This window comes from Myzus persicae, unplaced genomic scaffold (assembly GCF_001856785.1).
Source record: "Myzus persicae strain clone G006 unplaced genomic scaffold, MPER_G0061.0, whole genome shotgun sequence".
NCBI classification, from domain to species: domain Eukaryota; kingdom Metazoa; phylum Arthropoda; class Insecta; order Hemiptera; family Aphididae; genus Myzus; species Myzus persicae.
This window is the reverse complement of record NW_019102393.1, coordinates 83,082-155,170: the sequence shown is the minus strand read 5'-3', so window position 1 is coordinate 155,170 and position 72,089 is coordinate 83,082. Positions and strand designations below refer to the sequence as shown.

At 32.5% G+C, this 72,089-nt stretch overlaps 4 protein-coding genes, 1 long non-coding RNA gene and 1 pseudogene across 7 annotated transcripts in view; 1 reads left to right on the top strand and 5 right to left on the bottom strand.

Moving 5' to 3' along the window:
* LOC111032014 (phosphatidylinositol 4-phosphate 5-kinase type-1 beta-like) overlaps window positions 1–121 on the bottom strand; it is a 7,641-nt gene extending 7,520 nt beyond the window's left edge. For both annotated transcript variants that reach the window (XR_002604273.1, XM_022312171.1), the window contains exon 1: window positions 1–121. This exon is cut by the window's left edge and continues 216 nt beyond it. The gene's annotated coding sequence lies outside the window, so the exon portion shown is untranslated.
* Window positions 122–6,913: 6,792 nt separating this feature from the next.
* On the bottom strand, window positions 6,914–8,579 carry LOC111032005 (phosphatidylinositol 4-phosphate 5-kinase type-1 beta-like). Its single transcript, XM_022312160.1, has 2 exons — window positions 7,203–8,579; window positions 6,914–7,140 (listed from the first exon to the last, which is right to left on the bottom strand). Exons 1-2 carry the CDS (start codon window positions 8,309–8,311, stop codon window positions 6,963–6,965), a joined length of 1,287 nt encoding a protein of 428 aa, XP_022167852.1. The 5' UTR covers window positions 8,312–8,579; the 3' UTR covers window positions 6,914–6,962.
* A 4,888-nt stretch (window positions 8,580–13,467) lies between these two features.
* LOC111032001 lies at window positions 13,468–14,337 on the bottom strand (annotated as a pseudogene).
* Window positions 14,338–18,223: 3,886 nt separating this feature from the next.
* On the bottom strand, window positions 18,224–20,368 carry LOC111032002 (phosphatidylinositol 4-phosphate 5-kinase type-1 beta-like). Its single transcript, XM_022312157.1, has 3 exons — window positions 20,362–20,368; window positions 18,697–19,885; window positions 18,224–18,634 (listed from the first exon to the last, which is right to left on the bottom strand). The coding sequence occupies exons 1-3, from the start codon at window positions 20,366–20,368 to the stop codon at window positions 18,457–18,459; spliced, it is 1,374 nt and encodes a 457-aa protein (XP_022167849.1). The 3' UTR covers window positions 18,224–18,456.
* A 1,660-nt stretch (window positions 20,369–22,028) lies between these two features.
* LOC111032003 lies at window positions 22,029–52,985 on the bottom strand. 2 transcript variants are annotated; one of them, XR_002604272.1, is made up of 5 exons: window positions 52,670–52,985; window positions 32,984–33,054; window positions 32,822–32,897; window positions 23,593–23,836; window positions 22,029–22,256 (listed from the first exon to the last, which is right to left on the bottom strand). It is a non-coding gene; the product is annotated as an uncharacterized LOC111032003 (long non-coding RNA). The 2 variants fall into 2 exon arrangements; XR_002604271.1 differs by lacking the exons at window positions 22,029–22,256; window positions 23,593–23,836 and adding an exon at window positions 30,136–30,299.
* A 14,945-nt stretch (window positions 52,986–67,930) lies between these two features.
* Window positions 67,931–69,551, top strand: LOC111032004. Its single transcript, XM_022312158.1, has 2 exons — window positions 67,931–68,677; window positions 69,087–69,551. The coding sequence occupies exons 1-2, from the start codon at window positions 68,377–68,379 to the stop codon at window positions 69,383–69,385; spliced, it is 600 nt and encodes a 199-aa protein (XP_022167850.1). The 5' UTR covers window positions 67,931–68,376; the 3' UTR covers window positions 69,386–69,551.
* The last annotated feature ends 2,538 nt before the right edge of the window (window positions 69,552–72,089 follow it).

Genomic DNA, 72,089 nt, shown 5'->3' with positions numbered 1-72,089 from the left:
GAAATATATTGAAGCTTTATGTCTATGATATACAATCATTTAACACGTAAGAACCAATCGGTGTTACACTACTGAATAAACTGTTTTGTTTTTTCGTGCGTCATAACACCGTATTTGTTAGCAATAAGCAGGTGGTCTTTCAATTCTTTGGAAAACAGTTGGTTGAAAGGACTTAATCAAATGAAACAAATTAACTATCATCGCACATACTATACCTAAACGGTTTTACTAGAGAGCCTCTAGTTGTCTCAAAACGAGTATCCTCTGTCGTACATAATATAGGTACCACACCCATTTAGTGGAAATCGCTAATTCATGCAGTGGACATCCCATCATGAAATGTATCAATTTAGTGAAAATGACGTTTTATTACAATATGCACATTGTACATGGAGAACTTTTTGACATTTTCGTGAAGTGGATGAAATTCAGTTTTTTCCAAATTGTGTAATATTACTGTTACGTATGCTTCCAATACGCAATATGATTGTTATATATGACAATCGGCCCGGCTAATCGGAAAATTCCGTGATAACATATTCAGTTGTCGCCAAGGAGGGGGTTGACTTTCCGCACTATAGAGCGGTCAGATCATGAGTCCGTCGCTTGAGTCACCTTCCGCGATATAGTGACCTGGTGTACTGTCACCGTATGTATAATATATAATATAGAACTCACCAGCCGTTTCTCAATTTTAAGGTTTACTCATATAAAGCAATCAGTCGGATCACACCGTCATTCATCCCACCCATCGTCAACCCATCCATCCAGTATCTCCGCCGGGTCATTCTGCGTATCTATAGTTACCTGACCCAATGCCTCAATTATTCCTTTTTCTATGAATATTCGCTTTGCGTATTGTTTTGAAAACTATTATTATTATAACTATAACTAACATTAATTGTAAGGGTTGTGCCGACATATGGTGATGAAATGCAAATTTTAAGTACTTTTCCCTTTACACAAGCGTTAAAATCTATTTTATATACCTAGTAAAGTTGTACCTTTTCTATGTCATAAGGCTCACCACACCGGTATATATTTATTCAAGTGACCACAGACCTCGTTAGTTTACTATCGAGATTTGGTACGTATCAATTACTATTATATGCGAGTATCTTTTGTATTGGATAATTGTAAGATTTGCACTAAGTCTTTATGAAATTATCTAAGTGCTTTCGTATACGCCGATTACTTCGACCTACACAATAAACAAACTAATAATATAATAGAACCTTTAATAAACACAAGATCACCACCACTGACCCTACATTTGTCTATTACTAAGATTTATATATTATCGCTTAACGTACGTAGTTTCTGTTTTGCCACATCTGCTAAAACTTACTGACTACCTAGGACTTAATACTAAATATTGTGACATACGTCATGTTTACTTAACCGAATTAATATTTTTAGTATTAATAATTTTTATATTCATGCATGATACCACAAACCCCAATGTAACATAAAATGTTTACCTTGATCGTGAGGCAGACTTTTACTTTTGCAATGTGTGGTAATGATGAGGATGTGACGATCTCAAATGTAACTAGAAATGTAAAAATACGGTTTTTTTCTGTTATCATGTATTATACGTGTATTAAACTTTGTATAATACAGTTGTATTGAATTATGGTATAATAATTGTTTGTTTCATACTGTATTATACACAATTTATACGGTATAAAATCCTGCATTAAAAGATATACAAATATACAAATTTGAAATTAAATATAAAATTGTCATTTCCAGGAAATTCTGAAAACTGAATTTTATTAATAAAAATTAATAACATTATATAAATAAAAATGTGTTTATAAACAAAATACATAAAATTCCAATGTTGATTTGTTATAAAAGTTTTTGTAAAATTAATTAATTAGTTATTAATTTGTGTACTAAATAAATAAACTAATACGGCAAAATATTATTATTATTATGTGAATGAAACTATACATGTTGCATCATGCTTTAGAATCACAATACAAGTATAAAATAGTTTTGTTTAAGAAGTTAAATACTAGAAAACTCGAACCTTAAAATTACTATCCAGGACAATTTTATTAAATCAAATTAGAAACTTTTCATTCTAGACCTACGAATAATCAATTTCAATTCTGCTGTGGAAATAATATGAATTTCATATTTTTTACTTGTCCATGAGCCATGATGTTGCAAATAGCAAATTCCATAGATCCTAAAAATTATAATATTTATTTTGGGGCAAATTACAAACTTTTTTTAAAAATGTTATGGTGCATATTGCACAGGTTGTTTAAATCGTGTGCCAATTTTTGTACCATTTCGTGAAAAAAAAATGTTATACAGATTTAACACCATTGCATAAAATAATTCTATACAGTGTGTATAATACCATATTATTGTACACATTTATATCATTAGAAATAACACAAGACGTTGAACAATTTACTCTAAGGAGTCACTTTATTGTGTACAGTGACAAAAACCAATATAGATTTGAAAGACAGGGACTCGGCTACTGCATGTCAAAATTAATGAAAACAAAACAAAGTAATGATTTTATGTGAAGGTTATGATTATGACATTATGTAACTTAGAGACGTTTAAGTTCTGGCAAGATCGAGCCAAAATAAAACCCCCCGGGCAGATTTATAGCGGCGAATAATCGAGCAAAATAAAATACTTGAATAAAACTTTGGGTTTGGTTGGGAATCTGTTATCAACAAGTAACAACTCGAAAGTCAAATAATAGTGTATACAAATTGTAATATTCTATAGTTTATTACATTAAAAAATTCAGTTATCACTATTATCAGTTGTAGTGTTGAGCCCAGATAAATAAAATTGTATCTAGATAAAGACAAAGATAAATTATAATAATTTTATCTAGATAAAGATAAAGATAACTAAATTATTTATTTATCTAAAGATGAAAAAAAAATTATTTTATCTAGATATATTTTCGGATAATTTTTTTTTTTTTTGGTTTATAGCACTCATTTCTTATAATATACGATACAATAATTTATGTATATTTTATTGTAATCGTAGTATTAAGATTGTATTAGATAAATAGAGCAAATAGAATATACCACATATTTTAGTTCACTATTTAAAATATTTTTAAGATTTTTAAATAGGTACATACATTTTTTAAATTAAATTAATTAATAACTAATTAATATGTACATTTCTTTTTAGAAAATCATCAATATACACAAGTAAATATAACTGCGTTTATAAAATTTAAAAAAAAAAATAATGATTTGGAAAAAAAAGGAAAAAAATTTAAAAAAAAAATTTTTCCCAAAAAATTTTTTTTTTTTTTTTCTAATTTTTCTTAATGGCTTCTTATACGTTCTCTAGTCCTTACATACTTTCTAACATCGGTTTTTGTGTCTCCTCAGAAATCACAACCATTCCCATACCTATCATATTTCAATCATTTCATTTTTTAATAAAAAAAACACAACCAGTAGTTATAAAAGCAACTTTACTTCATAATAATTTATAACGAAAATACATATATGTTAGATGACGCTGTAAAATTATTGAAGCGAGGAACTGCTTAAAGCGGAATTTTTTGTTGGTCCCATATGTGATTCTGCTTTAGACAGTTTTCACTGTATAATAATATTAACGTGTTCTAGTTAAGCACTTTTAACAAAGTATAAATTGTGGGGTTAGGAGTGTCGACTTTCTTTCAGTTTCAAGTCAGTTCATCTAACGTAATTTTTGCAATAACATTGTATAAATTGCTAAAAAACATTGTTAATAAACAATGTCCTACAAATATCAATATTATCGAAACATGTTTCCGAGACTATGAGATATTATTATATTCCATGTTTATAGGATGTTGATGTGTAAACATATAATACCTTTATTATATGATAACAGGAACACGATGTTTAGCTAACGTTTATGAGCACCGTTAGCATTGGAACATAAATCGTATAGAGCAACGACGTTTTGAAACATTAAATGCACAGCAGTATGTAAATATTGTTAATCAAATTCATCAAAATCTCGAAAAGTTGCACATTTTTTCGTTGTTAATAATTTATGGAATTTTCAATTTGTATAGCTACGTATGGACAATTTTGAACAGGATTTCTCACAAGGAGTTCATTATTGCTATTTATATATTTTTATCACCTGAGTAAATATTTGGTACTCAAATAAAATATGCTGCAGTGGCTCTAGACATTTTAAACAGACGTATAGAATACGTACAGAATATGTGGCCGAATACAGTAGGTTGAATAAGTTAGGTTAGAAAAAATACCTATTTAAAATACTAAATTCGGCTTTTCGAACGTTAAAATATCACCAAGCACTTCGTAGGCTTGTATACGCTTTTTAAGGCAATGACGTGTGTGGTGTACCTACCTATTACTTGTGTATTATAGCCGATAGTTCGAATCGAATGCACCCAATTTTTAAGCGATTTGTTTTACATAATCGGGTAAATTTAAATACATTTGAAAAAAGTAATGACGTTTCAGATATATTTAAATAATATTTCAAAGTGATGGAATAATAATGGTCTAACGCCAGTGGCGTTGTTAGTTATTGTGGGCGGACATAATTATTTAGAAATACCTGAGATAGTAGTGCTATACAGTTGTCAATTAAAAATAATAAAACACCAAATGTTTTTCGTCGGTTGCCTCGAAATTGGGAGACAGAACAATCTTGCGATTGCCTGCAGGTTCTATTGTGGTTATCATTTATCGCTGTATTACATATTAATTCGGCTGTACGTATCGCAAAATATTGTCAATATGTCTGTGCGTACACTCGCAGTACACTTCCACATGGAAAATATAACATGCTGAGTTTATGTATGAAAATTCCTTTTCGTATCCTAACACCTAAAAAATGTTTGTGCTTTATTTAAAAAAAAAAAACAAACGAATTGTATTGTATTAAATACTTGATGCGATGATTTACCTACAACACGTACCGTCGCATTCTCGCATAAATTCGGACTTGAAAAGAAAATCAGTCCTACACAGTTCAACAATAGCGCCCCACAATTCATTCACACTAATGAATTTCAAAAGGAAAATTTATAAATTCTAATTTTTTCCAAGGGGGAGGTATTGGAAATGTCAAAATTAAGTAAACGATTTTTTTGTCTATAACGGGTATCGAAAAAATTCTGAAATTAGTTGCACAAATTCAAGCTAATGACACACTTACATTTCTAATTTTTCCATGAGGGGGATCCCCTCATATATTTTTGAATTTACGATTAAACCAGTATCGAACAACTTCTGAAAATATTTGCACAAATCAATTCTTATGGTGCACTAACGTTTAGAAGCAAAAATTTCAAAATTTAAATTTGTAGGGCAGGCGAAAATATGTACCTTCGAAGTCCGCTGTGGCCATGATATCCAACAACATTGCATGAGAGTATATTTTTAACCATTATAACCTTCGGTAGGCATTTGCTGCACGCCATACATGTTGACCGCACCACCGATCTAAAATAAAACAATCGATGTTATGCTTAAAACATGTTTTACAGGAACAACACTTACGCTTTGAATATTCGTCATAATTGATTATCGTTCTTTGTTAGATTGAGCCTTTGAGGGAAATTTTTTACTGGCCACATTTTAGCTTTGAACCTCGACCAATTTGCACGGGTTTCCGGCATATTCAGAGAACGCAATTTATCAGCGATTCGACGAAAAGCTATCCGAAAGTTTCTTACAACAGATTACGGGTTGGTTATGCCTTATGCGACCAGCGGATAACATTTTACTCGTTACTTGCGTGGTTTTAAAGTTTGTTTTGATTCAAACCATGGTTTATAGAACTTGAGTTGGTCAATTACCAATGGTTAACTAATAGTTATTGTCATTTTATTTACCAGTTAAAATTTTAAATTAAAATCAATAAAATATATTAAGATACAAAGAATTTTAAAGCATGACAATTTACAAGGTTTTAAATGTTTTAATTAATTTCTAGAAAAAACGGAATAAATAAATACAGTGGTCGCCGCTTAATGTAATCACTTTGGTACGGGACATAACTGATAACATAATCCGATTGATAACACTAAACGAAAAAAATAACAATTTAGTGTTGCATCAAATATTATGATCATTATTCTTAACACATAGTTATTAAAAGTATAATTATTTTATTTATTATTATTTATTTCTAATTAAAGTACATATGTAAGTATAAATTGGTAATTTAAAATTTAAAAAAAAAGAAAAAGGAACACAATAACGGTTGGGAAATTTGTAGCTTAATAGCTGCTTCACGCTGTCCCATTTTTGGTAAATTGTCGTAACTTTGTAATATTGACAAGTTATCATAAATTGTTAGGTCATTTCTTTTTCTTTTTTCACTTATTTTTACGCACACGCGACACGGATGCACACAAACGATACTGGTCGACGGGCAGCGACGGTACTGTCTGAATGGTGTGTAAACAAAAATGATATCAATGTGTATAGACATTTTTATCTTTATTATGAGCTATTTCACGAAAACTTGGACATTATTTTCTTTATCTAATAACTACATAATGATGATTTTATGACCTCAAACTGATAATATTATGCGGCGTATTGATTACTTTAGTCTACATAATTTACACATATAAGTATACATCCGGCCCGTACTTATACTTTTCGATAACAATAAACGTTTGATAACATTAACCGTGATTATAATAAGCAGCGACCACTGTATACGTATATTAATTAAGATACACGAAAATCGATAAAAATAATAGTTAAATGATTCAAGAACAAATGACATGAGATATAGTTTCAAAGTATAGCAATTTTATTGGTTAACTTTGTAAGTTGTAAAATTTATTTTTTTAGTACAAAAGACGTTGTTTGTGGAATTTAAAACAGAAAATATAATATAAATTAATATTGCATTTAAACGACTATTCTTTGATGACAGATTTACGATTGTTAGTACAAAACCTTAATATCTTAATTTAAATCATTTTTGTTGATGGTATTTCTTGATGATTTCTTTCGTTTGAAGCAGCTTATACACGAAGTATCATCGAAGTCGTCATCATTCAATCGTTTGCTTGACCCTGCTTTGAAACTTTGCTTAGATCGTGCTCCAAGTTCTTCATTTGTCAAAATTGGCTTGAAGACAAAACTAAAAATTAAAAAAAATGTTATCAACGAATGAATAAATAAACAAAAATTAATTTTACATACTTGGTCATAAATTCTATAAATCTAGTAGCATAGGCATCAGGTGGTTGTACAGAAATAGAGCTGACATCTGGTGGAAAACCAGGTGTCAATTCTATTGTAAGGGTTTTATACGTATTCTCTATTTTTTTCAATGCTCCATACTCTTCCAGTATGTCAATAATTCCAACAAATAGTAGCATTCTTCTACCACTTCCACTTTTAGCAGGTATACTACCTCTTAACGAAGGACAATTTTCCTTTGGAAAACTTTCAGCATCTTCTTGAATGCTTTCCATTCCTATTGAATCAACCATCAAACGATTAAACCTGGCAGAAGCTGCCTGACTACAATTAGAAGTACCTTCATCGATAAAATGAATGCCTAATAAAAGACTGTAATTTGTTTTATTTAATTTTTTTAGAAAATCAATATCATTATTGATAGTTTTGAGAAGATCTGAGAGAGTATTTGGCATTAAAAATATATTATTAAGATACTCATCGTCAAAGTCTAAATCTTTAAATGTAGGCGATGGCTTAAGTTTTTCTTTTCTGGAAGCTGTTCTTTTGTAAGTCGAACCTTTCAGATCATACTTTAGGTGCATTTTAATGTTAGAAGGCAGTAAATTAATCATAGATACTAATTTCATGTCTATAGTATTGCATTTATAACCATAAAGACCCGAGAACTTTGGCAACAGAGATCTCGGATTTTCTTCCATATGTAAGCGGTATTTAGGAAGCAGTTTTCGAATAGATTGAAATTTGGCTGACTGTAAGGATTTTATGATAAATTTACCATCCTGTGTGAGATAAAATATAGATTTACTGTCACCAGGGTCGGACAGTGCACGAAGTGGCGTGTTATAAGACAAATTTTGCAAATAATCTTTTTGAATTTCAAATAAGTCTCTGAAATAATGGAATACACATGAAGCGTACGTTGTAAAAAAAAACCCTGGATAATAGACAGCTGGAGTGTAATTATTATCAATCATATATTTAAACTCAGTATCATTGAACATCTTAAAATCTTTCATACGCAAATTATGTTTGTGCTTTGAAGAAAAGCTTTTTATATCATATTGTATCCCTAGTTGTATGATATCTTTAGTTTGAGCTATTTGCATTCCATCATTGGTGGTTTTACCATCATCAACACCCACTTGCTCAGACCCAGAATCTTTCTCTTTTACTTTGATTTGGAGATCATTTCGTCCAGAAAGTGGTATGTCTTCTTTGATAACAACATCTAAAATGGTTTTAAAATAAATAATTATCAAAAACTATATTGGAAAATATATGTACAGGTTGAGGGTATATGATATTCTGACACATTAAGATTTGTCCAAATTGTGGCCTTGATAACGGTCTCCTTAAGGGGGGGGGGAGGCTGGCTGACGTTATCAATTATTTGAAACATGTCAAATAACAATATTTTAATTTTAATTCATAGTAAGAGTATATAATACTGAAACTGATAATACCCAAAATAAAAAACTTATATTAAATTTAAACAGCCGTCGTCGTCCGTAGTAAAAGGATTGTTTCCGTTTTATAATTTTGTAACTAAAAGGATACATGTTTCCAAAGTTTTATCAGATTACGGATATAGTTTAAACTTTTTAAGTTCAATACTTCATACCTTAAAGATACAGTAGGCAAATTAGTTGATCGAGTGTCGTATCCATTATCCCCTGTGATGATATGGGTCTTACAGATTACAATAATTTAATAATCTATTCTAAATATATTTTTATTTCTTATTTGTACAGGGCACTAATATTATACTATTCGATATGCCTAGGTACATACATTTAAAGTAATTTGAATTTGCTAAACATAAACATCTAATACATATCGCTTTAAAACGGGGACAGCCCAGGCACCTAAAATTGTTTCACACGACCATGTCTCCTTATCAATATAATATATGAATACAAATTAAAAACTTCAATAGTAGAATACAAGTAAACTTGTAACTAATAATTAAGACAGGGCAATTAATTACATTTTTTAAACTCATTTAAATTAGTTAAGTATATTTTTTTTAATTACATTAAAAGTTAAGTCAATAGAAATTTTAAATAAACCAATTGATAACAAAAAATACTATTAATTCAACTTAACTTCAATTAAAGAGTTATATTAGTTTAGGTTTTAGGCTTCGTGGGCTCGTATCTATTGATTGACGGGTGACTGTTAATATTATTATTATTTGGAACCTAATCAATTCTACGTTTTTTCGTCTATAAAAAATAAAAATAAATGCGAAATTATTCATAAATATAACTTTTTTTCCCCCCATCCCCCCAAAATCCTCTACTGAATATTTTTATAAGTAAGTATATGAAATGGTAACTATACATTTTATAAAAATACAACTCATATCATATTTTGAAATATTGGAATATCAGATGATTATTCGAATACAATATATTGAATGTATTGTGTTATATTACAAACGACTTACCCTTTAGAGGCACACAAATTGTGAAATTACATGTTACTGTTAAAACTATTATGATATTATACATTAAGATATTTTTAGGTCCTTTGGGCGTATTAACCATCACTTTAAGGTTTTTAAACACTATTTTTAGCGCAGTTGCTTCTTACACCTTACACGAACGTTTAAAGTTTCTTTAGAATCAGGTAAACAATATAGGTATATGAACATAATATTAAAGTTAAATTAACCCTATGGTGACTCATACTTATGTAAGAAACAATGATTTGTGTTACACAACTGAATAAACTATATTATTACATTTTCACGCTATTTTTGTAGTTAAAACCACCGCCCACTGTTCGCTTACAGGCGTAGATCGCGGATTGCGTCGGCTCAAGCAGTCACACCTGTAGAATACATCACGTTTAAAATGTAAAGCAAAAATAATAAATACAGCTCGTAAAGTCACAATAATTCGAAAAACATGACTACTCGATTTTTTTGTTGTCTTTGAGTTTTGATTCGCATAAGTTTGAAGTCGGGTGGTTTTATAGCTAAGTATTGATAAAGTAAAACAAGGTATAATGATAATTTATGGTAGGCATGTCAGTTTTCTTGTATACCAGTTTCGTATGCAGTATGTGAAAGAACTTTTTCTTTTATGAAAATAACTAAGAAATATCTAAGAAATGCCATATTAAATATTTATTATTTTTTTGAAAATTCAGAATCTAAGATACCTATTAGATATAGATAATACAGATAATGCTTAGGTGAATTTGCTGATTCGCATTTTAATCGTAGACTACTTAATTAAAATAAATATATCATTGTTATAATAATGTGTTGTATAATCATTTATGTATGCAATTATATATTGCTTATTGTTTGAAAATATTTTTTAATCGGTACTCTATATGGCCAGTGGAACCGTATAGTGTACTCTATATCAGGTTTGAAATTAATATTCATTATTTTTTTATATCATTGGTATGATATTGTAAATGTCATGATGCATATTGTAATTAAGAAATTGTTTGTTATTTTTAAAACAAAGTATAGGTCATTGCCGCAACTAGTAGTTATAGGTCCAGTCTCTCAGTAACAAACCAAAGATAGAGGCAGTTATTAAGGTTTTAATATTCTCTGGTATTACCAGAATTTGATCTTCTATTTTTTTGTTCAACTGTAATTGTAGGTAACCAGGCGAATTGTTTTTGTTTATTTCTTGTAAGTCAGTCCATCTAACGTAATTTTTGCAATAACATTGTATAAATTGCTAAAAAACATTGTTAATAAACAATGTCCTACAAATATCAATATTATCGAAACATGTTTCCGAGACTATGAGATATTATTATATTCCATGTTTATAGGATGTTGATGTGTAAACATATAATACCTTTATTATATGATAACAGGAACACGATGTTTAGCTAACGTTTATGAGCACCGTTAGCATTGGAACATAAATCGTATAGAGCAACGACGTTTTGAAACATTAAATGCACAGCAGTATGTAAATATTGTTAATCAAATTCATCAAAATCTCGAAAAGTTGCACATTTTTTCGTTGTTAATAATTTATGGAATTTTCAATTTGTATAGCTACGTATGGACAATTTTGAACAGGATTTCTCACAAGGAGTTCATTATTGCTATTTATATATTTTTATCACCTGAGTAAATATTTGGTACTCAAATAAAATATGCTGCAGTGGCTCTAGACATTTTAAACAGACGTATAGAATACGTACAGAATATGTGGCCGAATACAGTAGGTTGAATAAGTTAGGTTAGAAAAAATACCTATTTAAAATACTAAATTCGGCTTTTCGAACGTTAAAATATCACCAAGCACTTCGTAGGCTTGTATACGCTTTTTAAGGCAATGACGTGTGTGGTGTACCTACCTATTACTTGTGTATTATAGCCGATAGTTCGAATCGAATGCACCCAATTTTTAAGCGATTTGTTTTATATAATCGGGTAAATTTAAATACATTTGAAAAAAGTAATGGCGTTTCAGATATATTTAAATAATATTTGAAAGTGATGGAGTAATAATGGTTCAACGCCAGTGGCGTTGTTAGTTATTGTGGGCGGACAAAATTATTTAGAAATACCTGAGATAGTAGTGCTATACTGTTGTCAATTAAAAATAATAAAAAACCAAATGTTTTTTTGTTGGGTGTCTCGAAATTGGGAGACAGAACAATCTTGCAATTGCCTGCAGGTTCTATTGTGGTTATCATTTATCGCTGTATTACATATTAATTCGGCTGTACGTATCGCAAAATATTGTCAATATGTCTGTGCGTACACTCGCAGTACACTTCCACATAGAAAATATAACATGCTGAGTTTATGTATGAAAATTCCTTTTCGTATCCTAACACCTAAAAAATGTTTGTGCTTTATTTAAAAAAAAAAAACAAACGAATTGTATTGTATTAAATACTTGATGCGATGATTTACCTACAACACGTACCGTCGCATTCTCGCATAAATTCGGACTTGAAAAGAAAATCAGTCCTACACAGTTCAACAATAGCGCCCCACAATTCATTCACACTAATGAATTTCAAAAGGAAAATTTATAAATTCTAATTTTTTCCAAGGGGGAGGCAATGGAAATGCCAAAATTAAGTAAACGATTTTTTTGTCTATAACGGGTATCGCGAAAATTCTGAAATTAGTTGCACAAATTCAAGCTAATGGCACACTTACATTTCTAATTTTTCCACGAGGGTGACCCCCTCATATATTTTTGAATTTACGATTAAACCAGTATCGTACAACTTCTGAAAATATTTGCACAAATCAATTCTTATGGTGTACTAACGTTTAGAAGCAAAAATTTCAAAATTTAAATTTGTAGGGCAGGCGAAAATATGTACCTTCGAAGTCCGCTGTGGCCATGATATCCAACAACATTGCATGAGAGTATATTTTTAACCATTAGAACCTTCGGTAGGCACTTGCTGCACGCCATACATGTTGACTGCACCGCCGATCTAAAATAAAACACTCGATGTTTTGCTTAAATGTGTTAAAACACGTTATACAGGAATAACACTCGCGCTTCGAATATTCGTCATATTTGATTATCGTTATTTGTTAGTTTGAGGGTAATTTTTTACTGGACACATTTTAGCTTTGATTTTCAATTCTTAGCGAAAAATTCAAGGGATTTTTAGAACCTCGACCAATTATCACGGGTTTCTGGCATATTCAGAGAACGCAATCTATCAGCGATTCGACGTAAAGCTATCCGAAAGTTTCTTACAGCAGATTACGGATTGGTTATGCCTTATATGTCCAGCGGGTAACATTTTACTCGGTACTTGCGTGGTTTTAAAGTTTGCTTTTATTCAAACAATGGTTTATAGAACTTGAGTTGGTTAATTACCAATGGTTATTGTCATTTGATTTACTAGTTAAAATTTTAAATTAAAATCAATAAAATAAAATATATTAAGATACAAAGAATTTTAAAGCATGTCAATTTACAAGGTTTTAATTAATTTCTAGAAAAAACGGAATAAATAAATATACGTATATTAATTAAGGTACACGTTTGCTTGACCCTGCTTTGAAATTTTGCTTAGATCGTGCTCCAAGTTCTTCATTTACCAAAAGTGGCTTGAAGACAAAACTATAAATTTAAAAAAAATGTTATCAACGAATGAATAAATAAACAAAAATTAATCATCCATACTTGTTCAAAAACTTCATTAATCTAGGGGCATAGGTATCAGGGTCTTGTTCAGAAATATTATTACTTTGGGTAATGGTCTTGAACCCGTGCTCTACTATTTTTGTTATTTGATATTATTCTTGAAGTATATCGAAAATGCCTAGAAATAGTAACAATCTTTCACCACTTTCACTATTAGCAGGGATACTACCTTTTAAGGCAGGACAGTTTTCATCTGGAAAAGTTTCAGTGTCTGCTAGAATATCTTCCAGTCCTATTGAATCAACCATCAAACGCTTCCACCTGGCTGAAGCTGCCTGACTATAAGTAGAAGTATCTTCATCGATTTTATGAACGCCCACTAAAATACTGTAATCCATTATATTAATACTTTTTAGAAATTCACAGTCACTATTGATAGTTTCGAGAAGATCTGAAAGAGTGTGTGGCATTAAAGATATACCATTAAGATAATCTTTGTCAAAATCCAAATCTTTAAATGTAGGTAATGGCTTAAGGTTTTCATTTCTGGAAGCTGTTCTTTTGAAAATCACACCTTTCAGATCATACTTTAGGTGCATTTTAATGTTAGAAGGCAGTAAATTGTTCATAGATATTAATTTAATATCTATTTCATTGAGTTTATAACCATAAAGACCCGAGAATTTCGGCAACAGAGATAACGGGTTTCTTTCCATATGCTGTCTGTATAAAGGAAGCAGATGTCGTAATATTATAAATTCGGTGAACTTTACAGATTTTATGATAAATTTATCATCATTTGTGATGTAAAATATTGATGCGTTAGCCCCCGTGTTGGGTATTTTACGAAGTGATGAGTGACAACACGATTGAATATAATCATATGGACGAATGTTAAATAAGCGTCTTATATAACGGAATGCTTTTGGAGCGTATGTAATAAAAGTAAAATTATTATAATTGCGAGGTGGAGATACATCAGTATCCAACCAACTATTAAACACAGTGTCTTCAATGTCCATAAAATCTCTAGGAGACAAAAGGCCTTGATGACGATTTTTAGTAATTTCTTTTATTACTTATCGAATCCCTATTTGTATCGAATCCCTTATTTCATCAGCTTGAGTTTCAGTTATGTGGATTTCTCTTTCAATAATACTTATTAGTGTAAGACTAGTGTCTTTCAAATTGTCTGTATTTTGGAGACTATTTTGGTCAGAAACCGGATCGTCTTTTTCGGCAACAGTATCTTAAAAAGTATAAAAATAAAATCAGTATCAAGAATTCCATTGAAAAAAAAATGAAATATAATAAGTGGAAATAGAATGTTGACGAACTAAATAACACTCAAAAATTCCTTGAAAGTTACCCCAAAAAATTACTCAAAAAATCTTATTAAATAAGTAAAAAAAAAAAAACAATTAAAAAATAATAATTATTGCCTATAAAAAATATGTAAATATTAAAATTTAAAGTTCAATTCATAGCAATAATAGTATATGAAATTAGTAAATATAAATGAAAAAGTAAATTAGAAATAAAAATAATCTTTTAAAAATATCGGTTCTTAATAAAAATTACGTTTATTGCTTAATTACCTAAAAATGTAAAATGAAATTAGTGTATTCTAATTCAAGGGAGCATGCAATGAATGTACAACTAAGATTTTTATGAGACTAACGAAAAAAAATATAAGTCATCAACATCTAATCATTACTTTTAAGCAACAAATGCACTTTGTAGGTATATGACAATAATTAAATTATCTATTTGTGTCATGTTTTTTTTTTATTTTCCAAAGTTTTAATAATATAGCACCGGATATACCTAGGTATGTCTAATATATTTTACATTTTTTAAATATGAATACATACCTAATATTTTTTGGTTTCAAACTGTCGTGCACCTAAACTGTTTTAAACTACCTATCTTACATAACTTAACCGACTCTAATCTACCCTTTGTAGTATTATATAGAAAAATATTATGGTATACTATATTACTATACAGACAAACAGAATTTGTGTACTGCTGTGCGTTCCTCCCTATCCCAAAAATCTGTCACTGCATAATTGTATAAGTACATTTAATGTTAGTTACACATTTTATAAAAATAGATCTCACATCATATTTTAAAATATTGGATTATCAGATGATTATTTGAACACAATAATTTATTGAACGTATGATGTCGTACAACAAACGTACGTATTATAAACGACTTACCGTTTTCAAACACAGCAGTTGTATAATTACATGTAACAGTTAAAATTATTATGATTGTATACACTAAGACATTTTTAGAGCCTTTGGAAAATTCTAAAGTATTAACCATCATTTTAATGTTTTAAAGGACTGTTTTCAGCGCAGTTACTTCTTAGCCGTACACGAACGATTAAAGTTCATTTACAGTCAGGTTAATAATAGATGTATGACATAAAATATTGAAACTAAATTAAGCTTTTATGATGAAGTGTACACATGTTAGAACCAGTAATTTGTGTTACACAACTGAATAAACTGTTTTTTGTTACGTGCTATTTTTGTAGCTAAAACCATCGCCCACTGAACGCTTATATAGGCGTAGATCGCGGTTTGCGTCTTCTTACGCATCAAAATATAATATTATTACAGCTAGTTAAGTCACAATAATTCGAAAAACTTGACAACTCGATTATTTTTTGTTCCGCTTTAGGTTTGATTAAGTCCAATTCGTGTGAGGCAGTTTTATTACTAAGTATTGAAAATGTAAAACCAGTTTTCAAAAAAATCGATTTTGGTTTTTATCGAAAATCTAAAAAAAATAACCGTAGACACATGAAATGTTCACTGAATATTTCAGTTAGCATTTTCTATTCGTCATAAAATTTTAGAATATTTTGACTTGTGTTGAACTATTTAAATGCATATACAATTTTCGATTATTATTTGTATTTTTTTAACTTTTGCCGATAAAAAGCGTGTAAATATAATACAAGGATGCTCGTAAGTTGTTTTTCGTGAAAATTAAAAAAAAAAAGTTAAGCGCAAATCCACAATAATTTTTTATGAAGGTTTAAACTTAGAATATTGACAAAATTCGTAAGAATCATGAAAATTAGCAAATTATATTTAGTTAAAAATTCATAAAAATTCTTCTTTTTATATTTAAGATCTAAAAATTTAATACAAGATTTCTTATAAGTTTGCTTACCTTTATGAGAGGAGGAGATTTTTACCGGAAGGTCAAATTAAATTTTTATGAGCGTTTGAAGTTGAAATTTTTATAATATTCATTCGATTTCTCTTGTAACGATTTTCTTATTTTGTTGTAAGTCAAAAATAAATAACTGTAGACACTTGAAATTTACATCATATCTTTATTTTATCAAATCATATACTTCATACATATATCAAAATATTTTGGCTCGTTTCAAGCTGTTGACAGCCATTTCAAATTTTCATTTTTTTTTCCTATAAATGTCAATAAAAATGTATTAGTTATGTTAAAAAGCATGAAAATGACTCAATATATTGTTACAATAGCAGTTGAAAAAAATAAAAAATATTAAAAATACATTGGCTCGAATTTTTTTCATAAGCATTGTAGTTTCAAATTTTGATAGTATTTATCAAATTAAAAATTGAAAATGATTTTGTAGTTCAAAATTTATAAAATTTTCAATTTTATAGCTAAGGATTGAAAATTTAAAACAAGACTCCACTTAAGCTTATTTTTCCGTAGCTAGAAAATCTAAGCAATTTATGAAGACAGTTGTATTTTACAGACATTTTAAGTTCAAATTTGGTCAAAAAAAAGGTAAAAAACGTTTATCATTTTGTTGTAATTCGGTTCCAAAACAGCCCGATCAAACATAGATATACCTATATTCAATATTTTTCCAGCATCACTGATAATTTAAGAATAATATGAATTAAACTTACCGGCTACCATATTAATAATAAGTAGGGTTCGGAATTTAATGACCTAAAAACTCTAAAAAATGCCCTAAAAATATAAAAAAAATCGACTAAAAGCATCTGCAATCGGGCTCACGTGCTTCCGATATAGATCTATAAGAAAAATAATTTAAACAACGTAGTATGGTGTTCATATTCAATTATATTCGATCTCCTTTGGTCATAGTACGAGAAATAGGTAAAAAATGTCTTAAAAATGTAAAAAAGCATTGAAAACATCGCACTAAACAAATTTTGTGGTAACAATATTGAGTACCTACTTGAAACACATTTGTAACTTAGAAAGCACAGAAAGCCTGTAAAGCGAAAGGCATTCCCAAAAAAAGACCCAACTTCATCGAAATCGGAAATTAATTGTTATAATTAATAACAATATACAATATCCTAAACTTACATACCGTCACCGTTCACAATATGGTATTTTTTAGGCATCGACGTGTGTGGTGTAGCTACTTATATATAATAGCCGCTAGTTCGAATCGAATGTACCCAATTTTTAAGCCATGTTTCATCTAATCAGGTGAATTTAAATACATTTGAAAAAAGTAATGACTTCTCAGGTATATTTAAATTTAAAAAAAAATTATATAGAAAGATATGAGAAAGTTAGGGTGAGAACACGCCAAGAGGACGCCATCTGTCAATAATTCGACAGAAAGCTATCCGAAAGTTTCCTACAGTAGATCGCGTGTTGGTTATGCCTTATACGTCTAATGGATAACATTTTACTCGGTACTTGGGTGGTTTTAAAATTTGTTTTTATTCAAACCATAGTTTATAGAACTTAAGTTGATTAATTTGTGATTGTTTACCAGTTAACATTTTAAATTAAAATCAATTAAATTTACTAAGATGCAAAGAATTTTAAAGCATGAAAATTTACAAGTTTTAATTAATTTCTAGAAAAAACGGAATAAATAAATATACGTATATTAATATTAAGGTACACAAAAATCGATAAAAATAATAGTTATATGATTCAAGAACAAATGACATGAGATATAGTCTCAAAGTATAGCAATTTTATTGCTTAACTTTGTAAGTTGTAAAATTTATTTTTTCAGTACAAAAGACGTTGTTTGTGGACTTTAAAACAGAAAATATAATATAAATTAATATTGCATTCGGACGACTATTCTTTGATGACAGATTTACGATTGTTAGTACAAAACCGTAATATCTTAATTTAAATCATTTTTGTTGATGGTATTTCTTGATGATTTCTTTCGTTTGAAGCAGCTTATACACGAAGTATCATCGAAGTCGTCATCATTCAATAGTTTGCTTGACCCTGCTTTGAAACTTTGCTTAGATCGTGCTCCAAGTTCTTCATTCGTCAAAAGTGGCTTGAAGACAAAACTAAAAATTAAAAAAAATGTTATAAACGAATGAATAAATAAACAAATATTAATTTTACATACTTGATCAAAAAATTCATTAATCTAGGAGCATAGGTATCAGGATCTTGTACAGAAATATTTTTACTTTGGGTAATGGTCTTGAACCCGTGCTCTATTATTTTTGTTATTCGATATTCTTGAAGTATATCAATAATTCCAAGAAATAGCAATAATTTTTCACCACTTTCACTTTTAGCAGGTACACTACCTTTTAAGGTGGGACAATTTTCATCTGGAAAATGTCCAGTGTCTGCTAGAATATCTTCCAGTCCTATTGAATCAACCATCAAACGCTTCCACCTGGCTAAAGCTGCCTGACTATAAGTAGAAGTATCTTCATCGACTTTATGAACGCCCACTAAAAGACTGTAATCCATTATATTAAAACTTTTTAGAAATTCACAGTCACTATTGATAGTTTCGAGAATATCTGAGAGAGTGTGTGGCATCAAAAACAAACCATCCTGAAAATGTTTTATAAAGTCTAAATCTTTAAATGTAGGCATTCGCTTTATTGTTTCACCAGTGGAAGCTGTTCTCTTGAAAGTCGAACCTTTCAGATCATACTTTAGGTGCATTTTAATGTTAGAAGGCAGTAAATTGTTCATAGATATGAATTGAATGTTTATTTCATTGATTTTATAACCATAAAGCCCCGAAAATTTCGGCAACAGAGATAAGGGATTTTTTTTCATATGCTGTCTGTATAAAGGAAGCAGATGTTGTAATACTTTAAATTCGGTGAACTGTACAGATTTCATTATAAATTTATCATCATTTGTGAAGTAAAATATTGATGCACTGGCACCCGGGTTGGGTATTTTACGAAGTGATGAGTGAGAACACGATTGAATATAATCATATGGACGAATGTTAAATAAGCGTCTAATGTCACGGAATGCTTTTGGAGCGTATGTAATAAAAGTAAATTTTTTATAACGGCGAGGCGGAGATACATCAGTGTCCAACCAACTTTGAAACACAGTCTCTTCTATGTCTGTAAAATCTCTAGGAGACAGGCCTTTATAATGATTTTTAGTAATGTCTTTTATTACATATCGAATCCCTCTTTGTATCGAATCCCTCATTTCATCAGTTTGAGTTTGAGTAATGTGGATTTCTCTTTTAATAGGATCAGTTTCTTTCACATTTTCTTTGTTTCGGGGACTATTTGGGTCAGAAACCGGATCGTCTTTTTTGGAACCAGCATCTTAAACAGTTTAAAAATAAAATCAGTATCAAGAATTTCATTGAAAAAAAAAATGTAATATAATAAGTTTAGATAGAATGTTGACGAACTTAATAACACTTAAAATGCTCCGAAAATAAACTCAAAAAATTATTAAAAAAATCTTCTAAAAAAAAAAAAAAATTATTATTGCCTATAAGAGATATGTAAACATACAAATTTCAAGTTTAATTTATGGTAAAAAAGTTATGAAATTAGTATATCTAAATGAAAAGTATATAAGAAATAAAAAGAAATCTATTAAAAATATTTATTTTTAATAAAATTACGTTTATTGCTTAAATGCCTAAAAATGTAAAATGAAATTAGTATATTCTAATTCAAGGGAGCATGAAATGAATTTATAGCTAAGATTCATATGAGACCAACGAAAAGAAATTTAAATCGTCAACGTCCAATCATTAATAATAATAGTAACAAATGTACTTTGTGGATACATGACATGGTTCATGCAAATTACAATAATTTAATAATCTATTTGTATTATGTTTTTTTTATTTTCTTAAGTTTTAATAATACGGTTTTGGGTAAATTTAGGTATACCTAAAATAGTTTTCATTTTTAATTATAAATAAATATCTAATATCAATTTTTTCCCAACTGCCTTGCTCCTAAACTTTTTCAAACTTCCTACCTTAGATAACCTAATCGAACCTAATCCACCCTTAGCAGTAGTCTATAGAAATAAAAACTTCAATTGTAGAGTACAAAGGAATAATGATAAAAAATGTTGTGTTACCATTAACCGATTAAGTCTGCGATTTGTAGTATTATCATTTAATTGTGCTGTAAAATTCAATGTAATTGTTTAATACTCCGATATTCATACGATTTTTTTGGTCTAAGAGTACGTTTTGTTCTAAAACATTCACAAACAATTATCGTCAATCGACTGTCCCAAAAAGAAAATTTTTATTGCACCGTCCCCGGTCTTGAAAACACCAGAATATGTCAGCCTACAATATTGTGGTATATTTAATTACTGTACAGACAAGCAGTGTTTGTTTACTGCTGCGCGTTCCTCCCTATCCCAAAAATCTATTACTGCATACTTTTATAAGTACATTAAATGTTAATCATACATTTTATGAAAATAGATCTTACATCATATTGTAAAATATTGGAATTTTAGATGATTATTTGTACACAATAATTTATTGAATGTAGAGTGTCATATTACAAACGACTTACCGGTTCCAAACTCAGCAATCGTATAATTACATGTAAAAGTTAAAATTATTATTATAGTATACACTAAGACATTTTTAGGGCCTTTGGAAAATTCTGACGTATTAACCATCATTTTAAGGTTTTAAAGTACTATTTTCAACGCAGTTACTTCTTACACCGTACACAAGCGATTAAAGTTCCTTTACATTCAGGTTAACAATAGATGTATGAAATATAATATGAAAAATAAATTATGCCTATAATGACATATAAACATGTAAGAACCAACCGGTGTACACAACTGAATAAACTGTTTTAGTTTTTCTTACGTTACTTCTTTCATGCGAGTTATTTTATAATTATTGTGACCTATATTTCAAAGAAGTATTTTTTCAGAAAAATCATAACTTGAGTGGTAGAATAAATGATTGTTCAAACAAATAATAAGACTTTGGTGGGAACATTTTTTTTAAATTCATTTATTGAAGGTTCTAGGACGTCCTATCATGCCCGAAGTGAGCAATTTTATACGATATATTTACCATGGTACACAAATATCATAAACATTTTTTTTATTCTTATATATATTTTTTTCTTTTAGGAAATCATATAGTATACTTGTGTCCTTATATTAATATTAAAAATATTTAACAGATATGTAAAAAAAAAAAATATTATTCAACATATTATAATTTATAAGACGTTATACTACACTTATACGTATGTTAAATCATGAAATTAAGATTACAATTATTACTTAATTTTAAAATTTAAAAAACAATACCAATGTAAATAATATATTATGATTAAGCCAATAATATCAATACATGTATCCATCATAAAATATGATAGATAATTATAATAATATTATCAGGTATCAAATTGAATTATGAATATAAAATAAATTATTAATTTATACATATTACGTGTACTTGTTTGTTTATAAACTTAAATTTCTAAACACTACAATATCATTTTTAAATAGTATATTATAAAGTATACGATGAACGAATTATACTTAGGAGTCTTCACTGTTGCTGCACGGTGGGTTGAACTTCGTACTCCTGACTTTAACGTCAAGAAGACATCAACAGACGAGTCGGTATCGATGGAAGAATTGGACTTGCACTGAATGACACTATACAATATTGTCCATCATATGCTAAAATATCGTTCATACGTATAAACTAAATAGTGTAATTTAAGTCAATCAAAATTATGAGTGATTAGTTATTTAAAAAAAAAAAAACCGGAAACCTGCTAATAATAACACTAAATACATTAATTTATTTTAGATTTCCTCTGATACTAATATATAAATAATAGGCTATTAAAGCTATTTAAATCATTTAATGAAGAAAAATGAACACAAGTAATTGGGAAAAATATTTTACTAGGAGTGTTATTTTTCGTACCAACGATGAGATTTTCGAGGTGTGATAGACGGTATCCCACGGCGCGGCGCCTGAAAGAGTTATAGCTTATGTGTTAGCAATAAGCAAGTGGTTTTGCTATTCTTATAAACTTAACTTAAACTATATAAAATTTAAAAAAACTATCATCATACATTTGCACATAAACAAATAGCTTAGGCAAAACTCATATCCGCTATTGTAATAAAACTATACGCTAGAAATCGCAATTAATAGAAAATAGAATGCGCATAATACACACGTCGCTAACTCACCAGTGCCTGATGAAGAATTAAGACCCACCCATATGCACCCGTTGCGGTACACTCTTATCAGTCAAGCACATTATAGCAGAATGCCGTTCTTTTGAAAAGAATAAACCCAGACAACATAAGTCTCATGAGTCATGATGCATTTTTTAATCAAGACCAATCTTATAAATACTGTATAAATTTGTTAATTGTTTATGTAAATACATACTATATCTTTACCTTGTATGCCAATGGCCATAGAAACCGAGGCTTAATTATTTAATAATAATAAAAAAAAACTATACACATATTAGTACATTACACACTTTGAACTATGATGTAATGATGTACATCGTGATATACTTTTTAATACATTTTAACAATAACGATACTGTCATTGTATCTAAATCATGTACTTATATAACTGTTGGGCTATAATAGTTTTTACTGGAAGCTCATAAAAAAAAAAAATAAAAAAAAACAATAACGATATTAATATCAGACCGCATGTTGAATAGGCTATTTAGTTACTCTTTCGGAACCTCATACTGTTATGAATTATAGTGTAATATAGTAATATAATACTATAATTCATAATATTTTTTGGTTTTAACCAGTAGAATAACTATATAAGAATTTTAGCTACGACACTGTGGTTGGTGCATTTTTTAAAAGCACATGGTTTATTATACACTAAATCAAAGTAGGTACGACATAAGTGAGTAAAAGGTATAGCGTGTATGCACCTAAAACGACTTAATGAAGTTGAAGGTTACTGAGATTGAAGTTATCACAGCATCGTTTAGATGTTTTATGGAAAAATAATAAATCGTACCCTGAACATTATTTTTCCACGGACTTGCATCATAAAATCCTGTTTGTGATATAAAAATGATACCACTCCGACTCCTGGCTACTTTCAGTGGCCATTATTTTGGTCACCAGTTCCACGGTTGTGCACTTTCGACGCCAATTTATTCGCTCTAGATGAGCATGTTTGAATTCAAACATTTCAAACCACCGCTGCAGTATAATACGAAAACCCGTACACTCACTCAATCCAGCTCTGCGACCAGGATCTAGAATGAGAATATGACCACACTGAATAATATCAACTGTACGACGGTCGGAAACGTGTATTTTCATATTCCAACTTTATCGTGGTTTTTCCGGCACGACGTGATCTGGGCGAGCGCGTTAGATTGCACGCGTGGCCGTTTTTATATTATACGAAACCCCTCCTCTTACATCCTGTTCTACCCGCCGGTGCGTCAGAGGTGGTGGGAGTCAGGCCGATCCTGGGCTGTTGTAATGTACTAATAAATTCGGCGCTGGCGGGGAAGGGCAGCAGAGGTACTTACGCGTACAATAATACGAATTTCGGGCGGCTGGTGATCGGAGGGTGGAAGGGGTGACGTTTATTGGCGGCGTATACAAAAGTTATGGTCGAGGATTGTGAAAGACTGAGAGAGTGTGTGAGAGAAAGAGAGGGATATATAGATTTACAGAGAGAGCGAAAAGGAGAGAGAAGCGTTGTCGCCGGTCGCAGCTATTATACCGCGACGAGGGTCGGCGCGGCGGCAGGGTGCGTTTTAGGGACGTGACGCGGGCAACAACGGTTGCAGTCGGCGGCAAATCAAGACGATTCCTAAGCAAGTCACCGTCGTCGTCGTCGTCGTCGTCGTCGTCGTCTATACGCGTCCCACTCCTCCTCAGTGTATATATACACCCTCTGACTTCTATGTAAAAGCATATAATATTAGTGTATACATATATATATATATACGCGATTCGGAGACGACCATCGCGAGCACCCGGAACACTATGTATATATGTATATACACGTTTCCAACGTAAACGGCACATCGGGTGAGTGGGCGAGGGTGGGTCGAGGATAAACCCTTCACCCCCACAGGCGTTGCTAGCACGCCGAAAGGATATAATAATTTCGGATTAAACTTTAATTGAGCTCACTCTCTTTCTCTCTCTCTCTCTCTCTCTCTCTCTCTCTCTCGCTCACTCTCAATGACTCTCCGCCACCACTGCCGTTTTCTTTCGGGCGACTGATGTACGTGTACATCGCGCACACACACCCATATATATACGTACCTATTATTATTATATATTATATTATATATACACGCGCAACTACACTATGTATAATATATAATAACACGCAAACACGTCTCGTTCCTTTTTATATTATACATTCTTATCACCGGCGTAGTGTGTGTGCACACATTACGACTATATCTCTCCACGTATAATGCTGTCGTTCGTATGAACCCGACGTCTTCCGTCGTAACCGTATACATGTAACATATTATATACAAGTATTATGTATATACGGTGTGCGTGCGAGTGTGTGTATGTGTGTGTGTGTGTGTGTGTGTGTGTGTATGTGTGTGTATTATGTGGGGCATAAACAAGCGACACTTGCCGTTTGACTGTTTTAATCGGGCCAACGAATTTCATCCGTTACCTCCACCTAAAATGATTCATACACAACCCATAATATAACCTATACACCGCTGTACCCTAGACTTGCAACAATAACATTTGTCTCGGAAATAAGCCGAACGTAAATCGGTCCGTTCTCAATCAGGATTCGTCACCCTGTCGGTCATCGCACAGTATTTTGCACTAGCAGAAATACCAAAGGAACGCGGTACATTCGACTGACGCTTCAATCGAAACACGTTATTGTAATAATAATTGTTATCGTACTGGCCAGACGGTCGTCCAGACTGACGTTATCATTGATGCTCAGACAATAATAATATTATTATGTATAGTTTGTATAAGTACAGCGGGTGTATATATACAAGCTGCAGACGCACGCACACCCATACACCGGACAGCGGATTTAGTTAACCAATTCCGCGTAATGTTATCTGATTCAAAGTATATAATATATATATATATATGTCGGAAACATAAACTTAGTTAAAAAGACTTAAAGCGGGAGGATTCCAGTTTTTCTTAGGAATATATAGCTGCGGGAGAGTGAAAGAAAGGGTTCGGCTGCGTTTTTTAATTTCTCTGGAAGATTGTAGACAATTTATTGATATTGCAGTTTCGGGAGCTCGCGTTTAGTTTACTGTTATTGGAGCGGAGCCGTCGGGCGAGTGTACGCACCACGACCACGCGCGTATACGAGAGACAGACGAAAAAAAAAATATAAATACAGAACACAAGACGGGAACTGTGGCGGGAGAAAGGAGAGAAAAGCCAGCTCCTCGAGCTCGTCGTTACATAACAGCCGAACGGCGGAAGAGTACTATAATATAATACAATAATATAATACGTTGCGAGGGGTATAACATGTATACACTGTATCTGTGTTTAACAAAGAGAAGAAATATATATACGTGTATATGCTATTGTTTAATTGCATCACTGGCAAACGAGTCCCCCGGCGTAGGCAACACTTTTTAAAGATATGACTATAATAAAAATTCGCGGGTTTAGCGCGTCGGATGAGCTTGGTTGGGCTCGTTTTTCGAGCAAAAATAATTGTAACGACCGCAGGCACTGGGTTGATTAAGATAATAGCCGGGGCAAAAAGTTTACACCACCATATACCCCGTCATCCAACACACCTCCACCCCTCCACCCCTCCGCCCTCCAACCATCCCCGACCGTCACCCGCGAAATGATTGTTATAATTATTATGCGCCGATAATCTCCGAAGAGGAACAACAGAGAGCTAACTCCTTAGTCCTTATATATACACGTATAAGAGTATATAAGACCACAATCGTTAATTACCGCTAGCGGTTGTTAAATGGCGCATTAAATACATATAACCGTTCTTTAGTCCATGCTGTGGCGGTGTACTTTGCCAGAAAATTCTCGAAAAACGGCGGACGAAAAAAAGAAATAATAAAAACGAATGCGCTTATTTATGGTTCACTAGTACGTTAATGTTGTCTACTTAACTACCGTGTTTAATACCGTGTCCGATGACGCGGCTGCGACGTCGGGGCTTGTGGTGTTTGCGCGAGGGTTGGTGAGGGGCGTCGGCGTGTATAACACTCGAAAGAAACTTCCATCCCTTACTCCGCCACGCAGTAAACATTATTAGGTATATATACTATTATTATGTGTTTATATGCTATGCACGCAGTAAACCATATAAACACCTATACGTTCTCGAGCGTACGTATATTTATGATTCGATTAAAATTGTTCACGGTACATCATATTAAGATTTTAATCCGATCGAGGAGCGTAAAATAAACACCGTTATTGTAATACCCACGATAGGCTACGATATAGTAGACTTCTCCAATATTATGTGCGTATATACATCAATGGCTGAAGTCACACGTCCCGGAAACGTATAGCGAGAACGCGCATTATACTCCGTATAACGACCATCGGCTGTACACGATATTATAATATTGTGTGAGGCAATACAATACAAACATCGTCTGTAATAGTAGAATATATATATTACACTTAAATATCTTCAGCTGATTTACAGTTTTGGACCTTTTCGTGTATTTCTGTAAATTAATTGCGGTTCTGATGCTCATTAGCTTATAACTATAATCACTGCTCATATAGCACAATATTTAGATGTCTCGTTGAAAAATATATGGGGTTTGCGGGAGCTTAAACTGAGCAAAATGCGTCTACCTCGAAGTCTTTAAGAATATAAGGCAATGTTTTAACCTAACAAGTCATGACGATTGTATGATGAATGTGATCGATGGTATAATATATAGGCGGTACTGTTGAAAATCTAAGTACTTTAACAGGTCACATGCAACGTTTGCGCGTTATTTATAACGAACAATAAACTTATTTGCAAGCAGATAACATCATATAACAATTTCAGAGTACCTAATATATACCTAGTACATTAGAGACGTGCGGACACTTTCTAAAATATACGGCAAAAGTAACCTATATTCGGTAATAATTAGTAGTTGGAGTTTTAAAGTTTCAAAAATATTTTAAGTAAGAAAATATTATATTGAGGGTGTCATTCGAGGGAAAAGTGTTTTACGTGATTACATTTTGCGTCAAGTTTTAAAATTCCGTTAAGTTGTCGATAACGGCGAGAACGGTGGACATTATGGGAACACTGATGGAAAACTTGAACAAAGACTGAATTCGTTTTGTAATTAGGTGAATTTTAATTAAACATTCCTGAATGTATTGGGGGTGATGTGAATGACGTCCGAAACGATTGTCCGGAACGAAGTTCGACGGTTACGTAATTGAAAGTTTTCGGACAGACTGAGAAGTGTCGAGTAGTCGTTACTTGGAACATGAGTCGGTCTGTATTGTTTTTATTAAATTATAAACATAAAATAGTTTTTTTTTTATGCACAAAGGAAAAATAAGTAAAATTGCATCAACGAATAAAATGTACAAAGATAAAAGTTTTTAATTAAAATTTGTCTTGTGTCGTTATTAAAAAATAATATAATCATTTCAAACAGTTTCCGATCAATGGACATATGACACAAAATTAATTATACGAAATTTTACGAAGCAAAATCATGTTCACACTACTATTATAGGTATTTCTCCATAATTTAATATTATGTTATCAATTTTAAAACGAATGCAGAAGCTCACTCGATTTTATTGAAAATAATTAAATTTATTATTGTAGGTTTTCTTTATCCAATTTGGGTTTAATCATCATAATGCGTAATATTATATATAATATTGGATAGAATAACGATTTCACTGTCTTATACTAACGATATTTTTTTTCTAAGTACGCAGTATAACACTTTTCATTGAAAAATTATATTTAAACCTCGTTTGGATTTCACCAATAAAATGGAGTATCATCATAATATGTTATTATAAAGTGCATTATTTATTTGAGTGATAAACAAATATTATAATGCATTTTTATTATATCGGTTAGCTCTTCGAAAGCAATAGTTAATCCAGAAGCTATAAATACATCAGATTTCTATATATATTTTGACACATATCTATTGGATTTCTGTAATTTTGGGGCTCAACGTCAACCACTAAGTGGCTGGTAAAGTATTATCGTTAAGATTGCCGAGATAACTTTACAATATATGTATATATATACGTGACATAATAACAAATCTTTAGTTGTATATTCGCACATAATATCAAACATAAGATATTGTACAACAATTCAAAATTTCACTTGACCAAACGTGAAGTCTATCGATGACCTTATTTCCAGTTACATGTAAAAAAACCACAAACTAGCAAAAAAAAAACCCAAAAAATTAATCCAAGGGTTATAATACAATATAATATATAATACAATATAATAATATAGTATGTATTAGCTTTAATACCGGTATCATTATTTTCAATTAACACGGACGATCACAAAACTATACCAATGATCTAACGCAATTTAGGTGAAGCCATTATACGATTTCGATATTGTTTTTACTATCTTTTTTTTTAAAACATAACATTTGGATTGAAATACAATTACTACAGTAATTTATTGTTAAATAAATATTATATTTGTAACATACAGCGAATTACTTACTTATATACAATTGGGCCTGTCAACATTTATTTTTAAGCTTAAAATAATAGTGATTTGAAATTATAATCGACTTATTCCCTCACTCATCAGTGCTCGAAAAAAAGCAAAACAACAAAGTAGTAACGAATGAAAATTACTAATTACTAATATTAATAGTTAACCTAATTTTTTTCCCCTCTAAACACTTGTAAATAATTTATTTATTTATGCTGTACATAATAATATACTAAACCAAATACACGTTCTATGTATTATGTTTTTTTTTTTTTAATAAATTTAATTATCCGGCTTAAGATCTCTTAATATTATATTATTATACTTGTTTTTGCGTCACTGAAGATTGTGAAGCTAATGAGTTTCTGTGGCCGAGTGTTTGCTGTTTCTCCCTCAAAAACTCAGTTAAACACTAAAATCCCATAATTTTGTTTGTTTGTTTAATTTGTTTTTTCCACGAAGGAAATGAGACATTTTTGTATAAAAAAAATTAAAAAACAAAGGTGGATTTTAGAAGTCTGTGGGTGGGAAGAGGAGTGACAATCGTGAGGGGTGGGGCAAGTGACGTTTTTATTTCCTGGCCCGTATAATTAATTCCTTGTTCCGTGTCCGAAAAGTTGGTGGAGACGCGAGTAGCAAGAAACGGCGTACGTATTGGTCGTTTCAAAGTTGAAACGTCGCCATAAATTGTTGGCTTTATTTCGTCAACTTTCGTTCGTTAAAACTTTTTTCCCCCATCCTTCCGCTCCCGATATTACATTTGCAACCGTCACTAAATTACTGGAAAACTTCTCCGCAATTCAGAAAACGTCGTACCGAACCAACAACAAATTGAACGAATTTCGACAAAAAAATCACACATACTTGTTCTGTGTATATTTGTTTTCATCGTATATACCATATAATAATATATATGCTGATTTTTACCATAAGACATCACATAATTTGTTATGAATGCTCTTGTAGTTTGTACATACCGAGATCGATTTACACGATTTCCGCCCATATGATGAGAATTGTTTGACCACCACTTTCTATAACCGAGAGATTATACATATAATTTTATCATTAAAATTGTTTAAATATTTTTAAGCAAACAAACTTAAATTTAAAATATCAGACCGTTAATCGTTATTCAAGTTCCAAAAACGGAATAATAACCACAAAAACAAAAATGACCAAAATACGATATTAGGTGTTATTGAAAAGGAGACAAATCGTAAAAATTATATGGAAATAGTAAATGTCTGAACTAGAAATGTTTTACTGTATGAAAAAAAAAATGGTCCAATAATTATTACTTTAAGTGTCTAAACTGTTAATATTTCCTATAAGTTTAAGCACCGCAAACAAATGTTGATTATCCACATGCTTATAATATTAATAGGTGCCTACTATTATTTATCACTTACACAATAATTCACTGGGTCCGAAGAAAAACGCCTTCTTCGCCTGACATTAAATCCGAAAACTCATTTACCTACATCAAAAGTTATATGATTGTACTATTCTATTCAGACGATTCCCGTCACATCATATCCACCTTGATCAGTTCACCGATATCAGAATCGAATATTTATTTGTTTATCTTCTGCAGTAGCATTTTACGGGTACACACGAATAATCCGTACTTGTCAATTATTATCAAACTAATTGCTATTTTCGTAATAATCAACATAGGTAGTATGTATATTATATTATTACAATTTAGCTAATTGATACCATGATTTGTTTTGATTTTTATGGGATAACACCATTCGAGCTTCACTTTAGCTGTGGCACGTGCACTACGGTACTTAAGTCTACGCAAGCTGCCTCGTCGGATAAACATAAGACTCACATGAAACATTTATTGATGTACAGGTTTCAGGAGTGGATAAAGATCATACAAATCATGGGAAAGAGAGACTCAACGCGGAATCAACATAATATATGATAGTATTTTAATCATATAGGGCATAGCTTAGGTAAGTACACATTATTTCGACCAAAAAATAGAAACAGTTTTTGAAATGACTTCTCTTCATTTTGTTTCCGGCAGGCTCGATTCGTCTCTGAAAACATTTTTATTCAGCAAATCAGCTGGCACCATCTATCGTGGAGACGCCTCATAGTACTCGAGCTCGTACGCGCATCGCACGCGAAGCAAACACAGGCGGTGTATTTACGACAAGAGTTACACAATTTTTGTGAGGCCGGAGTGTGAGATAAGAACGAGCAGGAGAGAAAAAAAGGTGCTCGGGCGGGAAACATCCTCCTAAAACACCGTCACGTGGTGGAGTGGTTCGCGGTGGGGACTGGGGTGACGGCCGTATCGAGGGTAAATTTATATACCTATATATATATTCACGGGGGCGAAAGGGACCTGAATATAACACGTGCGCGCGTGCGGGTGTGCGTGAGTATCGCGATGGAAAGCGTGATGGGGTAGTGGTGAGTGGGGTGGTGGCGCATGCACGAGGCCCAGGTCCTAAAGCCTCGAAGGACATAACAATAAAAAATAATGTACCGCATAAATCTGTCTAAATTTGACGATTTTATTAGTGGCAATAATGCCGGAGTGATATCCCGGGCGTCGAGCATAAAAAGAAATAGCTGCGTTCTCTCGGGTCGTCGGCCGGCGGGTGGTGGTCGGGCGGCTGCGAAAAGGGCCGGGGGTGGAGGAAAAATGTATAAATACGATGAAAAATCCCGACAAGGGAAAGCTGGATTTGGCTATTACATCAGTGAGGAGAGCGAGCGGCGTGGCGGGCGCGTTGTGTTGCTGCAGCAGCGGAGGCGCGCACACACACGCACGCACACGAACACCGACATGAGAAAAAGAGAAATATTAGCGCGACGAAACCGATAATTCTGCAGGCAAGGAAGTTTGTTTCATTATTTTTTATGATGCCTTTAAAATACATAAATACGTAATGTTTTCCTCCATCCCGCCGCCGTTCGCAACGTTTTACGTTGCTTTTCCTCTCCTATCCGATTTTTTCCTTCCTTTTTTTTGTTCTTTTATTTATTTCTTACTTTGTGTTGCGCGCGTGAAAACGTATACTCCTTACGGCGCCGCGCGGAAAAATACGCGTTATTCAATTGCCAACCAACAGCACCGCCGCCGTCACCGCCGCCTCCGAGACTTGATTAAAACGGCAGAGTCGACTTCAAAAAAACGTGTTTATGAACTTTACGACTAGCCGGTGTATACATATATATATATCACGACATGATTTGCAATTCACCTACAGCAGCTACGTGCAGTAGGTATATATAATATAATATTATTATATGTCATACGGCTGCGCCGTTCTAGCCGCTGTATGTGTAGGTACATGTACGTCACGATATTAGACCTATTCGTTATGTAACAGGTATCGCAGGGTAAGATACAACAACATCACCGATCTCATATTATGTTGGCCAAACTGTATTCATATTTTCCTATGGACTACAGCTCAGACATTTTTCTTTTCATATCTATTAGGAAGTTTATAAAGTTGGAAACTTAATTCAATTTTTTTTAAATTTAAAATTAATATTAATTGAAACAAAAAAAAACTAAACTCACCAGTCTCCAATATGACTACTTATAAAAGCTTTTGTTGTAAAGAAAACTTGCCATAAACAATCGCACTTCAAATAACCTGTAAAATAGTATAGTTATTATAACAACTGCTAAATAATATATTACATTAAAATATTAAATACGCAGTACAGCTGGAATACCTACTCGTCCAAAATCAACATTTAGTTCGGATTCGAGCTTCAAACTATCTTTTATCGTCGAAACTGCAAGAATAACTACAAAACATGAGAAATAATATATGATAATATTATATATTTTCAATATTAAAAGACCACCTAAATAAGTTGTAAGTACTCCTACCATCCGGAGAAGTCTTTTAAACTATGCATTGGGAAGTACAACTCATAATCGATGCAGTACGGAAATATAACGTTCGAACTCAAGCAAACGATAAAAGCAACTAAATTTATAAATAACAAAACTCATCGCAGTTTCAATAGTAGGTATACCTATAAATTTACCAGACAAATTTTCCAGTGACACACACTTACATATTCTATATTATAATGTTGTATGTAACACTGACCTATCCACCCTATGCAAGTTAATTTCCTTCAGTTGAATGAAAAATATGTAATCATTAAATTAAAACATAAATTATAAACTTAATTGTTCAAGTCGAGTCTTGTGAAGGTGCAGGTGCTTAAAATTCTAAGGCTTTATGGTACAACTTAAAATGTCGTAAGTACTGCGTACTCCATTACAAAATATGGTGTTTCCATTTCTCTTTTCCTTAACCGGAAATCCTATACAATTTGGCCGGGTGGACCTGTTTTTGCCGAAATCGAACATTTGGTTTTCGCCCTAATGGCTCTTTTTCCTGAAATTCAAAAATGAAGGATTTGCTTTTCACCCATAGAAATATTATTCATTATAAACGTAAAACATTTGGGTTACAACTACTGATTGCAAGTGTGTATAATAATCATATTGTGAAGACATGTGGAACAAATCGACCTCAGCCAATGCCCTTGTTAGTGGTTTTTCGTAAATGTATGTTTTGAGAAGCCGTAATTTTCGGTACATATTTTCTAAGAATTGCAAAAGTAGTTATTTGACAATCATATTTTTAATGGAATCCTTGAATGTGAGAATAATTGCGTGCCACAGATTTCTAAACCAGAAATGCTAATTTCTAAATTTAATATTATACTATATTATAAGGTCGGCGATCCTTCGGTCAACTACCCAGCTTAAATTGCACGATGATAAATGATAATATATAATATATTTTATCAAGGTAAACTCATCGGTGACATTCTAATCGTTATTCATAAAACATGTTTAAGTTCCTAATAATAAATGGTTAAATTTGTGAGTACACAATAGTATAGGAGGTACAATATAGCAAATCAATTTTGTATTGTGAGTGTTGATTTGATCAATTCCTTATCAAACTTAAATTACAAGGAGCACAATATGTTCATAAACTGAGATGATCGAATACAATGTCATCTTGGGCTACAATTTTTCGTCCTTAGTTAGTGAGTAGATTTTTTTATTTTTAACAATGTTCGGTAAGTAATGGAAAATATGTAATACACTAATACGTGACTATTATATTTTATATTTATAGTTACATAATTGATATAGTTAAAATAGCAACCAGATCAAGGATTATATTATAATGCCGACATATGTGACATAAATACATAAGACAACATTTTCTATAATAATATATTATATTTATAATGTAAATTTATGGAACATGATTTCGGAAGATTGCATTAGCCAGCTATTATATAATAATCATATAGATTTGGTTGTTATTTCTAGTATTTTTTGATTTATGCATAAACTTGAAACGAACAAAAAATTAAGATGCGCAGGTACATTTCCGTGTTTCTTAAAAATAGCCGATTTAATAGTTCTGATATCTAAGGGAATATTGAAGTATTGTTATTGATTTCCGTCAAGTAATTATATATTATTTAAATAGTTTTGTTATGTTATGTGAAGTCTGTGCAGAATAAGTGTTCATTCAAAAACATATAGAGAAACGATTAAGCGTTTTAAATCGATCGAACACGCAGTTGAATGATAAATCATATAGAAGTACAATAGCATTGTTATTATAACAATGTAATAATATATACGTGGCTAGTAGATCGATCGAAAAAATATTACATTCTGAGTGTCCGACACGACCCGACATATATATCTCATAAATATCATATTATAGGACTTAGGCGACGTTAAGTTATCGGAGGAAACGCGTGTAATATACATGTCAAATTTTCAAATCAACCGTTGTAAACTTCACCAACAGTGATATACAAATATGGGCCTTGGTCGTAAAACGCTGTATCCAATCGTCCGAGCGTTTACGAGCATAATAAATTATAGTATTTTTGTTTTTTTTTTATTTAAAAAAAAAACCAGTAAAGCATATTTTACAACTACTATGGATCGCGAAATATTTCAAAATAATATTGACGTTTATCTGTTTCGATAGTCGTATTCAACGTCAAAATAATATATAATATTATACTAAATCAACCACGCAATAAACAATATTCGAGTACATATATACGCGTACAAAGAGATTTACATTTAATTAACAATAACTACCTCTATAATATATACGCTCACAAATACGTATTATTCACTCACGATTTATATTTTATAACTTTTTTTTTCCTTTAAACGTATAAATGATAATGATTTACGAAAAACTCCTATAAATTATATATAATATTATGTATATGTGCGAGTTACAGGTGTGTAGACGCATAATTTATCGGACCGAACAGCGGATCACTGCATTTATATCGAATCGAAAAGTAAAAACTAATCGTCAATCAGATACTTTGCAGTTAAAATTATACCATTTATACTTGTGGTGCTATGTAGGCTAACTGTATAATACAGACTAATGTATAATTTTAGAAATTAGAGTTTTGAGATTTTCGGATTTAACTAATTCAAGAAACATGAACATACCATGATGTCCACTAGAAGACACAGAATTTGTAAATTTTTCATGAATCATTTCAAAATATATCAGACATCCACTATATACGGTCTATACTTTGATAATAATATGTAATGTTATGTATGATATCGTACAATTCAAATGTACCACTATAATAGATTATGTACCGATCGCGCGAGGATGGGAATATCAAAACTCGTGTGTCTATACGATGTCTACCGCGGAGAGGTGTGTAAAAATAATAATATAGTGTCCGAAACGTGATAACCGTAGTGGTGAAAATTGACGTAGGGTCGAATCGCGATGGTTACGACGAAATCGAATTCGCACGTTTGTCCGTCGGTTTGTACCTATATATATATTACACGATTCGTATACCTATAAGTTCGCGGTTGACGAATTTGACTCTCTGCGGGAATTTCGACTTTCAGATGTGTATTCGATGTGCGGCTGTCATGAAATATAATACATATTATACCGATCTGTTACATTAGAGAGAATAACTCTCGCGGACATCGTATATATTATTCCAACGGACGGATGCGAAAGACCGCGATATTTTACACTTGGCCGCACTCGTCCGGTCCGAGTCCGCAACGAACGTTTGAAATTTAATTTTTTCTTCGCCCCCATTTCTATTTTTCCCGCGGATATATAAAGCGTGTTTTTAATCCGAACCCCGCTCGGCCATATAATAATTTATCAGTGTTCGTGACAAAAGCATTGTTTTCCCGTCCGGCAACGACGTCGACGGTTCACGAAAAGGGGTGTACTTGCCAAATCGCTATACAAAAGTCTTTAACAGAGTGCGAGCGACGGCGGGAAACTTTATTTTAACCTATGGTGGCCGCCCGCCGCAAGACCGCGAGCGCAATAATTATTATCTGAACGTTTTCGATTTTGACGTTTACGAGCAGTTAATTACGAGCTGCACCCGAGATATCATGCAACTATAATACATTATTATATTGTATTATAAATACGTGTATTTAATCTTCGTTTAGATTCAAAGTCACAATATTGATAGGTATACTCGATTATACAGAGAGCAGCTTTTTTAGTTTCAATTTTGTTCCTACCTTCAAAATTTACTGGGTATTTGCTGCGAATTAATATTTGTTTTTCCGTTCGAATCATATACTGGCAGTCATCGCATAATCGCACATTTTAAAAAAATATCGTCGTTCAAATCCGCATTATTTTTTATATACAGCATCAATACCGCACAATTTCCCAAAAAATCACACCGTTTTATACTGCACACACTGTGATGTGTATCAATGACACATGCATTTGTCTGAAATACGACAAGCACGTAGAAGTTAACCGTAGGTACACGTCAAGAAGATAAGGGTAAATAAATAACTATTTTAAATGTATATAATCGATTCATAAACAATGATATAACTTTGAATAAATATTTGATAACTCTTATTCGGATGTAAAATGTGTATTCTAATTTAAACATTATAATTATTATCTTCAATAGAACAGTTTATATCTTTAACTTTTATCTTGTATCTTTATTTTTTAGAAATATAATATATTAATACAATTATTAATTACGAATATTTATTTATTAATAACAATTAGTATTTAATTTTTAACTGTGAATCAAATGTGTGTGGTTTTGGATTATCGACCCTACAAAATTCCATTTTTAACAAGAGACAACATTTGTGTGGTATTGGGCGGTGTAGTAAAAACGCGTAGTCATGAGTGGTAGATAAGTGTGTGGTTTTGAACAACGCTTTCATTATTATTACTTATATTATGTATGGTCGTTGACCAAAAATCCTCCCATGAGCTAAAACCCAAATTCTTAAGACACCCAAAAAACGTTATGAAAAGTTGTATGGTATTATTTTATAAATTGATAATGTTCTACCACATTTTAGTTGTTATTACTGGGTTTATTTTTTTTGCTTAACTTATATATAAGGCATTTTCAATGATAACTGATGTCATATTATTAATTGCTCTAAGGTTGAGAGCTATGAGATAAATCCAGAAAACTTTCGTAAGGCGATTAAGCAATGCGAAAAATTCGTACGAGTATTCGTTTCCATGAATCCGATCGATGATAATTATACACGGATAAAACTCTTACTATAATACGATATCTTGAAATGTCTAACTCGACCACAATGATGAATTCGTGATCGGTTTATTATCGATTACGGTTCACGAGGTGTACATCGCGCTTGGCATTAAAATGTGCCTCTAAGTGTCTCGCATTATAATCGTTCGCGAAATCGTAAAAGCCGCAAATAGGTGGAAGTAAACATATTAACTGAACGTCGTGTATACATGCTGTGACGTTTTACGGATAGCCACACGGCGTCATCGTTGCGACACGGATATTAATACGTCAAACGTAAAAGTAAAACGGTGTAAGTCCCTTGTGCAATATCCGTCGGGAAATTTCGTGCCACGTTTTCCCATCATCCGTCAGTACTGTCCAATGTTCACAATACATTTGATTATACTCTTTCAGTTGCTGTTGTGGCTGTTATTATCCACACCATACAGTCAGTTTCCGTAAAGTATATCGATAGTACGCTGGAGCGACATAAACCATTTTTTTCGGCAGCAACATGTTGCTAATTCAAAAATCGATTTATTCATAATATGTTATTCAATGTCGTAACATATTTATGCAGCCGGTAACCAAAGTTCCAACTTGTTTTGTGTTTCAGTTAAAAAGCGAAAAAGACGTTTTCACTGAACAATGTAAAGTTGGTAACAAATAGCGGCGACTGGTTGAGAATTCATCACTATATACAGACAAACTGTACCAAGCTACATGATCACAGAGCAACAGGTATTGAGCTAAAGTTGTTGGTGTGATGTGGACAGTTCTATCATGTTTACTGCATGATGGGTTGTAGTTTGTTTTAAGAAAAAACAAACAACTGACAATACCCATCAACATCTGAATAACTACCTATTAAGTACCTAAATGTCTATGATTAATATTGCGTCCAAATATTTGGTCATATCAAGCTTTGGAAAATTAAAAAATAATTATTGAATCAGGTGTAGTAATATAACTACATCAATTGTAGGTATTTTTTAAAATTTATATTTGAACAGCTCGTTATGAATTCGTTTAGAAATCTCAATAATCTCGTTGGGTTTCGTGACAAAAAATAAATTATGCAGAAATATAAACCTTATAACAGATCATAAAATGAAATTGTTTTTAAGTATTTAATCGTTCATTTACACCACTCATGTTTGGTAAAATGAGCAATGATTGTGTGGATATTTTTGTATTGAAACGACACTATTATAATCATAAAATACTAGAATAGTATTAGAACTCCTGAGTCTGCAAAAAATGTAAAAGAAAAACATTAGTGTTGATATTCACTTTCGATGATGGTCCAGAACAAATGCAATTCCATGACTGACTCTCGGATATGTCTGTCGAACGTCTCGAAACGAAAATATGCCAACGCCACATTAAGTCACTAGTCCCGACAACAATAATCTTAGATTCATATATAATAATCTCGACGCGTCTCGAGTCGAATCTGATGTGATCGCAGACGAGGAAATACCACGTCGCCGATGGTCCACGTGTCGGACGAGAAAACGCGACTCTTCCTACTTCCGGTCCTTTTCAAGACGGGTTGTATTTTGCAAACGCTTTAATTCCGCACGCTTGTAATAATATATATATTCCAGTATTTGCATGTTTTCAAAACATTATTTGAGTTGTTTCGTTCTTGCAACAACCTATATTATATGTATAGGTATTTTATTCATTGTGCGTTTTCTCGGGCTTGTTCGAACTATAAAATATTTTGTTGTTTATGCCATTACGCGAATATAGCAATATCGCTTGGTGGCATATTTAAAACACACGCGGCCGTCATAGATATTACTATATTGGTACATGGCAGCACACACGAACCTAAAGCATACAATACAATATGTGACGTCATGTACTACAGCTATGCATATATAATATGTTCTATACGATACACACATGTGTGTGTGAGTACACAGTGCGATTTGCGAGACGGCTGTTTTTAGAAGGCTTACATTTGTAATATGTCTGTACGCATTACATTTAATGTTTATTAGCTTGTTTTTTTTTTTATTTATTCTGTATTTAATAAAAACGTACACACACTTGGGAGTGTATAATATATTTTTTCATTCCACGCGGGTCCAGATTCCGTATATTACTGTATTATGTGTTCTATACGGCCGTCGGATTTTTTTTTTGTTCGTTACCCCGTTCGCGTTCCCTGCCCTCATTGATGTGTTACAATTCGAAACTTATGTTTACGACACGAACAAGTGCAAGCGAACGGCAACGACACAGTAAACTGTGCAACAATACAACGACGGTATAATATTATATTATTTGATGACACATATTTTGTTTATATATGATTTCGTTTGAGAGTGGCAAACCGGAAAAACAGAATGTTTATTATACACGGTCTGCCACAACAGAAGCCTTTTTTATAAGTAGGTATAGGTAATAATTATTAAAAATTTTAAAGGTGCGGCCTGCGTTTGGAAAATTCAAGGTACATACTTGTTTATTTGTTTTTAAAAAATTGAATTATTTTTACCTTACCTTAAGTCCCTAACCCGTTCGTAAACATACAATTATTTTTCCAAATAATACCTTATGTAAATGTGTTGATATCATTATAAATTATAATATGCGGTTACCGTTATTACAGTACGAATAATTCATTTGGTAGAAAATCAAACGGAAATTAACATGGTACGCCTTTAACATCGGACGAGAATTTATTGTAAATAGTGGTTTCACAGACTTGCGTCTACTAATCTAGGCACACACTGTTTAATTTTGTACACAAAAAACGACTGACAATTATTTCGCTCGGACTCTGGGAGCGTGAAAAATTCACGATCGAACGGAGCAGGCATTATCCGACGACATTATCTAGAAGATATAATATCTTCTTGATCGCGCACCACCGTAAGTGTGGTAACGACCTAACCGGCACCCACGATTAAAGATAATATACTGGCTGCTCATGGGCTTCTGATAAGGCGGCCATGAAAATACTTGCAACAAATAATCAGTAGCGCTACGGGCAGTGTCACAACGAACCGATTATAGATATTAATATCACTGAAGCTGTTAAGGCTATAGGGCGCTGAGCAACTTGTACACATTTAATCGCACTGGAACACTTATATACAGTACTGTCCAGGCGAGAGAACGCGCTGATTCTGCGCATGCCCTCGCGTCACTTTGCTATCGAAACCGGTTCCCCAATGGCAGGGTGTCAAGTGGGGATGCGCAGAAAAAACCGCCGTTTCAGAAAATACGCTGGACTGAGTGTAATATTTTGTTAAAGTGTTGTCGTCTTCGTCTTCGTTGTATCGCTGTCGCACAGCGTCCCTCACGATCATGTATATCATTATCGTGGCAATATTATCATGTTGTGTATTACAGTCCGAAGGGCCGATATTAATTTCCTCGGAAGCTGTCGTTAGCCTCGGACACACACCAGCGGGTGCAGCGGTAGACCTTTAGTTTTTAAAAGGCGATTCCGGTTAACGACGGGTCTGCGCGGCCGGTGTCGGCGCCGCACAGGGGGCATCGGTCCACATAATACGCGCTATACACGGAATTAAAGATAATGGCACGTAATAAGCCTTGAAAGGATTCAATTAAGAGACGGGCGGCGGTCCATTAGCAATGGGATCGCAGCGGAAAATACGTTGACAGACATCGGGCTTAATAATAATAATAATAATAATAATAATAAAAACTCTCTCGGAGAGAAGAAAAAAAAATACTAATAACAATATACGACGGAGGATGGGGAAGCATCGTGGGCCCACGGGACGAGGAAGGACTACCGAGGCGGTGGAGGCAGTAGCTCGGTATATAGTCATAATAATCGTAGTAATCGTAATAATATATTATTAGGTCGCCGCGGTCGGGTTAAGTGCACGTCGGCGGGGCTCTCTCCTCGCCGCGGGGACAGCCCAGTGACGGACGGCCGTATAAACGCGATAATAATAATAATAATAATTGGCAACGGCCCCGCTGAGTGACGAGTGGCCGGCCGTTACGTCAAAGCGCATTTTTTCAGTATAAGCACGCGGATTGTATACGTACATAATGTTATGAAAAAAAAAGGTTTGAGCTTTCGTCCCGCTGTGACACCACCGTCCCACTCCGGCTGTGCTTGGACCGGCGTTGCAATATCCTCGACGACAAGGATAAAATACTCGTACACCGAGCCCTTCGGCGAAAAATTCTCATGTTGTCCCAAAAACACTTACATATTGTAATATACAGCTCACGTTACATAAAAATGGACATGTTTAAATCATTACGGTTTTTTATTATTTTGTTTTTCGAGGCAGTCCCGCAGGACGTAAACCGGTGATTCTCAATCTTTTGTTTTAATTTTGCGAATAGATATTCAATATTTTTTGCGGCACCTAAATGACAAGTCCATGATGACTTCCGCGTCGAGAGATTGTTGCAAATATAACTTATTAGTTATTGCAGTTTAATTTTATGTCTCGTATATATCTCTTAAACGTAATAGGCACTAACTACTAAGTTAACTAGTAAAAATCGATCACCTAAAATATTTCACTGATTCAGATGACATTGTTCATACTATGATAGTATAACCTATTTATTATATCGATATAATATATAATAATGATATCTGTGTTTTGTCAGAAGTTTTCTTTTAGCACTTATATAGTGTATTTCATGTAAATTAATGTTATTTTTAAGAAAGTTATACAAATTATGAAAATCTCTGAAAAATTAAATACTTATAAGTTATAACTAATAGAAGTCATAATCTTTTTAAAAATCAAAATAATAAAAAAAAGATTCTGACAAAACACAAATAATGATATATTTTTATAATTTGTTATAGTGAGACATCAATTTCAAGAAAGTTAATTAGTACTTATTATATTTAAGTATTTCACACCGTGTAAGTCAGATACAAATGTTTTACTGATACATTCACCTATGTAGCAACACAACAGATTTAGAATATAACAGATTTTTTTAACTTTACTGTACATTGTTGATATCAATTTTTATGCAGTTGCTACTTAAAAATCGTGTCTCTATTTTAAGTTAAATATGGGATTTGATTAAAATGTGAATTATGTGTTCCCTTTTAAATTACGTTTTGTTGATAATTGTTATAAGTGTACGAATAAAGTTCACAATACAATGACCTATATTCTACATATTTTTATAACAAACGACATATCAACGTAAAGGTTATAATATTGAATACTAGCTGCACTGCTGCATTGATTGAAAAGATTATCGAAGATTATCGCCAATAAACTTGAACGATTTAAAAATAATACGAACGGGGTTTATCTGTTTGGTTAACCATATAGATTCTGTCAATTCCGATTGTTTGACATTTTGTTGGCTTACGTTGACATTATCATAAAATCTGTTACAGAAGTTAGGATCGCGTTTAGAGTACTCAGATCTGATCCGACGTGTACATTTTGTTTTAAAATGTATCAAAAACATACTCATTTTTTTTATTATTATTATTAACGTAAAAGACTGCGACAGCTCTGGCCATTGGTCTGACAGTAAATTACATTATTAATACATATTTATATAACTTTTATACTTATTATATATACAAGTTAAATATCTTTATATAAAGTGGATTTTTTTAGAATAATAAATAATTTTTGAATTGATTCCGAGCTGAGGATCTCACAGAATAAATACCAAAACCTATAGTAATTATATCGATAATTATCGTCTACTAGAATTGATAGGTTATAAAATATAGTTTTCTCCTTTGACATTAGTATAACGATTGATGGATTAATCAGTAATAAAAAATATCGGATGTGTGAGTAAAATAAAAAGAGACACTGACAATATTATTTTAGGACAGAACATTTTAAAATCTAATATAATATAGTGTTTTAAACCGTAATCTCTCTAAAACCGCCTCCTGCCACTCCACCGATGTAATATATTATATTATTATACTCGACGGAATTTCCGTATCATAATGTCTGAACGATACTATTATTGTCGTCGCGCGGACAATTTATGCAGCAAGCGACATTCGTAGAAGTCGGCTATTTTATGCGTATACACAGGAATCGATTTCATATTATAGGAATAGAGAGACTTATCGCGCCGTACACATAATGATATACACCGACCGTCGTAAAATTCACGTCCCAGCCGGGCGACGACCTTTTCCGGACCATATCGTTTGTTTTTATATTATTATACGTATATATATATATATATACATATATTATATTGTACTCTTCTACGTGGCCGTTACGCGACGACGACGACTGCCGCACTGCGTGGTGCAACGGGCAGCGACGTTATTTTCAACGAGTCGCCTTTTCATTTACGGGAAAAGTTTCACCGAATAAAAACGCTCTCTCCCTCTCTCTCCCCCCAAAATAATAGCTCGCGCGCCCGGTCCTACATCGAGGCAGTTCGGAATACGACATAGGCTAAACCTTTTTGCGAACACACACACACACACACACGCGCGCGCGGTGACCGTTTGCCAGGCGACGTTTTTGGGGCCAAATCGTCGAGTACGCTTATTTTATATACCGGCACGAGCGATAAGAGAGTTGTAGGAATTGTATNCGTGGCCGTTACGCGACGACGACGACTGCCGCACTGCGTGGTGCAACGGGCAGCGACGTTATTTTCAACGAGTCGCCTTTTCATTTACGGGAAAAGAGAGTTGTAGGAAATTTATATTTATATATATATATATATATATATATATAGGTAGGGGGGTACTCGCGACACCGACGAAAATCCTTTTTCTCCGTCCGACGACCCACTCATCGCCGCTCCCTTTAATCGGATATTGTATTATTACTAATCAATACACCTGTGCTAGCTGTGCAGAGAGACGCTTTCTTCTTCTCCTCGCCGGGTTTAAACAATAAGTATAAAATACCAACATATGAAATGTTGTACTTATATTATACAATTATACAATATAACGCAACGAAATAATATTATTGCTGTTGTTTCGTAACACAGAAATCAAAATTATGTAAACATACGCCTGAAGAATACATTAATATTATTATATTGTATAGGGGTTTTGATTTTTTGATTGTAATTCTTATAACTTAGGTACCTACTGATAATGATCCAACTAGCCAAGCATCTCAAATTCAAAAACAATTTATCATTAAAAATCTGAAAATAAGTTTTTTTTAAATGTTGAAACAATAAAGTATTATTAAAAATAAATCACCATAAAATACGCTTCCTTACTCATGCAATACACATATAGTATACCAACAAGTACAACAAACAAGAATTTATGATTGAATAAAATATATTATAATATAGGTATAACTACGATAAAAATATAAAATACACAAATAGGCACATTTTGTTAATGTTGAAGAATGTTGATATATTTAAACGAATAATATTAATTTATAAGGCATAACATGTGCAATGCAGCCATGCAGGTTATTATAATTTATAATATACTAATAGTGGTTGACTATAATATAATAGATACAAGTGTGAGACGCATAGATAATTTAGATAACTACGTGAGTTTGTTTTGGAACAACTTAAATTCGCAAACTGTAATTATATATTATAAGACGAGACAAGACAAAAATTGAATGCAGTGTTTGACCGAATACAACAAAACTTTCTATAGAATTTTAACTGTAAATAATGTTTAATTCAGATTTATCAGATTTTCAAACACAAGTACATGACTTTTACCAATTTTTTACACGAAATATATCATACGTATACAACGACACTGGCACAAGTACACGATAATACGATGTAATTCATTAATTTTAAAATACCATCCGAATCTAAGCAACACGAGTCGATGAGTGTTTTATGTTAAAATGTTAAAATACATCGTATGGTGCACATATATCAATTTAATATTATGCACTAAAGATTATGTAACATTTGCCAATGGACTGTGAAAAATCAATATAATTATTTAAATTTAAACCTCTGAAAAGTTATGTAGAAAAATAATAATTAGCATGTTTATTCAATGCCATAAATTAAATTTTAAAATTCAACAACAATGTTTAACTTAGTAAATAACCAAGTAGAGTAATTCCAGTTTTTTATATGTTGTAAATAATTGTGTAGTTGTTACAAAAAAAAGATATTTTATTTCTAAAATGTAGAACAGTTCATTATTTTTAATTGTATGATTACTATGAAAGACAAACTAACGGTTTTCCAAACATTTAAATCACACCAAGTCTTATAAATTATCGTTAAAAATTTCGCTTCATACAATCTAGATTTATTTTGACATTGTTTCAGTTTTTGCTGCCTACTATCAATATCTTGATCTGCCCAAACTAGGTCAGTAGATTTATTGGATTCTTAAGAAATAAGAACAAAAATACAACATTTAAAAAATGTAATTGTTCGTATATTTTATTACGAAAGCCGCTATAGTGATGAGTATATCAAGTATATGAATTCCTCATTAAAACTATATACCCGGTAAAAAAAATACGCTAAAACCATTGTTGTTATTTATTGCACGTGGCTATATAAATACGTTTAATTTAAAAATATATACCTTTAGGCGATTCGAAATTGACGCGTAAACGCATAATCTTATTTACTCTCCGCGAAGTGTGTGGATTACGAGTGTGTTTGCGAAGCCACTACCCACCTATCCACCGACCGACCGACCGATACAACACATAATTCTATACATGTATAGTATCGCGAATCACGCGCTCCGAGTTTTTTTTTCGGTTTTAATTCAGTCGGATCTCGAGTTTGGGTGCACGGTACACGGCGGCGCTAGTCGTGTTTACCCCCGGGCTACGGTGTCGACGGAGGAGACTCTCGCCGAACAAGAAACGAGGGCGTCGCAGGCCTGCTGCGGGTTTGAGTGTGGGGGGTCGGTGTGTTGATGAGGTGGCGGGCGGGTTGGAGAGCAGGAAGTCAGACACTTAAATACCGAGATTAAATTCGATTGGTACACAACACGTCTTGTATGTGTGTTCAAATAATTAAAACTATATATACGCGCGGACTGATCAGTTTAATGTTGCGGATTGTTTGCACGCGCGACGGCGGTGCAGGATGAGAGAAAACGGTAAACCGACTGTCTCTATGTGTGTGTGTGTGTGTGGAGAGAAACGTATAAATGGCGACAGAGAAAGAGAGAGAGATAGAGTGTGTGTGTGTGTGTGTGTGTGTGTGTGTGTGATAGAGTGAGCGAGGGCGCGGAGGAGACGACGAAACGGACGTACGGTGGGCGGGGAGGGAGAAACAAATGGGTTTGAGTTATTGGAGAGAACGCGGCGGCGGTGGCGGCAGCAGCCGGGCGGGACGTTTCGTAAACGCGCTGTTGACTCATAAGATAATGCCAATAAATTTAATGATAAACCTTATTTAAGGGGACAGTTTCGCTTCCATTACAAACAAACGCCCTTACGTGCCACCAGCCGCCCGAAAGCAATAACCAAATACGGTTTATACGCGTATAGTTGTCCTGCCCCCCTCCCCGTCCCCGCCGCCAATCACCCACCCGTCTCGGCCGCCTACACCCCCTCACACACAGCCACCACACACACACACACACCCGATCGTCTGTTCATCGTTTTCCGACTTTGTCGTCCCGGCCCGCCGTAAGCTGCGCGGCGCGTGCGGGATGAGTGGTGGGTGGGGGTCTGGGGGTGCAGGTTATCCTCCATAAAATTGACCGTTTCATTATAAACGTGACCTGATTGTAACCGCCTTGTACCCGAAGGGAATCCACATATTATTATTGTTCGACGGGCCGAGGGAGAGTGAAGGAAGAAAAAAATAAAAAAATATCGCCTCGGGGTAGTTCATAATCGAATTTACCGGTATTTTCTGCTCTCATACGTATATATATTCACATTTATGCGTACTTTCCCGGCGCCGCACCCGTCGGTCGCGCGTACGTTACAATAAACACCTGTGTTTATATAATAATATTGTTATTGTGATTGCATACGCCGCGCTCAAATCGGATTTAGACCGTACCTACGCGGTGTTTACGCAAATATATGTATATAGGTACAGTTGGTATTATATATTATTATTATGGTATGCGGTATCGTAAACAACGACGACGTGGAGCTAATAACCGCCAAAAAGCCGAAATAAAACGCTCGTGTACGACTTTCCGGTCCCGAACACCATAATACGCATAACATTATTATGTACCTATTATACGTACGTGTACGGCACATACTCGAGCAGATGAGCGGAAAACTTTCGAGGATTTCGCCGTTGATTGGCCGGCGATGCCGTGAATCGATCGTACTAATCACGAGATTTTTGGCGAACGGTTAAATATTTTACCAAAACGATTGATACTTTGATAAAAATATAAAAATATAAGAACATAATAATAATATTATCGTTGTAAGAATACCAATTGCTACCTAATACCGTTGCACGATGAGGGTATAAAAAAAAAAATAATAATAATTATGTATCAGCATGTGTATAGTTTACACGCGTATATAAATATTGTATAACCCATTTGAGTTTTTGTCCTTGAAATTAAATCGCCCTCGGGGTTGTTATCGTCCCCTCATAGCTCTCCACACGATATATTTTGTCGATTATTTGATTAGAAAGTCTACGTGAGACTGGCTAACGTGTTGATATCATAAAGCACGGCCAACGTCTAATTTAGGGTGGTTTTCAATGAAATGGGGAGAGAAATGGGTCATGATAAATATTTCAAAATCCAAAACATTTAAACGGATCCAAGTTAGTAAAGAGTACATTATTAACACGGAAACGATGAGTTGCGATGACAGAAATAATAGATTAACGGGTGTGATGGGTGTCTAGTGTGACACTGTTACCTACAACAGTTAGGAGAAACAAAACTTGCAGTTTAAGTATATTAATCCAGCGTGGGGCTATGTTGTTGGGTTTTTATTGATTATTCCATTACACTGATTTTAGTTTAATCCAAAATAAAATTACAATCAGTTATAATTATTTTAACTACACCTCATAAATCTAATGAGAACATTTGATATAATTACCAAACACAAATAATACTAAATTATATTTCAAGAACCTATTTAAATCAACTCAACTTCATTTATTATTTTATAAACAGAAAAATTCTGACAGAAAATACTTGGAATAATTATTTAAATTTGAAAGGCAAATGTTTTTGTTTAGATTATACGATTAATACTTGAATAATGCTATAATTAATTTATAATTTAACATTAAAAATATAATTATTTATAAGAACTTGTGCTTTGCACTTTTTTAATATTAAATATTCATAATATTAATTTTATTTCAGTCTTAATTTTTAGATCTTAAAAGTAAAGCTACATATTTATGACCGCACATGTATGTATCTAAATAAAATAATGAAATGTCAATAACACCTGTCAATATATGAGAACTTCTAGTTACATTTTCATTATAAATTGAAAAGATATTTACCACATATAGGTTGAAATCATTAAAATAATAAAATTACCTATATGTTTTTAATTGATTGTATGTAATTACTACGTGTAAGCAATGTTATATTTTGCAACCTATATAATATAATATAATGGAATTAAATTTGATATATTTTTAACTTTATCTTAAATTTTTTTGTAAACGCTTTGTTTATTTTAGAATATTTTAAAGTGAACAATATTTAACATTGTTATTATGAAAATAAAAGTAAATAATAATTAAGTAGGAAAAGGGTTTAATAATTAATTATGTTCATTGACATTCACCACGTTAGTTACACTCTGATATAATTGCATTTACTTTAAATTAGTATCGTATCAAAACCTAATACAACGAAAAAAACTCAACTTTCGAATTACTGTTTAAGTTTTCAGTCGGAAGTAGATCGAAGTTTGTAATCTTTGCAGATAAATATTTATATTATATCTGTATACTTTCAATGAAAGCTTCTCTTAGCATTTAGGTTTAGAAGTAAAATTGAATCAACAAAGAGATGTACCTAATTAACATCGTATTTTAGTATTGTGCACGATTATATCTCTTTGTTCAAATTGAAAATGTTATTTTCCGGGAAAAACCTTTTATCTGATTGTTTTGACGACAATATAAATTGAGGAAAGTATGTAAGAGAGAGAGAGAGAAAATATTTGCGAAATTTGAGTTGAGCATCAAATTACTTAGGTGAGGTCCATATTGTTTAACTGACATGCAATAATAAGACTTTAAGCCACAATTCAAAGTTAAAACCAAATATAAACATGTTAATGATAAGTAATAAGAGCAATATGTCTTTAAGATAAATAAATTGTGTATTGGCAGCTAAAAAAAAAAATCAAAAACCATTGAAATTAAATAAAATCATTTTTCTTATTCGATATTTACATTGTTTTATAATATGTGAATATTTATTATATTTTTATGATGATATATTATTTTATGAAAATAATCAATCCGTCGTTGAGTGGGGAAAAATGATATCTATTGTGTAGATGAATAAAACCACACCGAGTGCATTTCGAGAAATACCATTCAGCCAAGTTAGACTCTCGAAGTGGGGGTGGAGGGTGGGTGAGATATTATTTACAGGAACGTAATTATATATTCAAGGATTAACAAAGGAGTTTCACACAGCTAGAATTTGTTCATGATTATGAGCGTCTAAGGAAATTTTAACCGTCTCACCTGGGTTGAGGTTTTTTTTTAAATCATTATATTTGAAAAACTTTCCCGAGTATACGGTCTCTTTTGTTTTAAGATGTGTTATGTTTTTTAATTTTATCGCCGTACTCTGAGGCGGAATTACCCATCTCGTTCTGATTATTGTTGTTTCTTGTTTGTTTCCCATTCAATCCGGAGACGGCTCCGTAAACTTGAGCCAAGAATTACGAAAAAGAGACACCGGTCGTCGTCCCGTGAGGTGTTAATCTTCAATGAATTAGTCAAAATGGTATTAACATTCAAGAGACACTCTACGCGAAAGTTTTCAACTCTGTTAACCGAAACATTATTCCTTATTAAGTTTGTACTAATTAAAGTCAACCCAGCTTTATCGTTGGATTTCGGGGACCTGGAAAGACGCAAAAAAACCCCAAAAAACTTAAACACTTTTGAAACTACTTCGAAACCACAGGACACTTAAAATGCTAATTTGTTTGCTCTGCTTAACTATAATTCAAGATTCCAAGTATTCCGACGACGTTGTACAATCATTTTGTACACGTATCAAATTTGTCTAGATCATTAAAAAATACGTCCAGCTGACAAAATATAAAAAACTATTATGAACTTTGTGGCGTTAAGAAACGAGTACTTAAAAATTCACGACGGTTAAATAATAAAATCGAATCTCATTAAAAACTATCAAATTTCGAGAATATTTAGTTAAATATATATTTTTAATTACTCTAAATATTATTATTACCAGCATTTGTAATGGGATATTCGTTCTTCATACATTTATCCAAACGTTTATTATATCATTTAATTTTTTTGTTAATAATTAGTGATTAATATTATTTATATTGTATCCACAACTATATTTTATGTAGGTAATTATTATATGATTTGTCATGTGTACATTCGTCTCGAAAAGTAATAAATAATTTAACCGTTTACTTGTTGGTTATTAAAAGTGAACAATATCTTGTTTGTACTTCAGTAATTTTGATTACGGTAAAAATTTAAATTTAATTTTTTTTCGAGAATTTCACTACCGTAAAAAAATATTTTGATAGTTGTTATAATATTATAAATCATCAGTGGTAAATGTGAAAATTTTACGAATATAAATCAAACCACTTTGAAACATCTTTAGCAAAGCTCTATGATAATATAATTAATAGTAATAAACAAAAGATAATAAATAATATGTTAGAAACTTACATAACATATATTATAAGATAATGAGAAATAGATTATACCGAGCTGACTTAATTTATGAAACGCGGTAAAAATCGAAATTATGTGTGTTTTTAGTTTTATAAAAGAATAAAGAGATTAAAATTTAGGGAAAAAAACGATAATAAAATATAACGTTATTTGGTTTCCTTTGACGTTTTTTTTTTTTTTAGTATAAATACGAAGTCTTAAATTGAATAGTTTGCAGTAATTTCCTTCACCCCGTTCATGATAATGTTAAAATAGGTTTCTTTTAATTACTTTTCCTCTACAGAAAAAAAATAACTATTCGCTATAATAAATTCTTGACAAAAGATTAGTGTTCGTGGCAGCACCGTTTACACGAAGAAATATTAAGTTCCAAATGAATAGAAACATTTTGTCGTCAATGACATTCACGGCAATTTAAAGACTTTCTACCCACTCCGTCCATTTTTAAACTGGACTTGACTTATGTATGCGTTCAGAAAATAGTTAATTAACTCTTTATAATTATAATTATTGATGTTTTTTTTTAATTTGTAAATTTAAATTATTTTATTATTTATGCTACGAGGCTTACTTATTTCATTTTAATCTTAAACTTTTGTAAACATAATATAATAAGAGTATAAAATATTTTTAAATTATAAACTGTCATGTATTTTGTGACCGTTTCAATTCAGATACAAATATAGTTAATGACATTTATTTTAATGTTTACATTCCATCGATTCGTAATTTTATTATATTAGCATAAAATAATTATGCGAAAAACTATATTACGCTAAATTCAATACAATAATTTATAGTAGGTACTACATATTAATATTTGGTGTCCTTACCCACGTATAATAATTAAACGCCATTAATATAATAATATGGTATACGTACATAAAATAATTTTTTTAATTTTATATTTGTGATTCACGATCAATAAATTTCTTGTTGTAAAAGAAGCATACCTGTATCATTTTATAAATTGTTGTTATTTGACAATACGTACCTAGTCTTGAGAAAGAAGTCGCTCTTTAGTGACACTTTTATGTGGGCAATTTCACTACTCACTTAATTAGTCGCAGCTCCATTTTATTTTGAGACGATGACGTGGACTCAAGTTAAGTTCTTGTAGGTAACAAACGTGTACTACAATATTATATGCTGTGCGTGAAGTTTATATTATGGGTAAAATGATTTTATAAAAAAAACTATAATAAGACGCAAAGAAAATATGTCAGACAGACGTAGCGAGAAACAAATGAGAACGTATTAAATGAAATGGAAGAAAAAAAAAATCTGTACTGGGAAAAATATGAAATATATGAAACGCTGACATCTGATTGGCCGCACACTGCGACGCGGTGACAGACTGCACGACCCGATAACAACAGACGATAATAATAATATGATCGATAGAAAATAATGTGCAATAGTCGCCTGGGACAAGGTAACCATCGATGCGGTCCGATCTATATATTATTATTATTATCAATTCGAATGACGACGGAGACGGGGCGAATGAGACAGGTTCGCTGAAAGCAAAATATTAAATAACGGAGAGCTGCCGTAAAGTTATCAGTTCGCCGTAAATCAATCGGTGAGTCGAAAATCATTGTCAAAACGGCGAAGTGAAATGATTTACGTTTCGTGGTAATATCGTCATAGAGTGATTGATATTTTACATTACCCAACTGCGTAATGTGCATAATATTATTTTCAGTAACATATCAAAAAACCACCTAAGTGCCTACCTATATGTCTTCCGCGTATAAAACAAGTTGACAATTAATAACAATAAAAGTCGTTACCTATAATACTGCACACCGGGTGATTAACTATACAGGCCCACTCACTCACTCACTCGTTTCCTTCAATAATGGCAGTTATTCAAAACCCAGCATTTCAAAAAAAAAATGTTTTTTGTACTGCTTTAGGATTGTTCCTTTAACCAAACAATTCCCATTGTCGATTCCGTTAAATACCTAGGACTCCTTCTCGACAAAATACTAACTTGGGCTAATCACATCAAAGCTAAAAGAACAACTTCCCTTAATCTCAGGCTTCACAAATTAAGACCACTTCTACGATCCAAAATCCCTTTAAATAATAAAACACTAATATATAAACAAATATTACGTCCAGCAATGACTTACGGAATTCAATGTGGGGTACCACTAAAAACTCAAACCTAATCAAATTCTAAGCGTTCCAATCAATATCTCTGTGTGTCCTCTCTAATGCTCCCCGGTACGTCAGCAACCGCACCCTAAATCATGATCTCAACATACCATCAAAATCCACACTTGCCTCTTATCATTATGACAAATTTCATAAAAATACCTTTAACCATCCAAACCCACTCATATCAAAACTTTCTAACAATCCCTGATAACCACCCTCGTCACCTCAAACGCAAAAGGCCGCGTGATTTATTAAAAAATGCTTAGTGCTACTTATTATAAAGTTACCTCCCCCCTAAGTTTAAATTGGAAGTAGTGTCACTGGACACTTCCTTCCCTCAGATTTTCATGTCCTGTAATATTGTACTCATCATATTTACTTATTATATAAATTGTATATAGATTGTAAATTTTCTTAAATAATAAAAAAAAAGGATTGTTCCGTTTAGATTAGAACTTATGTTTTTCGAAGAGAACCTTAATTTTTTACTTTTAATATTATTTAACAAATAATTTTTCCAATCATTTCAAAGTAACAGAAAGAAAATTCTAACTATTGTAGTAGGTACCTAGTTTTTCAGCTGTTCAGCTTTGTACTCTAAAGATAATCGTAGGATAACAGGACCACGATAATGGGTTAAGAAAATATTGGAGTTATATGGAGATTTTAAAATTGATGTGATTAATATTAATTCATCAGCATTAATAGGTCCAAGTATGATAAATTCTGGATCTGATATTAATAATTCATCAACTTTACATTTTTGGAAAACCATTTTTAAGGACTATATCATTTACTTTAGCATAGACATTTTGATATCTGATAAGCTACTCGTTTAAATTTTTAAGTAAGTACCTACATCAAAATGTTTAAAAAAATTTCACCTAAATAATTTACAGTAAAATGGGGGGGAGCTCTCATTTAAACAACATAAGTTTATAATATCATCACAGGACACCTCTTAAGCACAAATTATAAAAAAAAAGATGGTTAAATAGGTACATCAAATACGTACATATTTTTAAAAATATCAAAAATCAGAATTTGAAAATTTAATTGTTGAAATAAAACGGCGGTGATCATGCTTGGTTAAAATCGTCCTGTATAATAATTTACTTGTACTTTTTTCTCTCGTCTTTGAGTTTTTGACGTTACAATAACCCACGCGACTTAGTGTTTTGACGATTAAATGTCAAGTCAAAAATACCTACAATATAATATATATCCTTACACTCGGCGGTACACAAGTTTAACTTGAGTTTGTACACAGTGAAATTGTTCGACGCTTGGCATTGTGACAGTGTCATACCTTGGATAAACTTTCAGTTCGCTGATCTCCAAATTGTCAAATAACGAACCGTGTCTAATAGGTATAGCTGTAATGCTGTATTATATAATGACGGACACAGTTTTGGAACGTCCGTAATGCACACTGTGCAACGTTGAAAAATAATCGTTTTCTCCGTGTTCGTCTTAAAGACTTCATTTTTCACAATATATTACTATAAATTATTTATTATTTTATGTATATAAATATATGATATTCCCTCTCGGATTGGTTTCTCACTCGGAGAGTATAATGTAAGATTACACCAGTGGTAAATGATAGGCGCGAGGCGTTTTTGTTGTCAGGACTCTTATATTTACGAGCACACTTAATACTTACAACGTATACAAAAAAGAAAATAATAAAAACTGGGGGCTTGGGCTTTTTCGCACGTCATTATATATGCGATGTGCGAGGTTAGTGCGCTTCTCTGTCGGTGAACTGGCAATTAGCGAGCCGGCTCAGATAATATTATGGCAAATAAATTCCGACGTTTCGCTATAGATGTCATCGGTGCAGCAGGTCAATTTTCTTATTTTGTTATTGCAAAAAATGAAATTCGACGAATTCGTTATACATATACTGTCATAGTCCATAGGTTATAAATAATAATAATATTAATATTATATATTGATGGGAATTATTGTAGTGCGACTCAACGTTGCAGTGCTGGACGAAAAATCGAGGATGGTTGTGATGGTAGTTTCCGGATTCAAATTTTACGAAATCGACTGCACGATATTGATGTGCACCGGATACGAGTGCACGACAGTTTCGGATATGACGAGAATCGCATGGCATCACAATTTAATAGTAATATTGTTTATGTAATAAAGATGATATTATTATGACTATTATTACTATAATGACACACGATGTATATAGGAGTGTGTGCTATAAATTTTCCTCCGCAGACAATATTCATCGATCAATCGAGTCACTCGCGTCACCGGATATAATATAGGTATTATAAACTATTAAAGTGTCGTGACGCTTGTATCAACGTGTGTGATATTTTGTTGTAAAACGGAAGTCAGGCGCTTTTGTATATAATGCGTGGGCGAATAGAGATGTACGTGAATCCTTTTGTGGGGGTGCTATATATGTGCCTACTATATAAATGTAATTTGACAACAACAACAAAAAACTTCTGTCCCTGGGTTTTCCGATTTCCCGATAAACTATTATTTGAAAATTTAAAATCAACATCTGTTAAATAGGTGAGGATGCGTTTATGTTCGTTCAAAAATCTGTATTACACTGATCCTATACTTTGGCTCGACAACGTTTTCAATGCAATCTAAATATTTCGTCGAATATAACACTTTTCCGCCGATCTTTTTTCATTTCGGATCAATAGAGCAGAACTATATTTAGGCCATTTTCGACCATTTTTTCTCTAAAGTTGTTTCTATCTCTCCATGGGTGACGCACATAATAGACAGCTTATATTTTCGTAGAGAATTGGGTAAATGTCGGGTGTGGTTTTATAGTAATGATATTATAATATTATTTGTGCTGAAAAGCGTCATCTTTGTTTATCATATTATATGCACGAGCCAAACAACAACGGCTATTTTATATTTTATATAGGTATAGATTGTACCGTTATGCTCGGATTTAAATAATAAAAATAGCATATTATACCTATACGGATTTGGTCGGTTCGAAATTATACTCCTCCACTGTCGCCGCCAATGCCGGAGCGCATAATGAGTGTTAATCCCGAGCGCATATAAATAAGAGGATTTAACAATCGTTAAGATAATTTTTAATGACCGCTGGAGAAAAGTACGAGGTCCGCCCCTCCCCCAGTCACCACCGTTTGATTGGTGACGTTGTAACTAACACTTAACGTTAATCAGAGGGTAAAAAAGGGGAATACGATAATTACCCTCTAGGTATATATATGCGCATCTATATAGTGGTAGCAGCAGTGGTGGTGATCCCTAAATTTACAATCTCGAAATCCGAATAAAAAAATATTTTTCGCGAAAAAATTAGAATTTCCCCCACCGTATGAAAACGCATTAAGTTGCATTAATGCGATTAGTGTTGCCACACCCGACACGGTGCGTCGGTCGTTAAGATACTGTTAGAGAAACTTCTTCAAATTAGGAGTTGACTTGTTTAAGACATTTTTCGTGCTTTCAAAAAAAAAAGTTCTAAAGGCACGGCTCAGTATATTTTGTGAACGATTGTGATTCTCGAATTAAAGAATACCTGTGCAGAGTATAAAGCGTGCATTTTAGATATCCAGGATTTTTACACGCATATATATACATATATTATATTATATGTAACACGCACGAGATTATATCATTTTAACATAAGACAATTATTGTCTTAGAAATAATAACGTTTTCAAAAATATTTATTTTGCATAATCTTAAGGAAGGTAAGTTACAAAACAAACATTTTTGGAAAAAACATTTTTCCAATACATCTAAAGTTTTTATTGATTAGAAAGTACATTTTTTATTTCGTATTCCTTAGCAAAATATTATTTAGTTAATCTGGATCTATAAAAATTAAATTTTAGGAATTTCAAGGAATTTATTAGTTACTAGCGGGGTTTGGGACTTACCACTAAAATGCACCAAAATATGCGCCTATATATGACCCTATACATTTTAAAATATGCACTAAAAATGAAAAAAAGCACTAAAAACGTTATTAAAAAAGGATTTATTTCATATAAATATTTAAAAAAATGGAATTTAAATATAATTATTAATTAATAAAATTAAAAATCCTTAAAAATCCTTAAAAATTGGGTTTTGAATGTTCTAAAAAAAATATGCACTGGTGCAAGTTATCGATCAATAGATAGATTATTTTCATAATTTGCCGAGCGATATAAATGTAAGAATGTAGATAAGTACGCATATCGGACACTTTTCAATTAACCAACTCAGATAACTACATGGTTTTCGTTTTTTTTGAGTATTTATAAATAACGTTCATGTGCAACATTTTTGTGTCAGATACGTTGCAATCTAATACATTTTGAACAATAATATCCATCAATCGTTAAAAATCGTTCAATACGCGTCAGTATAACAAAAAAAAAATATGGAAAAACCTCTAAAATATGCGAAAACCCACAAAATATGCGAAAATATACAAAATAAAATTTCATATTTGATTTCTCCGTACAAAAAAACTTATTTGGATATCACTTCGCTATGTCTTACATCACCTACGATGGATATGCAAATTCTATAAGTCCCGAACCCTGGTTACGAGTATTTAGAATGTATATCGTTTTAGTAATGGACCGACATTTGGTGGAATGTCTCAGTACCACTCCACTACTAACTACTGAAATTTTGAATACCTACTTATCAGTTATAAGTTTACAACGCATTAACCATACGACCAAAATTCGATTTTTATGTATTGAAGTATAGGTACTCTAAACAATATACTGCTTTGGAATAAGAAATTAAAAATTTGCGTTGTATTTTAAAAAATAACAATGATAAGAAATAGTAAAAACATATGACATCAAATGCATACAATATCATATGAAATTTAGTATTACATTTTTTTCATATGTGTTTTTTAACGTTTTAAAACTATGTAAAAAAATATTTTCAAAAAATGTTGGATTTTTTTGAAATATTATGAGTGTCTTACGTTAAATTGATCACCTAGTTGTTGTATTTTTCTATTTTAATAATAGGTACAGACATCAATGTCGTGCGACGTTACTTGCTAAAAAACAACATGTACCTAAATAATATTATAATTCACACATGCAGACATTTTAAGTTGAAATCATAATTTACATTATTGTTCCAATAGAATTTATACAGTGTTTTTGTTTCTACCGAGTTTGAATTGTTTCGTTTTAAATGCATAAATTAAAGTTATGGTCGTTATAATATTATTACTATCATATTTTTGAATATTTAATAATACGGAAATTATTTATCTTTCTAAACAAAGCTATAATTTAATTACGTTAATTATCGTCTCTGTAAATATATTACAAAGACAATATATTGTATCATTTAAATTGTGTTGTCAAAATAAATTTTCGTTGTTGAAATTTTTGTATCTTTTGTTAAATATTATACATACTCTTACATTTCAATTTGGAAGAAGTTTACAGACGAATTACTTAAAATATTTTTCTTCGGTGTTTCGAGAGGTTGTTAAGAGTACAATTGTATTTTATACAATATTATTGGTATTCAATATCATTTGTCCATCTAAATTGCATTCGGGCATTAAAGTTTTAATTAATTGATTACTGAATAATCAACAATCGATAAATAGTGACGACTGACAATAGTAGGAACTACTCATAATATTAATTTATGACAGCAGATATTCGAAGGACAAACGATTAACCAAACGACAAAAATACGTCAAAATTAAAAGATATTATATTGTACTATTTAGTGTACACTGTTCTTAAAAGTAAATTAAAAATATAACGTATATAGTATACACGGCAAAGGAGGAAATCCGGAGCCGGCTGTCTCTGACTTTTTTCTGCAAGGTAGTGGGTGGATAGCGGCCAATAGGTGATAATTTAGTATTTATATAGAATGTCAATATTACTGAGAATGCTTTTACTGAGTTACCGGGCTGTAGGACGGGTGAAATGTGAGACTAGTCTCTGACAAAATTAAAGTTCGCCACTCAAATGCGGTAAGCATGTCTTGAAACAAATCTTCAGAGCTTAGTGTGTGGGTCCATCGTTTAAAAAATAAAAAACTATAAAGTTTTTCCCAGTAAACCTTGCTTGTCTGCTATTTTATTTTGTTCCAATGCTAACACTGAGTGTACGAAATATTGATGGTAGTTAACTTATAGTTCGAATATTCCAGCTAGATGGCGATAACGGTGATCAAAATATAAAATACAAAAAATAATTCATATCTATAATCATCTGTAGTTATATAATATTTACATATTATGTTTACATTCACAACAGTAGAATATTATAATATGATTATTAACAAATATAACATACTTATGAGACCATAAATTATAGATTAGAATTTTTTTTGTTTAAGTAAAATAATTGAATTTTCTGTTACGAGGATAACATGGGCAGATACTTCCGATAAAGGCTTATTGTTTAATGGTTTCAGCACAAAAAAAAATAAATTGAAAATCCTCAAACGTAAGTGCCTCACGTGTTTGTCCCCGTCGTAATAATTTATTTTCTAATTAATATTTTTTTCTCTGTCGAAATGTCACTTTAATTATTTTTCTTTTTTTTTTGTAGATTATTGAAACTAAAAAATTATTTTTTTCCGTATTGCCTATCAATTTAAAAAAATTGAATTTGTATTACCAATTTTTAAAAAAAATAAAAATCTTTAATAATTAATTTTCTCAAGTATTTACATAATATATTTCTATATTTTCCAATAAATCGAAAAATAAATGAATACAAGGACACTATAATGATTGTTTAAAGCATTACAACAACTTTATGAAAACCTATAATGAAAATTAATAAAACATTTTACATTAATATTTTATAAATATCAGTACGATTAATTTGTAAGATATCTACCAAATTATTTTCAAATGAACCTCTTCATTTTATAGCTTATTAATTAAATTGTAAAATTGTTTTATTTTAACGTTCAAACCATTTGACATTTACAAATCACATTAAACAAATAAAAATACCAACTATTGCTGTGATGAAATGTGTATGACAAAACTTTGACGTACATGCAGCGTGACATGTTATGGAGAAGAAAATAAGTCAACTAGTAGCTCGATGGAATAAGAGAAAAACCGCGCACATGTATAAATGGTTCTATATCGTTTAGGTTAGGTTAGGTATCATACAAATGACAGCACCAATTTACAAGGCTTTGACAGTTTTGCGTTCATGAAATAAACAACAGAATAATAATAACCGATGGATTATAAGAATAATATCGTTATTAGTAGTTCAGGCAGACACCTATTAATTGTGCCTGATGTATTGGTGCGATATTACGCATACGGAATTATTTTTCTAATCCAACCGTATACATCACGATAGGCAGGTACCTAATTGGTAAGTATCCACCAGCTATTATTATTTATTATACTGTCGCCATAACAATAACGACAAAAAAGCGTTAACGATTAAAAAAAAAATCTTTCGATAACGTCAAGTGCCTTCTTACCGTGCAACAACATTGCGTATATGTACCTACGTCTTTTTTTTATGACGTTTATTTATCGTCGAATAAAAACTTAAACGCCGCAATACCGTATAATTTATACAACGGGCGAGTATAAAAATTCTGAAATGCGCTACGGACATTGTTAAACACGGTCTCTAACTATGTGATTACGACCTGGATAAAAACTTTATTTTTTTATCCTCCGTACCTAAAACTTATACAGATAGCTTCGCACTTTATACGCGCATATTATACACTGAGCCATAAAAACACAAATTTCGTAAGTGCAATAACTGTTTGAAAGGTATATTCGAGCGTAATACTTAGGTATAGGTACTGAAGTCTCCCGCGCTGCTCATTAATGAAAACCAATAAATGAAAAAAATATATGAAATCGATAGAGTTTATCATTGTGCAGGTATTACGTAATATGCATATACTATTATTTTTGCACACTTTCGTGTATGTATGTGTGTATACAATATAATATAGGTAATGATCGAGATATACGTCTCTTGAATATATTTGAAATATTCGCGAGATATTAAAAAAAATAAAAAAAAAACACAATCGTCGTACCTTCGCCCGACGCGCGTTTTACGGTTATTGGAAATCGTGTGTGTGTGTGTTTTTTTATTATTTTCAATTTTAGGAGAATTTCGTTTTGGAAAAAGCGTCGCTATATATATTACGGGGGAGAAAGTATTCGATTTACAGGCGGGGCGTATCATAATAATAATAATAATAATAATAATAATAATAATAATAATATCCAACGCAGACGACACTCGCAATGCGTTTCCGCCACGCCGTGCAATAAAGGCGCTGCGAAACTTAAATCAAATTTCGTCCGACTTCCGGTCGCGCACGCCGCGCGCCTCGATCAAAACAAATTGCACACGGATAACCAATCACACGGCGGGAAGAGGGCACCGAACAAGTCCCACACACACATGCACACACGTCCATAAATATATATGTGTATTTATTGTAGGTGTGCGTGCGGTAGCACTCGTCGTATAATATCGTAGTACTACCGTGTCGATCCAATATTGTCGCAAAGTTTGCGCTGTCGTACCCGAGATTTCCATCCATACAAAGAAGCGCGGTGACGTAGGCGATTTGAGAGCGGCAGCGGAGTTTACGAGGGAATATCGCCGAGGCCCTTATATTCGTATACGCACACGTATAAGAGTCGTGCAAGGATCGGTGAGTGTTTGCGGGGTTGAGTGAGACGTGAGTGAGACGCGAAGGCAAAACGGGCGACCCATCTGGTGCCGTATATATAGCAGTACGCCCCGGTTGATTGTCTATTTTTCGCCGCCCCGCGCGACTCCAATAATATTTCTCGTTCCTTTATATATAATAATATATATTTTATTTTATCGCACTCGTTTTCTCTTCCGTCGCACCACGCACTCTTTATTCCCGGTTTTCTTAGATACATACATACATACATACATACATACATACATACATACATACATACATACATATATATATATATATGTATCCTAAACGGTCCCGTGCGGAAATTGGCCCATTCCAAAGCCGCAGACATAACCGTCTTAATTCTCCGTGTCAGATTTACAGATACGTACGTGCCCGGTCCGGCAAACATATGGTTTCTTAATAATAATATAATAACGACAACGCACGACCGGGACACGATGTAATAATAATAATAATAACTAATAACAACGTTGTATTATATTATACGAAACGACCGCGACCGTCGTCGGCTGTCCCGAACGAGTTCGGCGACCTATTTTATATTTCCGGAAGCGTATAGCGGAACAAAGTACACACGCTTAGAGCCTTTGCGCAATGGTCGTCACGTTTTTCTTCCGAAAATCGTGCTGAACAGGTGTTATGCATATTGTACAGCGTGGTTATTGAGACGGTGCAGGTATTTAAAAATCTAGCAAAACAGCTGATAATGCTCATTCGCTACTGATAAAATATATGATACATATGCGACGAACTCGAGTGCCGAGATAACTTTCGTATTAATAACTCGACAGATATGATTTAGGTAAACTTTATGATAAATCTAAGTCGAATGGAGTCATTCAAAATAATCATCGCTGTAATCGGCGTCCGTCACGGTCAAGAAAAAACATCGTTTTCAGAGGACACAAGTTTTGGAAAACATTTTAACGGAAACCACCCGATGTGTACGTCATAGGGCCATTTCACACAGGACGGTTTCGTCCGTGCGGATTTTATTCGTACGATTTTTCTCCGCACGGACGTTGTTTTCACACAAGACGGTTTTTCCCCCGTGAATCGTCTACGTTTAGTTATATTTTATCTGTTTTAACTCAGTTGGATTTCAACATGAGTCGAAAACGCATCATTGCCATGTGGCTTTTGTACCGTCGTTTGCGATTACGTAGAAAACAACGTGTTCGTAAGTACTGGGTGCACCCAATTAATGAACGAAGAAATGTCATGGGCACATTTAACTCGCTATTTGAAGATTTACTTGCAGATGAAAATAAATTTTTCAACTATTTCCGCATGTCTATTTCATCCTTTGACGAACTCCATAACCGGCTGAAATGTAGTATTCAGCGGCAGAATACTAAAATGAGGGACTGTATTCAACCTAAGGAAATGTTAGCTGTGACACTGAGGTAAGTCAAAATGTTTTTTGTTACAACTCGTTTATTGAATAAAAATAAAATAATAACTTTTACAATAAAAAAACATATTAGTAAGAAAATGAAATATTTCCTAATACAACTCATTTAAAAATAACTGCAGTACCTTTACCGATTACGACCTGCTGCACGTGTCACGCGTACAGGACGGGTCGAAATTCATACACGTACCTATACAATAATAATTAACGAACGGATCCTTTCCAGGTGGTCGTTGTAGGGGTGGTGGGTGGCGAGTTCTGGTGAGTTTGGTGACTATAATTTTGCGCTTTACCTACACGGGTTATTATACACTTTCGAGGCTGGTTGATTTATTGAACAGCGCACCCGTAGGTGTGTGTATGGTGCGGATATACGGATTGGGTGGGTTGAGGAGACCGACCGATGGCGGCGGTGACCCAATTTCGATGGAAATCGGCGGTAGTCTGCGTGAATATTTGATATATCAATTAATAACGGCTGCAGTGGCTGGTGGAGGTCGTCGTCGTTGTCGTCGTCGCCGTCGCCACGGCCGTCGTTTGATCTCGCGGCGGCACCCCAAACGGAATTGCTAACAACGCACAATAGTGACCTGCACAAGAGGTATACAATATATAATACATATATATTATTTCAGAGCGCCAACCACCCTGGCCTCTTTCTCCATAATATAGCTGGCTAGGTGTGGTAAAGGTGCTCGCGGAGCTTTGTTGTGCACACCATACACCTAATATAATAATATTTACTCTTTGACGAGACGCATATTAACGGTAGACACCTCGTAATTAGCAAAGCGAATCCCCTGCGGTTAACGACGACGACGACGTTTCTAATATTATAATAATACACATAATATTGATAATAATAATTATATTATAATCTCGCGTGTATAGATGCACGTGAACCGCAAGCCCACCCGCCACGACGTCACACGACAAGCCTACACACGAACCAAGTCTTTGCCGAGCGTCTCGCCCTCGCGGCACGTCCTCCGGACTTAAAACGTCGACGCCTTTATTAATAATTTCAATATTATGCATATTATGTGTATATAGCTAGCTGTTCACAGGTAGGTATAGTGAGTATTCGCCTTTCGCCGGCCAGCGCGGTCGGACGAGAGGACGAGGGTGACGCTTTACGCGGGCGAGAGGGTTAATAATAATAATAATAATAATAATAATAATAATAGTTATACATAATAACGACACCACCTCTGGCCCCGCCACCGCTGCCAACTGTACGCAATCGCAGGATTAGAGAATGATATATTATACATGTCTATATGTTTAGACTCGGTGGTGCCAAAGGGCGATACGTGTCATTATCAACGGGAAGAAATTCTGTGTCGATATTTCAATATTATTATTATTATTATTATTATTATTATTATATATTATGAAATCCATTCCAGTCGTTACTGTCTCGTACTGCGGTCATACGCAATAGTTTGGGTTTTGACGCACTTAAACGGGCTACGGTATTTAACCAGTGCACGGTACACGCGTTCAATTATTATTCCCATAAAATATATGATATTGTTTTGACGCGTATACACGCCATCTGTTCGCGACTCTTGACGAGAAAAGTTCGGAAAATGTTTTGACGGCAACTTAATTATTTTTTAAGGTTAAGCACCGATAATACTTTCGCTATACCAGCCTAAAGTATTTGATTGTTTAGCCCGCCGGATCAATAAACGATATGAATGCGTACAGGAACCAACTTAAGTTTTCATTATATTTTTGTATGTTAGCATATTATACAAACAAATAAAAACAAAACTACACTACCACTTTTGTCTTAACGATTTCAGTAGACAAATCGTATACAATAAATCTGCTGCCGGAGTATTAACACGAAAATGAAATCTTTTAATAGCACTCACACAAGCAAAGCCTTGGCAAATTAATGATAATTTTTTAAGTGAGTAGTTATCCTATTTTTTTTTTAAATTCAGTTAGGTTAACAAGTTATATGGAAACTTACTTATTTATTATTATTTTTTTTTTAATACACAAATGTAACCACTCAGTAATGTGGTTAAAATTAATACAAAATAAATATACAATTTGTATCATCAATAATAATATTTTAATTATATTTATTATTTAATTATTCGTAACCTAACTTAATTTGGATTTCATTAAGTTTATATCAATAAAAATCAGTTAAGTAATGAAAATAAATTTGAAAAAGTTAAGTTAAAAAGTTAAAATTAACTTAACTTTAACTTTTAAACTCGTTTATGACCAGGCTTGCAAAACAGCGTTGTAAACACATGAATTTAGTAAATATAATTCTGTAAAATAAATATATTCTTATATTTTTTATTGAAATATGATTAGTTACCATCCAATATCAATTATGATTGTAGTTTAATATTATTAGCTTACTTAAGTGACCTATCAAAGTAAAATGGACCTACAATTATTGTATTAAGAGCTTTAAAATGATATTTTTTATGATAATATAATGCCACGAAGTACAAAATAAAGTAAATATAACAGTTGAGATGTGATCAAGTCTGTACACCAAGGAGCATGTTGTTAAAAATGAGTATACGGAATCTGTATTCACCAATAATCGAACAAAAGACGAGCTTTTAAAATGTTCGAAGGAATTTCAAACATTTGAAATGTACCCGAGTGTTATGCAAATTAGTGTGTTTTCTTTTAAATTAAAAAAAACTTATCTTTTAACACGAATTGAATAATAATTTAATTAAAAATTTGTTTTAAGAATTTGATTTAATGGTATACTTAATACCTTGGCATAACAAACGAACATGTTCAGTGTGTCCCATTATCTTCGTGAAGAATAAAATAAAATAAATAAATAAATAAATTTTATGGCACATTAAATACCACCATTAAATATACCATCCTAAATCGAATAAGCAGACATTTTATACATGTTGGGCGTGAGACGTAAATTATAAAATAATAATATAATTACACATACCTGGCTTTAAAATGACAATCATCGAAAACCCCACCAAAAATTAAGTTTAGTGAAAAAGACAAACACGTTTACTGTGATATTGTGCTCTTAAGACATTTGAAATATATAACCACGATTATAGATTACTGGTTAGGTATAGTTTTAGTGTAATTAAAATACGAATATTAAATTCTGTAGAATTTTCGAGATTAGATGGCGTGTTGTGTAGGCAAGACAGGTACATAATTTCTGTGTACACATTTCAAGGGCTGTTCAAGTCTTAACTTGCTTTGGAGCACTATAATATTTTGTTCGTCAGCCATAACGATTACAACTTATTAGTGTCCCAATAGCTTATTTTAGGTCACTAAAATGTAGATATATATTAATTACGTTTCACCAGACATCTTTGATTTGCCCGTCCATAATAATAATTTAATAATGCAGTGTGTTTAATTGAAATCTATAACCTGACACGATAACATTTTGTTTTTTTGGACAAAATAGATTAACTCTAGTAATTTTTGAAAATAAAGTAATCTGACCGTCACATTTTTCTCGAAATGATTGAAACTGTTTAGTATTCTCAGAAGTCCGCGGTTGGTATTATAATTAGTTGGGTATTGCTTTAACCTCGACAACCTAGTTTATGGCTTAAATGCTGTCGTTGGATGGTTTCTTCAACAAACGAACATGTCTTTTTTGTTATTTTATAACCAGTCATGCTTCTTGTACCACTAATGTATAGATTGTATGATTAAAAACAACAAATCTATAAGCTTATACCCTTTTGTCTATGTAACTTATGCTTATCAAACAGTTAATTTTCGTTGAATGTTTTCGAAATTGAACGATATAAAATTTAATCTTATTTTAAATGCTTCCGTCAAGATATTATGACTGAATAACTTGAATATACCAAACACTAAAAAGAAAAAAATCAAGTGCTTAAACGAGCTCTAAATAAAATTTTACAATTTGAATTGGTATTTTTTTTTATAAAGTTAATAATCAAGCTAATGCAGTGATGATTTTCACAGAACGAATTAGTGTTTGAAATCAGATTTTAAATTAATAAATATTATATACTTTGATGTTTTGACTGATTTAATGTCTTAATAATAAAATGGTTGTAATGTCTTATGAAGAAATATACCTGCTAAACGATTGGCGTTAACACTGCAGTGGTTTAATATATTATTATGTACGATGTACATACGAATAGAACAGCATCTTAGACAGTCATGGCTATAATAATTTCTTATGTTATGTTAAATAATAAAATATTTGATCCATAGTTACATCACCGAGCAACCTTAAAAACGATTTCAATATATTATATTATATCAGTGACACATTTTTAATTCAATATACCATAAAAGTCTACATAGTTTTAAAACCATATTACAAATATTTTAAAAATAAAATTTCAAATTTTGATTTTATCGCTCAACGTTTGTTGAAAAATATGCCGTTCAAACCGACGGACAAGGACTGGATGGCTTTTATCGAATCTCATATTAGTGGCGAGGAGAACACGGATCAAGCCTTGTCCGTTGACTCGGGCTCAGATCGCATGATGATAGATGACAATCCTCTGCTGGTCGCCGTCAGCCAAAATGCACCATCGCGCTCGATTCCGAAGCCACGGCATGTCACCCAACTGGGATTGAGTTTTAGTTGTTGTCCGTATGTGGTGCACCGAAACTATGATGATCCGGAGGCTTATTTTGGTAAACCACTCAGTTCGATGGCTGCCACCAACCAAGGTAACCAACTTTAGCGCTAACGGTACAAGTTCTCATATGCGAAAATCGTGCAATAATATTATTATCGTTGCAAATGTTTGTGTGGGTTGTAGCAGTGCTGTCTAGCTAGGGGAACGCGATAGGACCCCCAAAATATCAATCTTACCATACCCGGTAGTAACCTAACTCTAGCAATAAAATACTGTATTCAACCCTTTCTCGAAAAAAAACCTTTATCGGATGATTAATATAAAAAAACACTTATAGGTACCTACGCAGAATAATTTCAGTACACATCTAGACCAGTGACCTCAGCTCTTTTTCACTTGATTTGCTGTCGTTTTTTATTTTCATGCAAAGCATTTCAATTTCTCAATACTATCAATGGAGTATTATATCATCTAATTACATCGTACCTATTATTTTGCAGTAGTTCGCCGCCCACTTCCGTGGTTAAAAAAGGGCGCCAACACTTCCAGCAGGACTACTCGAGTGGCACCCCCTCGCCCTGCTCCGCCCAAACCAAAAACCGGAGTACCAAAAGCAGCTCTTAAATACACAGCTACAGACAGGATAAAGCGATTGGCAGAGCACCGACCTGTGCCAAAAAAGGAGAGCTTGGACGAACGCCTCTCCTTCTCGGCGAAACCAAAGTCACTTACTTACACGACGCCCCTCCGTATTCCACAACTCGCTACACACCAAATCCGCAGTGAAGCGAAGAAGTGAAAATGAAGTCACCTCAAGCTAATTATTTTTTCTACTTCAATTTAGGAGTTTACTTCTGGATTGCAGCCTATTGAGTTTCAAACGTTTGAAATACGCTGGCCAATAAACGGTCAAATTTGTCTCTCTCGGCATGAAAATGACTTGTTAAAATAATAAGTAAAGATTTCAATAGCAAACATAATATTATTAACCAACCATTTTTTAACGATATTATGTAATAATATGTTATATTATTATATAAATCATTAGATTTCTTTGGTTAATACTTCTATTTCTGCTATTGCAATCTTTACTTTATCATTTTAATACGTTCATTTTCATTCCAGACAAATGTTAAGCCGTTACAAATTTTATCTCTCGGCATGAAAATGAACGTATGAAAATAATAGGTGAATATTTCAATAGCAAACATAATATTATGAACCAAATAATTTTTAACGATATTATGTAATAATATGTTATATTATTGTATAAATCATTGACATTTTTTGGCTCATAATATTACTCGCATGTTCGCTATGAAAATCTTAATTATCTTAATACATTCATTTTCATCACGGGATATAAAAGTGATTCTGGTCAATGTATTTTAAAGGCATGAAATTCAATAAACTATAATGCCACATACGAGTACAAACTAATGCTCACGTTTTCACATCACGGGTCCGAAGCTCGGGGGTCCAAAATTTAATATACTGCAACTAATGAAAAAGGTCAATGTACTTCAAAAAAATGTATAAAAAATTCAATCTGTATACTCCAATCTGAAATGTTAGTTAAGACCCACGGCTCAGCTGTGAAGCAGAGTCGTTCTCTTTATCCTGTCTCTAGCTGTGTATTTGAGAGCTGCTTGTGATACTCCGGTTTTCGGTTTGAGAAGAACAGGCGGAAGGCTCGAGTAGTCATGCTGGAAGTGTTGGCGCCCTTTTTTGACCATTGTAGAATTACTGCAAATAATAGATACAGATCGGTGGTCGGCTGATCTCTTTATTCCGTCAGTAGTCGTGTATTTGAGCACAGCTTGTGATACGCCTGTGTTCCTGCTCGAAGTATTACGGATGGCGGGAGCACCATTGGGTAATTGCTGCCGGAAGTCTACTAATAAATACCTTACCAAAATTGAAGTACAAGAAATACCATTTATAAATTTTCTATGTAACGTTATTATACTGAATAAATATTATGCATTTTATTCATCGTTTATTTTATACAGGTACAACTCTCTGCAAAAAAATGTTGGAATTTTTTTTTTAATTTCCACTGACAACAACCTACGAGGAAACCTTGTATTATACTTTCAAGTTTTTTGACGGGGTGAAAAATGTCTTTATTGATAGTTTAAAAAAACCAAAAAATAACCGAAAATGACATATTCCTATAAGATAATATTAGAAAATATAATATTATTCCTATTAGAAAATTCTAACCCAAATATTCTTGGAAAATGTCATAAATTTGTGGTCGTATTTTTAGAGTAACTCTAGAAACCGAAACCGACTTTTTTTAAAACTGGTTTTGTGTAAAAATTCTCGTTGTTCTTTAATTTGTTGTGTGTTTTTCCTGTCGCTAACTCCACCAACCAGATTTACTTTCCTACTAGAAAAGTTTCTGTAGACGAAAATTGAAACACTTTGAGTACCCCAAACCTTGATGCCAGTCAAAAAACCAAAAAATAAATAAATAATGAATACAAAAACACACATCATTGTAAAATCAATACATTCATCGCTTCGCTCAGAATTTAAAATAATAACAGAGCCGCATTAAGCTGTTTTATTCAATCAAACTTTTGTTAAACGAAACCGACTTGTGATACACTTCGAGAACCTTCGTTCTACTTTAACAGCGGAGTTAAAAAATTGAATAATTAGTCAGCAACTGAATGACAACGGCGGTCTCCTTCTTTATTTTTAATTTAATATTTTATTTATGTCAACTGCGTTCACGTTGACAGCTGGCAAAGTTTTATTCCATCACATCCCACGCCGTTGTATACGCATACTGCCTTCGTAATTTTTTCTGGGTGATTATTTTTTAAACGTTTCTTGACGGTCAGATAATAAATTAGACGATTCTTTTGGATTGACAGCGTTAATGAACTTTCTGCACGCAGTGATGACAGTTTCCACGGTTGAATGATGAATTTTGTATTTTATATTTTGTATTTTTTTTAAACTGTCACCGAAAGACTCTTAAACAACTCTCCAGTAATTTTCTTGTAAAAACAATTGTCGAGCAAATTGAATTACTCAAAGTTTAAATAAAAATAAAAAGTTTTATGTTTAACATAAATATACGACCTACGAAAATAACATTTCAAGGAAGAATGAAACGTCATATTCCTAAAAACATATTTTCTCCGCCGCAAAAGGATTTTTTTCTTTAGGACTCGTACAATATAAACTTAAATAATATAAAATATTAACAGATATAAAAATATGTATTTAAAATAATAATTCCTATGCATAAAAATTTTTTCCAGGACGACTAACGGATTGAAAAGCACATTTTTTGAAAGTATTTCGCTTTGAAAACTAAGTGGTTGTTTAATACGTAATTAATAATATAGTTTAAACATCGGCTCTACACCGTCCTACTATATAGAGACAACAAAGTTCTATATTATGTGTGTGCATACACTGAACAAGCGACCGTAACACATTGAAGAGTGTTATTACTTAGGTTTGAATAATATATAATATTA

What these genes read in the sequence shown, in the direction of transcription:
- LOC111032005 (XM_022312160.1), bottom strand. Translation starts at nt 8,311, where the DNA reads ATGCAAATAGCTCAAACTAAAGATATCATACAACTAGGGATACAATAT. An exon ending in TTTATAGAATTTATGACCAA is followed by an intron (nt 7,141 to 7,202) that starts GTATGTAAAATT and finishes TTTAATTTTTAG; the next exon opens with TTTTGTCTTCAAGCCAATTT.
- LOC111032002 (XM_022312157.1), bottom strand. An exon ending in TTAATGAATTTTTTGATCAA is followed by an intron (nt 18,635 to 18,696) that starts GTATGTAAAATT and finishes TTTAATTTTTAG; the next exon opens with TTTTGTCTTCAAGCCACTTT.
- LOC111032004 (XM_022312158.1), top strand. Translation starts at nt 68,377, where the DNA reads ATGCCGTTCAAACCGACGGACAAGGACTGGATGGCTTTTATCGAATCT. An exon ending in GATGGCTGCCACCAACCAAG is followed by an intron (nt 68,678 to 69,086) that starts GTAACCAACTTT and finishes ATTATTTTGCAG; the next exon opens with TAGTTCGCCGCCCACTTCCG.